This window comes from Myotis daubentonii, chromosome 3 (genome assembly GCF_963259705.1).
Source record: "Myotis daubentonii chromosome 3, mMyoDau2.1, whole genome shotgun sequence".
NCBI lineage: Eukaryota > Metazoa > Chordata > Mammalia > Chiroptera > Vespertilionidae > Myotis > Myotis daubentonii.
Genome location: NC_081842.1, coordinates 127,003,687 through 127,075,775, shown reverse-complemented (window position 1 = coordinate 127,075,775; position 72,089 = coordinate 127,003,687).

Genomic DNA, 72,089 nt, shown 5'->3' with positions numbered 1-72,089 from the left:
GAGAGCATTGGACAGGTCAAACCTTAATCATATCCATGCAGCCTTGCTACAGGACTATCTTGGGAATAAAAGTTGAGCAGATCAGCTCACAGTAATGTCAAATTGCTTTCTAATGTGGTTGAGCCAATCTACACTCCTGCCAGCAGAGTGTGAGAATGTTTGTGGTTCTACATCCTTGCCAATGCTGGGCTTTTTTGAATTTTTGTTTTGAGAAGCTATTTTATTATCATCTTAATTTGCAGTTCCATGATTAATAATTAGGTTGAGTGTGTCTATATATAGGGCATCCCCAAAAGGGTATACATACAATGTCTGTAGATTCTATTACATTTTGAAAATGAACTGTATTTTAATAAATACTGCCTTTATAATTATTCAAAGTGTCTATACATTTTTTCCTATACATTGGCCATTCATGTTTCCTTTTCACACACATGCTTGTTTATGTCTTCTCTATATTTCCTGTATTTTTTTGTTCTTATTTATTGGGATCCTTCACATATCTACATAATACTTCTTAATTGGTTATATTTTACACATATCTTCTCTTTGAAACATGTCTTTTCACTTTCCAACGGTGACTTTACTGAACAGAAGTTGTTATTATTAGTCAATTTATAATTTTTTTCTTTATGGTTTGTGCTTTTCTTGCCTGTTTAAAAATCATTTCCTATCAACAGATCATTAGGCTATTTTTTGGTTGTTTTTAAAAAAGTTATAAAGTCTCACTTTTCCTGTTTAGTTCTTGATCCACACAGAATTGGTTCCTATACATAGTGTGAGGCAGGAATCCATCTTCATTTTATTCTACATGGATAACTCCTCTGATCTACAGTGCCACATCTATTGCATACCCTGTTTGATCTAAACATGGATGAGTTTCTGGGTTCTTTTTTTGTTCCATTTGTCTGTGTTTTTTAAAACTCTTCACTTGAGAATATGTTTATTGATTTTAGAGAGAGAGGGAAAGAGAGTGAGGGAGAGGGAAACATCACTAGGTTGCCTGTACATGCCCAGACTGGGAATCCAACCCACAATCTAGGTATTTGCCTTGATCGGAATCGATCCACCACCTTTTTGGTGCAAGAGACGACTCTCCAACCAACTGAGCCACCTGGCTGGGGTGACGTGTGTGTTCAATATCCTTGTGTTAATGATACACACTCCTAATTAGTGAAGCTGTATACTTTGCCTTGATTCTGGTGGAGCCCATTCATTTGTCTGAGCTATTCTTTGCCCTAGGCTCTTTTTTAAACTTTTCAGAATTAGATTGCGAAGTTCCACAAAACATCTTATTGAGATTGTTATTGAATCTATAGAACAGTTTGGAGAGAAATGTGATCTTTAAGATATTCAATCTTCCTACCAATGGAAAAATTATGTCATTCTATTTATTGAGGTCTTATATAATATCTTTCACCAAAGATATTAAACTTTTTCCAAAAGGTCTTGCACATCTTTTGTTAGACTTTTCCTTGGTACCTTATTTTTTTTTGTTGCTATTGTAAATGATATTTTTAAAACTGCATTTTCTAATTTTACTGTTGCTGATATATAGAAATGCAGTTGACTCATATATTGATTTTATGCCTTGAAAATTTACTACTTTATTAATTCTAATAACTTATAGATAATTGGAAGTTTTCTATGGAGAACATAATATCTGCAAACAATGACAGTTTGGTTTTGCAGTGTTAAAAAACACCTTATCCCTTTCCTTGCTTCTTGCCTTAGGAAAAGGTAGGATTCCAGTATAGTGCTGAGCAGAAGTGAGAATAGTATATAACCTTTTATTATTCTTGATTTTAAAGAGCCTGCGTTAACATTTTACAATTGAGAACAAGGTTTGCTCTTGTTAACTTGAAGATACCTTTTATCACATTAAAGACATTTCTTTCTCTTTCTAGTTTATAACAAATTAAATTTTTTTTTCTTTCTGTCTCAAATGCTCTTTTGATTTCTATCAAATACTTATCTACATCAATTCAGATCACAACATAATTTTCTCCTAGTAATAGTAATTACATTACTATGTGTTCTAATATTGGTCTAACCTTCATTTCCTGGAACAAACCCAATTTGGTCATGAATTTTGTTTTTCATTTTTTAAAATTTATGATTTCAGTTTGCTAATATTTTGTTCAGGATTTCCACACTCACGTTCATGAATGAGCTTGATCTTCAGTTTTGCTTTCCAATACTGTCCTTATTGAGTTTTTAAAATAACATTTAAAAATGTATTTTTATTTATTTCAGAGAGGAAGGGAGAGCGGGAGATAGAGACATCAATGATGAGAACCATTGATCAGCTGCCTCCTGTATGCCCCTAACTGGGGATTGATCAAGCCTGCAACCTGGGCATATGCCCTGATCAGGAATCTAAAGGTGACTTTCTGGTTCATAGGTCGAAGCTCAACCACTGAGCCACACCAGCCAGGCTGTCCTTATTGAGTTTTTATACCTTGCTTACAATAGCTAATAAAATGAGTCTGGGCAGTGTTCCTCCTTTTTCTGTTCTCTAAAAAATTTGAAGAAGATTGGGTCTCTGAATTTTTACAGATGCTAGAAGCAGCCAGTTTAGTGGAGAGACCAGTACTTGGGGTCAGAGATATGTCTGAGCTGTTATCTTTATGATTTAGCAGCTGAGAGCTCCTGGGCTGTGACTTACATCTCTGGGACTGTTTTCTCATCATTATACACATTCTCCCTGTCTCAAAGGATTGTTGCAAAGTAACTTTGATATCTTGTGAACATTAAGTGAGATACTTAATGTAAAAGTACAGTATAAATCCTATAAGAAAGATAATCTCTGTCACAGCAGGCCTTGGGGAAAACATTGTCCTCTGGATTGTTTCCCAAAACACATTCTGTCTCTGATGTTGTAAACCAGTGAAGGGAACAGAAATGCTCTGGGAGGCCTCCTCTACTTATAAGACTGGGGGTCAAAGGCACTGGCTATGTACTTCTAGAGGAGATGGTGTTGACATTTCTGAAGTCAAATTTGTAGTCTTTCCTTTGGAGCCTTGGAGGGGGCCCAGGTTATTGAATCATTGAATGTTAGACTGGGGAGTTCTCACAGACCATCCAATCAATGGGGGACTCAGCCAACAAAGTCTTAGCTCATATTTAAGGATTTATGACCTTAATTTTGAATAGCATGTTAATTTTTGTATGTGTGTTATCCTATATAATAAAAGGCTAGTATGCAAATTGTCCCCTCGACCAGGAGTTCAACCGGGAGTTTGATCGGGGTGGGCCAGCCGGACTCTACCCATACATGAATTCATGCACCGGGCCTCTAGTAATTTATAAAAATAACACTTTCCCATGATAATGGTATGAGAACTATTTTAAATGATATGAAAGAATGAATGAAATTTTATAAATGAAAAGTCAAAGTTTTCCTTCTTCTCCACCCATCTCAGCCTATTCTCTTTCTTAGGAATAACTTTTTAAACTTTATCCTTTTAGTCTTTCTGATAGTTACTGCCATAATTCTAAATGATAGGAATTTACCTTTATTTCTTGATTCATAAATTTTTAGGCAGTATCTATAGTCTCCTCACCATAATAATGATGAATTTTTTACTCCTCTTATTTTCTGCTAGTCACATTTTATTTTCAGTTCTTCCTTTGGTTACAGCTATAACTTTAAACAATATTTTTGAACTTTTATATCTTGACTTCTCAATTTTAGAGTTTCCCTTGAATTCTATACATTCCCCTTCACTGTTCCCCTTTTTTGTTGGTTTGTTTTGTTAATCCTCACCTGAGGGTATTTTTCCATTGAGTTTTAGAGAGAGTGGAAGAGAGGGGGAGAGACAGAGTGAAACATTGATGTGCGAGAGACACATCAATTGGTTGCCTCCTGCATATGCTAGGGGATGAGTCAGCAACCGAGGTACCTGTGCCTTTGACCTGAATTGAACCCAGGGCCCTTCAGTCTGTGGGCCGATGCTCTACCCACTGAACCAGACTGGCTAGAGCCACACTGTTCCACCTTGATCTATCTCCTAACCCCTGCCATCTATATTGTTACATTTCAGTGTCTTGGTTTATAACATATGTTCTGATCTATAACCATATATGCCCTTTATGCTTTATCTATAGCCTGATTATAAAAACTACAAGCCAATATCCAGAGTTTATAATATTAAGATTATATAAATATATGTTCAGTGAAAACTAGAAAAGGAAATGAGATCTTAAGTTCACTCATTCAGGTTCTTGAAGGAGAAGAAAAACCTCAAAAAAACAGCAGAAACAGAGCTTTCAGGAGAAGGGAAGGACAACATATTGTAACTACTTACTTTATTATTACTTTATATACTCATCATTTTACATATTCATGCATAAAATTATCCACTTAAAATTGTACTATTTCTTTCAGGGGATCCATTTTCTTTATGAATACACTGTTTTGTTTCTTTTCTTTTCTTCCTTTCTTTCTTTTTTTTTGTTTCAGTGCTTGCTGAATTCTCTAGGTTCTAATTTGGACTTAATTGCTTACTGCACAACTACATTCTGGGATTTCTTTTCATTCTCTCCTGGGTTAAGATGACTGTTTCTTTACTTTTCTTTTTCTTTTTTCAATGACAGTTGACATTCAATATTTATGTTAGTTTCAGGTGTACAGCATACTGGTTAGACATTTATACAACTTACGAAGTGATCACCTGATAAGCCTAGTACCCATCTGACACCATGCATAGTTATTACAATAGTAGAGGCGGTGCACAGGATTCATGCACTGGTGGGGGGCGTGGCCTGCAGGGATCTGCCCGCTGTGGGAGCGCTGCTCATCCCAGTCACCCTTAGTGGCTGTGGACCCGCCCTCTGAGTGGCTGCTCTATGGTCCGGCATCTTCCGTGGAGCCGGAGCACTTGCCTCTCCAGGGGATCCAGTTGGGGCCAGGCCCAAGGACAATAGCACTGAGAGGCTGTGGAGTAGTACTCAGTCACACAGTGGCCACAAATCCTCCTCCCAGCCTCCAGGTTCAGTTCTGCCAGCCGAGTGGCGATGCTGCGCAGCCTGCAAGAGTCCGGAGCAGGGAAGCTGGGGGTGAGGAGGAGGAGCCTGGATTGAGGAGGCAATGATGACAGCCTGGGTTCCTGCCTGTCAGCCCAGCGTTCACAGCAAGAGCAGCCACTCATCCTGGTCAGCCAAGCAGCACTCCCACTGTGGTAGCACACTGACCACCAGGGGGCAGCTCCTGTGTTGAGCGTCTGCCTCTGGTGGTCAGTGTACATCATAGCAACTGGTTGACCAGTCATTCTGGTCATTCCACCATTAGGTCGCTGGGCTTTTATTAGATAGGATTACTGACTATATTCCCTGTGCTTTACTTTACATCCCTATGACTATCTTTATAACCTCCCATTTATACTTCTTAATCCCATCACCTTTTTCACCCATCCTACCCCTTCCGCGCCCCCCACAAGACCCCTCTGATCTGGCAACTATCAGTTTGTTCTCAAGAGAAGAATGTTTTAGTCTTCTTCCCAGAAGATGTAATCTGGGCTGTTAACCTTCTTAGAGTCAAGAGGGGAAGGAAGGCTAGGGACCCAGATAGTCAACATATATACTTTTCCTTAGTCCTTCTCTTCGTAGAGTCCTCCTGTCCTCACTTCTGCCTAATGTCACCTAACTCGGAGATGTTCCATTATACCTCTTCAGCGAGTGGAAAAAACCCCCTCCAGGTTTCTTCCCTTTGTGGAAGTTGGAAAGAAGAGCTGGTAGGGTCTGCTTTCCAAGCAAGCTTTCAACCAAACCTCTGTGTCCAGCCCTATGTTTTTCTTCACTGCCAAAGGAACCTGGTGCTGCCAAGTCCGAGCCCTTTGAAGGTCTATGATGTGAATCTGGTTGCATCTTGGCTTTCCTACTGTTTGTTCAGTTTTGCTAAATCAGTTATTTCTCTTCCTTTACTTTCAGCTTCCAAAATTTTCTTTTCCCACTCTCACTGTCTTTTTGGGTTTATGCCATAAAAATCAGATGTTCCTTATTTTGCTTTGGGGAGGAAATGGAGGTAAATATTAATGTTCAATCTACCATCTTTAACTGAAAGTGCTCATTTATTATTTATCTTTAATTAAAATATCTAAGTTCAATTCAGAACACTTGGAAAATAATAAAAAGTACAAAAGAAAAAACATAAACCCAAAGCTCACCACAGTTAATATCTTTGCACATAAAGTTAAAAACTTCTTTTTGATAAATTCTTAATTTTGCTAATGATAAGTAAACTGGCATGCACATTTGAAAGACCTTTGATATATATATATTGCTAAGTTGACCCCTAAAATAGTTATTCCCATATACAATTCAACCAGTAGTGTAGAACGTCTATTTTTTTATATTGTCATCAACAATGGTTAGTATCCTTTTTAATCTTTTGCCAACTTTGTAGGCAAAAGAAAAATTGTCTTCTTTTATTTGAATTTTTAAAAAAGATGTAATTGATTTTTAGAGAGAGAAGAAAGGAGAGGGAGAGAGAGAGAAACATTGCCTCCTATACTCACCCAGACTGGGCATATTGAATCTGCAACCTGGGTATGTGCCCTGACTGAGAATCAAACCTGCGACCTTTTGGTGCACAGGATAATGCTCAACCAACTGAGCCACACTAGCCAAGACAAAAAGTTGTCTTCTTTTAATTTTCCTTTCTTAAATGCTAGCATCTTTATGCCCTCTAATACATGTAGTCCTATAAAATCCAATATGAACGGTCAATTTGTATTTCTTCTTTTATGAGTTACCTTTTTCATTTCCTTGGCCAATTAATGCTTTTATCTTATTGATTCATAAGAGCTCCATATGTTGAGACTATCAATCTAATACTTCAAAATAGTTTTCCACTTGCCTTTCAATTTTTAAAGGTCTTTTTCAATTTGTGTTGTCAAGCAATTGATCCTTCTTTTTATATCCATGTCTTTGTTATCCTGTTCTTATCCTAAAGCTATGCTTACCTACATGGTCTTCTCATTCTTACATGGTTTCATAGGCATGAAATAAGGCTGTAACTTTAGTTTTTCTTATATTATTTAGTAATTATCTCAGCCATATTTATTTAAAATATATTTTCACATTCATTTGAAATGTCACTTCTATTTGGATCTGTTTTAAAGCAAAGACCACGAACCTTCCAGTCCTCCATGTTTCCCCTTCAGGACAGCTGAATTTACCTTTCTTTCTGCGTTTCAATTTCTTCATCTGTTGGGGATGTGAGGGAACTGTATTGTTCTTGCTGTTGCTGTTTTTCAGTCAGATATACCCTTGTTCATTAATTTCACGAATGTAAGTGGGTCCTCTACAGTGCCAGTGTTTGTGCTAAGCACAAAAATACAAAAAATAAAAAATAAAAATAAAAATAAAAAATAAGGCAAGCCCCCTGTGATACTCATTGTAGCAAACCAAAACCAGAGCTGTCTGGGAGTATTTCTGCTGTTCCAGGGCAGGTCTCTTTGGTGCAGGAAAATTCAGGATTACAGTGAGTTTGGAGGACATTGAGCAAAAGGGTAATGGTGGTTGATTCTGGGGATGTGATCTTAGTTGAATTTTGAGTTCTTCTGCTTCTTTACTGTATTGCTTGTGTTTTCTCTGAGCATAGACATTATTTAAAAAAAAACATTGTTTTTGTTAAATGAACTTCAGTTTCACAGAGTTGGCTTAACTGTAATCTTTGTTTGTAACACTTTCTTGGGTCCCAGTTACCTTTATAGAAAGAAAACATGGAGAAGACATATACAGAGGTTAGTGCAGACGCAAGGGAGGGAGGCTGCCTAGAGAATATGGCAGGAGGCTGTTACTGAGGGAGGCATGTTGGGGGTGGTGTGAAGGTACAAGGTACAGTGGCCTGAACAATGTGGCCTTAGGGGAATTGTAATTCAGCATGTCAGGATCTGAGTCATAAACTTGAGTGAATAGGTAGCTGATATACATGGAAAATATTGGGGATGAATAATTTTAAGGCTGTGAGAATTTGCACGTCTAAGGATCTCATATCCTATATATAAAAGGGTAATATGCATATCAACTGAACTATGGAACAACTGGCCGCTATGATGCACACTGACCACCAGGAGACAGATGCTCAACGCAGGAGCTGCCCCCTGGTTTCCAGTGCGCTCCCACAGGGGGCCAGAAGCCCAGAAGCCGGGATCACAGCTGGTGAGCGCAGTGGCGGTGGCAGGAGCCTCTCCCGCCTCTGCAGCAGTGCTAAGGATGTCTGACTGACAGGGAGCGGGCATAAGCTGTCAGTCGGACATCCACTGAGGGCACCTGGACTGTGAGAGGGCACAGGCTGGGCTGAGGGACCCTCTGAGTGCATGAATCTCATGCACTGGGCCTCTAGTATACAAATAAACTAGTTCTTTGGGGGCATTTTCTCACAAATGGAGGATTAGATATTCTTTCTATTAAATGTGTAACTTTTAATATATCTCTGGTCCTATGTTAATATCAGAGAAGTAGAGATTCTAAGCCAGTGGTTCTCAACCTTCCTAATGCCATGACCCTTTAATACAGTTCCTCATGTTGTGGTGACCCCCAACCATAAAATTATTTTCGTTGCTACTTCATAACTGTAATTTTGCTACTGTTATGAACCGTAATGTAAATATCTGATATGCAAGATGTATTTTCATTGTTCGTGACCCGCAGGTTGAGAACCGCTGCGAGTCTAAGCTAAAGAATCCCTAGGTGAAATAAACAGTAGAAATAAATGCATATATACACAAATTATTAACAAAAAAAGTACTTTTACAAAGATTACCTTTCTGTCCAGCATCATCAGTTTCTCCCTCTCTACTACATTCTTCCCAAGGGCACATTGAAATGTCCTTGACTCTTCTTTGACCTTCATGCCTATCTAGTTATCAATTCACTAGAGGCCTGGTGCACAAAATTCATGTAGTGGAGGTTGGGGGTCCCCTCAGCCTGGCCTGCGCCCTCTTGCAGTCTGGGACCCCTCAGGGGATGTCTGACTGGCGGCTTATCCCCACGGGGGAGCGGGCCTAAGCTGGCAGTCGGACATCCCTCTTGCAGTCTGGGACCCCTTACTCCTTACTGCTTGCCTGTTTGCTGCTCCTTACTATTTGGGTCATTGTTCCTTAGCACTGCTGTGGAGGCAGGAGAGGCTCCTGCCACTGCTCCTGAGCATGCCAGCCATGAGCCTGGCTTCTGGCTGAGTGGTGCTCCTGCAGTAGGAGTGCACTGACCATCATGGGGCAGCTCCTGCATTGAGTGTCTGCCCCTTGGTGGTCAATGTGCATCATAGAGACCTGTTGTTCTGGTTGTTCTGCCATAATGGTTGCTTTGGCTTTTATTATATAGACTAGTGGCCCGGTGCACAAAATTTGTGCACGGGGGTGGGGTGGGGTGGGTGTGTGTGTGTCTGTCAGCCCAGCCTGCACCCTTTCTAATCCGGGACTGCTGGCTCCTAACCACTCACCTGGCTGCCTGCCTGATCTCCCCTAACCACTCTGCCTGCCGGCCTTCTCTCCCCCAACTGCCCCCCCTTGCTGGCCTGATCACCCCCAACTGCCCCACCCCCCGCTGGCCTGATTGCCCCCAACTGCCCTCCCTGTTGGCCTGCTTGCCCCCAACTGCCCTCCCCTCCTGGCCTGATCGCCCCTAACCACCTCTGCCTTGGCCCTGCCACCATGGCTTTGTCTGGAAGGACATCCGGAAGGTCTCCCGAAAGGTCTCCTGGTCTAATTAGCATATTAACATTTTATTAGTATAGACTAGGGGCCCAGTGCATGAATTTGTGCACCTTGAAAGGAACTGTGGGCCGCAAGGCTGCAGTAGGCACAGGGGCCAGTCTTGGCCCATCCTCTGCGCCCCTTCCACCGCGGCACTCAGTCCTCTGTCTGCTGGCAGCCTGGCTCCCGCTGCCACCGCTCCCACATGCTTATGGCGTGGAGTGGCTGGGGCCCACACAGGGGGAGGTGGAGAAGCCCTCAGGGGCGATCAGGGCCAGTAGCCGCTGCTTGCAACCTCTGATGGTGCCGAGTGCTCGGGACTGGAGCCAGGCTCCAGCAACAGGTGTGAATGGCAGCTCCAGTGCTGGCTGCGGGTGCGAGCAGGGCCGGCTGTGTGAGTGGCGGCTCCAGCATGGGACTGCGGCACACAGGAGCAAAGAATTTTCAGTAAGCACTAGTGGCTTACCCTGATGACAGTGACTGGTGCCCCCCTTGGCCTGTCGCCTCTGCTCACCTGTTCCACTATCCCATCGTGGTTGATGCCCACTATGTTTCGCGCATGCTCCCTGGTGGCCAGCACATGTCATAGCAACCGGTTGTTCAGTTGTTCCAGTTGTAATGCCTTTCAGTCTATTTGCATATTAGCTTTTTATTATATAGGATTTTTCACCTTCTTCCTAGAAAAACGACATGATCATGTCTGCTCTCCTTTTCTACCTTCCTTTCTCTCCTGAATCCTCTCAGTCAGGCTTTCAGCCCCACTGTTCCACTGAAACTGCTGTTATTAAGGTCAACAAAGACTGCAGGCCTGTTAAGCGCCATGGCTCATTGCTACCCTCTTTTTGTTGTATCTTTTAGCAACATTTGGCAAAGTTGACTGTCAACTCCTTCCTTTGAGAAACATTTTTCTGAACTTCATTCCATTTTCATTCTTCTGGTTTTCCTGTCATCTCACCAGCTGCACCTTCTCAGTGTCTTCTAGCTATCTTTTAGATCAGTGGTTGTCAATCTTTCTAATGCCATGACCCTTTAATATAGTTCCTCATGTTGTGGTGACTCCAACCATAAAATTATTTTCGTTGCTACTTCATAACTGTAACTTTGCTACTGTTATGAATTGTAATGTAAATATCTGATATGCAGGATGTATTTAGGTGACCCCTGTGAAAGGGTCGTTCAACTCTCAAAGGGGTCGAGACCCACAGATTGAGAACCACTGCTCTAGATGCTGGAATATTCTAAGGCTCAGCTCTGGATCCCTCCCCTTCCCTTTATTTTCTCCCCAAGGATTGGCACCCTTAACTTTCAATACCATCTCTATACTGAAGACTCACAATAAGCTTTATTTCCCCCCAGGTCTCTAGATTCCTAAACTTACCTGCCCAGTTGACATCTCCACTTAGATGTTTATTAATCATCTTAATTTTAGGTGGCCAAAAGAGAACTCTTGCTTTTGTACCTCCTCACAGCTGTTTCTCCCAAGTCTTTTCTCTCTATAAATGGCGCCACTATCTTATCTACTCTGGGACCTCAGACACAGGAATCATTCTTCATGCATTTATTTTCCCTTGTTCCTTACACTTATCCACCTAGTCTTGGCAGATTTATTTTTAAAATGTATTCCAAATCTGACTGCCTCTCCTCATTGGCGCCACTCCAATCCTAGTCTACGCCACTGTCTTCTCTCTGCTGGGCCCTTTAGGTCTCCTAATTGGTCCCACCACTCCTCTTCTTACTCTTTCCAATCATTTCACTGAGAAGTGGACAGAGTGATCATATGAAATGTTACTCTAAATCACAGCAGCATACACTGTGCTTAAAACCTTCTATAATTAGAATGAATCCAAACTCCTTCTCAAGTCCTATAAGACTCATACGCAGGCCTTGCCTACTTCACTATTCATGTCTTGTACACTCTCTCCCTTCATTTTCTTGCTCTCAGACTCCAGACTTAGACCTACTCTTGAAATGTGGCATTTGCTGTTCCCTCTGCCTAAAATGCTTTCCTTCCAAATCTTTGCATGCCTGAATCCTCATCATTCAGGTCTCATTTAATTACCTCCTCCTCAAAGAGTGCCTAGCACTTAATAAATGTATTTTTCTTAAACTGGGACATGTTATCTTGTTACACATTTATAATAGCCCCATAATGGACATACTCTTGTCCTCAGTTTGTAGGTGGGAAAATGACATCAAAGAGGCTAATTAGTTTGTCCTGAGGTCAAAGAGCTATTAAGAATTTAAAGTGTGGGATGTGATTCCAAAGCTTTTAATTTTAATCCCCAATGATACTGCCTTCATAGTTATTCTCCTGAAATTGAGAACTCATTTTACAAAAATGGGGAAGGATTCATAAAATATCTGTAAGCAGATGAATTAACATAACTTTTTATACCTGGGGGAGCAAATAGGTGCTACAGGTGTTATAAGATATTTTGATCAGCAGGGCTGATGGTGTTTAAACAAAATTCTTTTTTAATTTAAACCTATAATTATAAAATAGCTCTATTTCTATTAGAACCTGTAGCTTGAACACAGGTTCTATTATTGAGTGCGTAGAACTCTAGGCAGGAAATCTGATGGGCTCTGTCGCATTTCACCTAGGCTTGCTTAAGGAAAGTCGCAAGGTTTCTGGGGGTTTCTCCTTGTCTTCTGCTTGACGACATGCGCATGAACGATTTTACACACGCAGCTCTTTAAGCGTTTCAGAGTAAGGTAGTTATGTATTTGCACACTGAAATAACCAAGCATGCCTCTTCCCCTCACCCTTCAGAACCCAACTTCTCCAGGGAGCCCATCATAAGTGTGTCCTAAGCTATTTGAACTTCATGGCCCATGTAGCAGGGAGTGTTGCTGACTCTTCAGTAAAGGTGTGCTCTCTGACCTCTTGGCCCTATGTAGAATGCAGACATTGAAAGGGCTGCTTTTCTGATGATGAAGGGATCTCCTGGATGAGAAATTGATGTCAAGTCCTAGGTCACTGCCTCGCCAGCACTCCAAATGTATCCCCTTGACTCCTGGTCCTGCTCAGAGAATGATGGGTGAAGTGGAGGTAGGGAGGAAGGAACATTCTAGCAGAGATGTCAAAAGGCAAAAACCCTTTTGTTTCTGTACTTTAATTCTCCAGAAGGTCAATACTCCTCTGAGTATCAGCCAGCAACTGGAAAGAGTTGTTTTTGAGACAATTGGGAAATATCTAATATGGACTGTATATTACATGGTTAGTTTTGTTGGGTGGGACAATAGTATTATGGTTACATTGTAAAAGTATTATCTGTTAGCAATCCATACTGAAATATTTACAGGTGAAATGGCTGAAATTTGCATTTAGCTCCAGAAGAAAGTGTGGGTATATGTTTGTGGGGAGGATGTAGGTAAAACAGTTAGTATGTTCATGGTTGTTGAAATTGGATACAGGGGGATTCTTTATACTAGCTTCTCTAGTTCTGTATGAGCTTGAAATGTCCTCAATAAAATGGTTTTCAAAAACCATCCTTATTCCATGAATTCTGTCAGGTTTATAAACTTCTTTTAGTTGCCCTAAAGAATTTGATGCTGCAGAAGGTCATGAAGGGGATTATATAGAAGGAATGTCAACCCAGATTCTAAAGGATGTGTATTCTCTCAGTGCTCAGCATTAACAGCTTGAAAAGAATCTATTTTAGTGATACAGAGTTTTCCATGTAAGTAGGCTGTGATGGTTAATTTTATCCATCAACTTGGCTAGATTATAGTATCTGGTTGATCAGACACCAGTCTAGATGTTGCCCTGAAGGTATTTTTTTTTTTTTTAGATGAGATTAGCTCTTAAATCAGTAGACTTTGAGTAAAACAGCATATTCTTCATAATGTGGGTAGGCCTCATCCAATCAATTGAAGGTCTTGAAAGAAAAGACTGTCTCCTGAGGAAGAGAGAATTCTGCCTTCAGATGCTTTTAGACTTGAGCTGCAACATCAATTTTTCCTTGAGTCCCCAGCCTGCTGGCCAGCCCTGCAGATTCTAGACTTGCCAGTCCCCACAATCATGTCAGCCAATTCCTTAAAGGAAATCTTTCTCTATATACACACAGCCAATTGGTTCTGTTTCTCTGGAGAACCCTGACTGATACATAGACTGTATGGGTAATGCTGGTTGAGTTGTCTAGTCAAGTAAAGTTTTGATTCTTTGATGCAAACTTTTCTAAAGGATAGCCCCATTTTTTGGTCATAATAAATAGACCCCATTGACCCTACATGACTATTCTTGGATAATTAATGGTACTACAGAGCCTCAGAGCCATGCTGGGGTCTTTATTGTGGATGGATGGAAGCCGTAGGGGAGTGGGGAGGCTTCAGCTTGGGAGCTGCTAAAGCTAAGGGCTTAGCATGTAGATGGCACTCAATGAATGTGTCATGGCAGCCTTACTTGAAGGGTGCCTCACCAGGGATTGCATGTTGGGATTGTTTTTTCTTCTTCAATGAAGAAGTTGGCAACTGCTTCAAGGTGTAAGCAGGATGGAAAATCAGATTGCATGTATTTTGGGAAGAATTGCTTATGGGTTCTTCCCTGCAAATACAGGGGAGGCAGGCCACATTATGTTAGGGCCTTTGAGTGGCTTAAAAAGCTGCTTCACCTCTTGAGCGCAGTCTAAAGAAAGGAAAAGGAAAAGGGGTTTCCAGTTCTGTGAGCGGGACCTGGCTTCTTCGCAGCCTTGGGAGCTGTAGGATACCTGGGAGGGAGTTTAAAGTAACATAGGGTTTCTCAACCTCAGACTGTTGACATTTTGGGAAGGGTATTGTCCTGTGCATTGTAGGGTGTTTAGCAGCATCCTGGCCTCTACCCACTAGATGCCCCTTCCTGGTTGTGACAATCAAAATGTCTTCAGATACTGTCAAATGTCCTTTAGGGAGCAAAATTAGTCCTGATTGAGGACCACTGTGTTCATTGGAGAGGCCCACTTACAGGACCTGCTGACTTCAGAGCTCAGGGCTATTAAGGCCTGAAACCCAGCATGAAACAGGCATCCCTTTTCCCCAAAGAACCCAAGAACCCTTACTAAGGGTTCAGCCTCAGTCTCCAAGGTAAGGAAGCAGTGACCTCGGACTTCACGTTAGCATTCTGGATAGATTTGCAGAAATAACTGCTGCCTGGATGGGTCATGTGTTACCCCAGTCAGAGATGCTAGTGCCTCTGGGATTCTGAGATTTCCCGTGCTCCTGGCAAGAAGCTCCGATCAGCATAGCACCACCGGCCAAAAGTCTGGGTTCACTCCCTACTGTTTGGAGTGGCCAGGAGGAGCTCTGCTCAGGGCCACACCAGGAAGCCTTATGGATTCCCAATGCTGTGAATACCTCACTTGGTGTCCATTACCCCATGGTGGTTATCCAGCCTCTCAGCTTTAGAACCTACCTACAAAGATGAATTGCAGACTCAGTGTCTGAGGTAAGTGAGCTGGGCTGGACCTTCACGGCCCAAATCACGGCCTATTTTTGCACCAGAGAGCTGCTGGTTGCATAGTGCAGAGGGTGTTTGAGGAAAGAACTGAGCTTGTGAAAATGGGTTAATAACCTGTTACCTTGTGACAGGTAATGTCACAAGCTTTTTTCTTCAAAGTATGGCCCTGCCCTACCTGTGCAGTCTTACTGCAGGAGCACCTCTGGAGCTGGGACTCAGGAACTGGCATCTTTAACAAACTCACCATGTGGTTCTATGCAAAAGAAATCTTGAGATCCATGGCTTTAGACATATATGCAAAACCCAAGAAAGCATACATACAATGGAATATGATTCAGCCTGGAAAAGGAAGGGAATGCTGACACAGGCTACCACATGGATGAACCTTGAGGATAGTGTGCTGAGTGAAATAAGCCAGTCACAAAAGGACAAATACTGATGACTCCACTCAAATAAGATATTTAGAGTAGTCAAATTCATAGAGACAGAAAGTAGGACGATGGTTCCAGGGGGAGGAGGGAATGGAGAATTGATGTTTAATGGGGAAGGAGTTTCAGTTTGGGAAAATGGAAAGTCTCAGGAGATGGAAGGTGGTGATGGAAGCACAACATTGTTAATGTACTTAATGCCATTGAAATGTACACTTTAAAATGGTAAATTTTATGTTATGTGTGTTTTACCACAATTATAAAAACACCCAAGGGAATCTGGAGAGGAGCCTGCATGCCTCCGTCTCCATTCCCCTATGGTCACCCTTTGAGAAGTGACCATGGAGGCCCAGTAACTTGCAGCCAATGACACATTAATGAATGACTGTCTGCTTCCCTTCTTGTAATGAGGAGAATCGACAGAATTTGCTTGAGTCTCATCTTTTGATGGGCTGGTGGATATGCAAAGTCATCTCTGTGGAATTTCATGGGAAAAGTGCTTCTAAAGTACTGGGTATTTTTCCTCCTTGATTCCAACATCTTTATCAACTCATACCTGACCTTACACAGTCTTTAAGACCAGGGAGAGTTCAATTAACACTGCATTGCCCCTTGGAATTTATGCAGAAAAATCACTGCAGGTGTGAATCAAAATGACAGCTCTTCAGAAATACATAATTTTTAATGAAAAGCCTTTGATGGCCACAGAGTCTTCTTAAAGATGAGGCCTGATTTCCCAGAGGGTACTCATGGGACAAGATTGGTAGGTGCGATCCCTTCGGTCCAGATAGCATGGGAGGACCCTGCGTGCTTCACCTCTCTCTTCATTGTGCTTTGTCATGGTGAGTCCAGAGCACCCTTCTTGTATTTCAACACTTAAGTACAGTGGGATTTGGCCTCTGTGGCCTTGGGAATCATGTTGGCACCATGAGAAACCAGCACACAGATCCTCCTCAATCTCCTCAACTGCCAGGGCTTCAGAGGGTGTGAAATGAGCACGAAGATAGGAAGACAGGCCAGGTGGTTTGTAAGGTGTTTGCAGTCTGGCAGGGGATAGATAAGGGGATAGATAAGGACAATGCAAAGGTACTGTGGGGAAAAAGTAACTCATTTTCTGTAACCAGATGGCCAATGGGACCTTGGAGGAGGGAGTTGGTGAGTTCTCAGGGAAGGCCCTGTGGAGGAGGAGCCAAGTTTTGGCCAACCCTTGGGTGGGGGGGGCGGGGGAAGGGGCTCCAGTCCAGTGGGAAGAACCAAAGCGAGCTGCTCCATGGCTTGCAAGAGTGCCCAGTAGACCAGAGAAGCCCTTGGGGCACAGTATTTGAGGTGGCCCTCACTCAAGGGCTGTTCTGCTCTCACACCACCCTGAGTGACACCTCTCTGAGTTTTTCACCTTTGCTGCCAAGTCTGGGTCCTGTTGAAGCCATAGGTTCCTGTGGAGAAAGGAGTTAGAGACACAGGCATTTGCGTCTTCCTTCCTGGGAGAGCAAAGCACACACATGGTTGTGGGGTGGTGAGGGTCAAAGTTGGCTTCCACGCACCCCACAGGAGGAGGCTGGCTCAGGGCTCAGCTGAAGGATTGGTTAGTGACAACATCTCGAAGTCTCCTATCAAGGGTCAATGATTCCCAAGCTACAACAGCAGGTGACTCAAATAAAGTCAGCTTTTGATTTTGGAGATGGAGGACCTTGCTCGGTATTACTATTCTTTGGGAACCTTTTGTCTTCTGCCTTGGACACCTTGCATTGAGGCCAGGTGTGGAATAGATAAGCCCTCTTCTTGAGAATGCCATTGCAGCTGAGGTACATTCCAGGGGTGTGTGGAGGTGGATCCCGAGCTTCAGAGGACCAGTGAGCATTTATTTATCCAGCTTGCACTCTTTACCTACACGGTGACTGAGCCTTCTGTGCTGGCCTTCCCCCAAACCTGGTCGTTAGCTCCCTTTCAGAACTGATGGAAGAGGTGCAAGAGGACGTCTTCCACACTGGAAACTGTCACCTGCCACATGGTGGCTGCTAGAGTGAGCCCAGAAAGACCTCCTGCTAAAGGCAGTGGGATCGTTAGTGACCAGGGTCCCAGCTGCAGCACCAGGTCCTGTGCTGGGTTTGCACTGAGGCCACGCCTCCCATGGGCTGCTCCTTTTAGTGACTGAGTGCAGTGGAGGCATGAAGGTAGACTCCCCTACCTTCTCTGCACCCCTTCCTGTTTCCCTTGACACAGGCATTTCCCTTCACAAAATCTTGCTGTATTTAATTCCACCTCAGCCACTGCTTTTTGGAGGATCTGGACTAACACAACTTGCTCTTCCATTTTGCAAAACGTAAAGAACTTTAAAGGGTCCCACCATGGAGCCTTAGTGATGGAAGACCTCCAGCAACTCTTTGAAGGTGACTGAAGAATATACCGGGTTGCCACTGGTCTCCTGCTGCCCTAAGCAAGGTGGCCCATATGTGGGATGTGGGGACACTTCTGGCTTTTACGATGCTTGGGGAAGAGTTGAGCAGGGTTCTAAAGCTATGAAGTAGCTGAAGGTCATCTGTCCCATCCCAGGGCAGATGCCAAAGCCAGACTTCCAGTCCTTCTTCTTTCATCATCTCCCTCTCTCTGCAATGCATCATAAGGCATGGGGACTGAACCAGGATTCAAACACCATGGGTACCAACCCAGCTGAGTGACATAGCTGAGTGACTTCACCTTTCTGGGTTATTGGTGACATAGGGGTCTGTCTACTTGGCCTTCCCTTCTGACCTTGTAAGGCTGCGGTGAAAAGGCACAGAAATGCCAGGGGAAGTGGAGAAATGCTATGGAAAAGTAGGCATGGCTAAGTCATGTAGTGCTCTTCCTCCCTTCTCCTTTCTTTCCTTCCTTCTTGTTTTTCTCTTCTTTCTGATTTCTCTTCCTCTGCTATGCTTTCTCTTTTTTTTTTTCTTGCAAGTTTTCCATTTTGCAAATCTCAAAGGAAGACAAGATAGAAAACCCGCCCTGTGTTTTCCTTATCAAAATCACATGAAAGGGCTAGTGGTCAAAGGCTGAGCAGCATCTGGCCTGGACCTGCTGACTCTGGAGTGCTTTCCCTGGGGCACTCCTGTGCCGCAGAGATGAGAACTGGCTTCCTTCTGGCACTTGTGGGACTGGGAACTCCCACTGAGAGGGCTACATTGAATTGGCATCTAGATTACAGGGCTGAGTGAAAAGACATGTGCATTACAAGATACAATGGTTTGTGTTGCCTTGAGTGAACACAAATGGCTTCTGAATTTTAAAAAATGTGCCTGGGAGGATTGGGTCAATTATTTATTACAGACAGGGGGGAAAAAGTCTGGTTTGCTAACTTGAGACTATTACAATACAATCTAAGCCCTGGATTTTGAAGTCACTGCCAAAGAAATATAGGTCCTATACTCTGGATACTTCTTTCTCATCACCTAACTTTGCTTTAGTAATCGAAAAGCACTAGGGCTTAAGCTACAGCACTCCTGGGGTTTATTACATGCTCGCGTTGTGCATTTACTGTGGCAGCTCCCAGTGGCGCACAGGTGCAGAGCAAGAAGGCGAGGCGCAGACAGAGTTCTAAATCCTTTGGTACAAGTTGAAGTTACTTTGCAGGAAGTGATTGGGGGGTGAGGAACTACTCCATAAAAAAAGAAAACCACCTTTTGGAGTAAGAAAAGGTAAGAGGATAAAAATTTAAGGTAGAATTCTACTCATGGAACACTCTTGATTTCCCTCACCTTTTCATCTGTCAGATATTTTTTGCATTCCTCAAAACATTTCTTCCCTTCTCCCACTCTCTTCATTTTCCCACCCTCAGAAAGTTTTGCCTTTTTCCCCAGCAGCATTTTAGTAAATCTACTGCCCTTTAAACATGTCCTTGTTCTTTTTAAAATATATTTTATTGATTTCAGAGAGAAGGGAGAGGGAGAGAGAGATAGAAACATTAATGATGAGAGAGAATCATTGATTGGTTATCTCCTGCATACCCCACACTGGGGATTAAGCCCATAACCTGGGCATGTGCCTTGACCGAGACCAAATTGTGACCTCCTAGTTCATAGGTTGATGCTCAACCGCTGAGCCATGCCAGCTGGGTGGGTCCTTGTTCTTAACCTTTGCCATTAGTCATTTACTTAGTAACACATTTTGGGAGAAGATGGCAGATTGCTTGGCTGAGCACTTATCTGTGCTGCTCTTCTTCCCCTGAGCCCCAAGTCAGTGTTCCCCAGCTGATTCAACATGCGGTGATGTCATCTCAAAGTATTTATTCACTGCAAGGGAAACAACCTCAGAGGCAGGACACTGTAGGAGCAGCACTCGCGGTGACCTTGGTGTGGGTATCTGCATGGGCCCTTCAGAGGGGGGAGTCTAACTTGCATGTCAAAGTTCTCCCCGGTATCTTGTGAAAGAAATGAACTTGCCGCACCTTCATTGACCCGCTTCAGGCCCAAGTCCAGAAGCTCCTCAGGGACACTGTTTGGCACCTTCTCTAGAGTGTGGGTTCTCAGGCAAGCTTGCCACATCCTAGCTGTGTGACATCAGCCAAGCTACCTAGCTTTTCTGGGCCTCAGTTTCTTTCTTTCTTTCTTTTTTTAAAAAATATATTTTATTGATTTTTCACAGAGAGGAAGGGAGAGAGATAGAAAGAGTTAGAAACATCGATGAGAGAGAAACATCGATCAGCTGCCTCTTGCACATCCCCCACCGGGGATGTGCCCACAACCCAGGTACATGCCCTTGACCGGAATCGAACCCGGGACCTCTCAGTCCGCAGGCTGACGTTCTATCCACTGAGCCAAACCGGTTTCAGCTCTTTCTTTAAAAAATATGTATTTTCATTGACTTCAGAGAGGACGGGAGAGGGAGAGAGAGATAGAAACATCAATGACGAGAGAGAATCATTGATCGGCTGCCTCCCGCATGCCCCCTACTGGAGATCAAGCCTGCAACCCTGGGATGTGCCCCTGACCGGAATCGAACCCCAGGACCCTTCAGTCCACAGGTCAATGCTCTATCCACTGAGCCAAACTAGCCAGGGCTGGGCCTCAGTTTCTACATCTGTAAAATAGGAATAATAATAGATACCATAGAACTGTAGCAGGGATTTAATGGATGAATACATGTAAAATTGCTCACACATACTAGTGTTGCATATTACTATCATTAGTTCTAAAGGAAGACAGGTGGCCTTTATGTTGGGGAGCCACAATGGAGGTGGACAGGGGAGTGGGCCAAACCAGAGAGCCAGAATGACCTGCACAAGCTCTTCAGTAGAACATAACTTACAAATTTCATCTTAATGATTCCCTTTTTGAGTGCCATCTCTGTGCCAACCATGGTAGAAGACCATTCATAAACATGCTCTTTTATTCTGATGACCACTCTGTATGGAGACATAATTATCCCCATTTCATAAATAAAGAAGCTGAGTCTTGCCCAAGGTCACCCTCCAGGAGGAGCAGGAACTGGACTGAAAGGAACTGGACCCATTTTTTCCCCTTCCATCACATGATCTCCTCCTCCAATTCCTGTCAGCACTAGCCATCCCCAGTCACTCAGAGGTCTTAGAGTGCCTAACTCTGGGGGTATACGTTTTTGCAAGCAAAAATAATTTAAGGTTGTGCAATGCCTTTGCTTGGAAAGAGCCTTACATTTGTTATCGCAGTACTTGTATGAATTAATTCACCAACAAATGAAATGTGCTCTCTTGGAAACCAGGATAGTACTTGCTTAATAGCCCATAACCATAACATGCATTATTCTGGGGTGGTTAAGTGGTGGGCAGGTTAGGGTAGGAAGGATGCAATTTTTGAGAAATTGAAATGAATGTCCCAGTTGTGCTGGAAATAAACAGATTTGCCAAGGGTTCTGGAGGGACCCAAAGTCCCTGGGAGTTCAGCATCTCTTCCTTCTGGTGTCTACAGTGGACACTGTCTGCAGCCAGACTTCAGAGGAGAGCTCTCTCCTGGTCTATTCCCTCCGCCCTCCCCAGGCCACTCCTCCCATTTTGAGGACCTCTGTATGTGAGTGTGTCCCCACATGCAAATGTGTGTGTGACCAGAGGGCCTCCAATAGCCCTCCTGAGAGGGCTGGACACACACAGCATGCAGGTTAAAAGCCTGCAAATGCCAGATGGCACATATCCTTTGCATTTGATCACAACAACACATGTCATGTCCACTTACTTGCCCATTTCATATTCTGGCTCTGAATTGAGCCATTTGAATATGAACTTAGGCAGGAACAAACCTATGCTTGATGAATTTAGCTTATATAGAGATGGACACAAAGCTGGACCTCTGCTGAATAGGTCCCCTGCCTTCCTCTGCAGCTCACTTCTGCTTCTCCCATTCTGGGCAAGATTTTTATGTAGCCAAAGGCCATAGCTGCCTCTGAACATTGCAATGAGTCTCAAAATGTCCTTGTATTATGAACACTTGCAGCTAAGTTTCTCTGATGTGCAGCCTGTCCAGTATTACGTAGAAACACTGAGAGCAACTGATATTTAAAATTAAATAAATAACATCTGCATAATACATTACAGTTCATAAATAACAACATCAAACATTTCTAAGGTGTTTCTTATATACCAGATAATGTTATAAGTATACTAGTGGCCCGGTGCACGAAATTTGTGCACATTAAAAGGGGATTAATTAGAGGAAATATTTTAATATTGCTATTTGCCCTTTCTCTGTAATAGAAATGTCAGAGATGAAAGAAAATTAGTAAAATGTATATGAAAATCTTCCTCCTGTCAGAGTCTGGGGTGCACCGTGGGACCTAGAGTCAAGTCCCTGCCCACCTGTGGTGCCTCAAAATTGCGTGAGACCCAGACCCAGTCAGCCCCACCCCCAATTGGGCAAGATCCAGACCCAGCTAGCCCCACCCTTGTCAAGCCCTGCTGGGCAGGGGGCACAGCCTGAGGTCCCCCGGCCTGGTGCTGGAGTGAAGGGGTGCAGCCTGAGATCCCCTGGCCTAGTGCTGGGCTGGGGGACATGGCTTTAGGTCCCCTGGCCTGGGCTGGGTCAGGGGGCGCACCTTGAGGTCCCCCATCAAGCCCCACCAGGAGGGGGGGCGCAGCCTCAAGTCCCCTGTCAAGCCCCACTTGGTTGGGGGCACAGCCTCAGGTCCCCCATCAAGTCCTGCTGGGCAGGGGGCACAACCTCAGGTCCCCTGGACCAGCACCAGGTTTGGGGTGCAGCCTCAGGTCCCCTGGTGCCAGGATGGGGGGCATGGCCTGAGGTCCCCTGGCCTGGAGCAGGGGAAGCAGCCTGAGGTCCCCTGACCCAGCACCAGAGTGAGGGGCACACCTTGCGGCCCCCCATCAAGCCCCGATGGGGGGGGGAATGGCCTCAGTGCCAGGGCGAAGGGCACAGCCTGAGGTCCCCCAGCCTGGCGCCAGGGCGGGGGGCGCAGCCTCAGGTCTCCTGCCCTGCCCAGTGCCATGCAGCCTCAGGTCTCTGCTGATTGCTCATTAAGACTTGTTATGGGAACTTGTCCTCCGCTGTGGGTGCAGCCATCTTGTGTTATGGAAACCCCACCTCCTCTGTGGGCGCCACTATCTTCATGATGGTGTGATGGTCAATTTGCATATTTCCTCTTTATTAGGTAGGATTATGCAGAAGTACAATCACATACGGTCTATTGTTATCATCTTCACTTTACAGAAGAAACTGAGGGCCAAAGTGCTTAAGGAAACAGACTAAGCTAATAAGAGACAGAGTCTGGGTCCAAGGCCATGCCCTCAAGAACTCAGTTTTACTGCCTCATATGTTAACAGTAAGGATTATCATGTCCTCTAGGTGATATTGGTGGTTTCACAATGCAAATATGTTTACCCAAGACCACACAGCCAGAGAGTGATGGAACCAGTACCTGGATCAGATCTTCTGATACCAAAGTGCTGCCTCTTTATATTGAGCTCCATTGCCTCACTTGTAAAGGGTACAATGCCAACTGTAGTTGTTGGGGTAGCTCACCGTAGAGGTGCCCACCAGGCAGGAGGAAGCTTGGGTCTGGACCTCAGGCACTGGGAGATGCAGTAGAGAGAGGGTCCTGGGAGGCATCTGTGAGTGAGGGAGAGCCAGTTTGCCTGAGAACACAAGAAGCTAGGAAGCTGTGACAGTGTCTGCAGACAGAGCTTGGCAGAGGGAGCATGCTGAGAGAAAGTGACTCTGCGCAGGTGAGATGTGGAAGGAAGGAAGATTATGGTCAGGAGGGGAGCCGTGGGAAGGCAGGGCCCTAAGGAGGCTAGACTGCAGGCACGGGCAGTGAGAGGGCGGCCTCGGATATCTCAGCCAAAGAGTGAAAAGGGGAATCTGAAGGCAAGAGTAGCAGATAATCGAAATGGAAGGGAGCAAAAAAGTTCAAGTCTGGGTTTGAGTAAGTCTTTCTCTTAATAGCTGAGTGGACTAAACCAGGTCCCAGGATCTCAGTTTCTCCCTTGCGACATGGAGAGGCTGTGTAAACACTCCCTCACTCAACTTCCAACCTTTAGACCTGACTTCTCAGGTTTGACCTCAGTCTGCTCAGGTGAAGATCCTGAGTATTTGGAGGGATTTTGTTTTGAGCATGAAACCTTGTGCCTTCTCCACTGTTTATTAGAATTTACTTTAAAAACAGAAAAGAAGCAGCCATTGAATTGTGTCTCTGCCACGGAGGAGTCCGCTCCGTACTGTTCTCATGGGGCTGGGGCTGGCCGTCAGTGCTCTCCCCTGGCCAACTCAGGCTTCCTTGTTCATCAACGGACAAGTTTAAAGATCCCATATCCATGCCTTTGACATCCAGGAAACATTTGCACTGAGGGCTCCCAGGGGCTGTCTGGGAAAATATCACCAAAATGATTATAGGTTTTACAAACTTTTCATTGGAAACGTCTATTTCCCTGTGGACAGAGATGAGTGGCTTTGGTCTGGTGGCTAAATGCAGCCTACTTGATATTCTGTTCATATCACATCGTGGCTTGTGCTTCTCCATGTGTTTTATTCAGATGTCCCCCAGGACTTGCATGCTCTACTTCTGGCACAGTAGTTCTACCCCTGGTATCCACAGAACACCTACACTTTACTGTATAAACCAAGTTCTTGAGTCCTGGTTGCATCTGTGTATTAAAAAAAAAAACTTCATTCATCTTTTTGGGATAGGTTAACCTGAGTTGTACATGACAATGATTCTGCTTGGACATTAAGCATTTCTCGTATGTATATCCTGATGTTCAGTGTATGCTTGAAAGTATAAGTGGGGTCCCGTGTCTGTTTTTGGAATTATTTGCTGAAAAGGGAAATTGCAGCCTTTCTGATGAGCAGGACAGATTCCTGTTTCTCTAGGCCTGTGGGAAGACAGAGAAAGGATAGAGCTAAGTCCTTGAAAGTGCTGAGATGACTCCTCAGCTTAGTTTGCTTCCTTCCCTTTCTGTATTAGTTTGCTAGGGTTGCCGTAACAAAGTACCCCAGATGGTGGCTTAAACAAGACATTTATTTCCTTCAGTTCTAGAGGCTGGAAGTCTGACTTCAAAGTGCTGGCAGGGTTGATTTCCTCTTAGGCCTCTCTCCTTGGCTTGTAGATGAGACCTTCTCGCTGTTTCTTTACATGGTCTTCTGACTGTGTATGCTGTGTCCTAATCTTTTATTTTTTTAAGGACATCAGCCATATTGAGTTACACTGATGACCTTATTTTAAACTAATTACATCTGTAAAGAACTTATCTCCAAATACTGTCACATTTTAGGGTGCTGTGGGTTAGGACTTCAACATATACACTTTTGGTAGGATGCAATTCAGCCCATAACAACCTTCTACTCGTTAAAAATTCAGTAGGGTTAACACCTGTGATTCATGCTTGGATGTAAATTATGCATCATTTGCCCTCTTTCAAGCATTAACCACATAAGGTTCTAGTGTTTTTAGAGGAAGGATGTTCCTAGGTAAGGTGCCTGGGAATTTGGGAGACCAGGGAAGGAGGACTCTGGGCTTCATGGTCATTGCTGAGACATTGGTCTGTAGAGCAAAAGTAAGTGGTTGAGCAGTGCAGAAAGGGAGGTGAAATGGCCCAAAGGTCAGCATCATCTGGAATTAAGATCACAGAAATGTAGCCAGAAGTGATCATTGGAGAGCATTCTCCTCTGCAGAGTTCTGGGACTGGAAGTCTGTAATAGCGTCCTCTTCACAGCACATGGAGAAGACTCATTTCTTTGGTCTCATTCACAACAGACTACCTGGTAACTGGCAATAGTTTACCACAGGGGATATAGAGAGGGAAGACTGGGAAAGGCACATGTATCAAGGGAATGTACTGTCAGGGAGTCTAGAACAGTAGACACCTATTAATTTTATCTGCTAAGCACCCTGCCTTCCCTTTTTCTCATTTTTTGACACCAGAAATGGGTATGTGATGCAAGATGGGTAAATTACTTCACTGTTCTAATAAAAATGACTGTTCTAAAATGTGTAATTGGTTGAGCCAAGCTGAGATAACTGGAGTTTTTCCTGGGCTTTTCATACAGGAGCCTGGAGAATGGCTCTTACTCTCTGGTTGAAGGGGTGTTAAGGATGTGAGTCAGAGTCACTGTGGTCAGGAATCCACCCCTCGGGGAAGCTGGTTTGGCTGGAAGAATTAAGCCAGAGAGAAACTGAGATCAGAGCAGAGGCAGTGAGTCGATGGGTTCCAAGTCCCCGACTTGAGGCCCTGACTTGGCAAGGCCACCTCCATACCTGCCTGCCCTTCATGTGATTTGGTCTCATGAGCCAATAAATCCCTCCTTGGATTTCTGCCACTTGTGACCAAAAGAGGCCTGCCTAATTCAGGTAGAGTGTGAATTAAATTAAAACTTGTGAAAGTACACCTGTCAGACTGGCTATCATCAACAAATCAACAAACGACAAGTGCTGGAGAGGATGTGGAGAAAAAGGAACACTTGTGCACTGCTGGTGGGAATGCAGACTGGTGCAGCCACTATGGAAGACAGTATGGAGTTTCCTCAAAAAACTACAAATGGAACTCCCATTTGATCCTGTGATCCCACTTCTAGGAATATATCCCAGGAAACCAGAAACACCAATCAGAAAGGATATATGCACTCCTATGTTCATAGCAGCACAATTCACCATAGCTAAGATCTGGAAACAGCCTCAGTGCCCATCAGTAGATGAATGGATTAGAAAACTGTGGTACATCTACACGATGGAATACTATGCTGCTGTAAAAAGGAAGGAACTCTTACCATTTGCAACGTCATGGATGGAACTGGAGAGCATTATGCTAAGTGAAATAAGCCAGTCAATAAAGGAAAAATACCACATGATCTCACTCATTCATGGACAATAGAGACCATTATAAACTTTTGAACAATAATAGATACAGAGGCAGAGCTGCCTCAAACAGATTGTCAAATTGCAGCGGGAAGGCAGGGGAGGGTTGGGGGGCAGGAGGTAGGGGGTAAGAGATCAACTAAAGGACTTGTATGCATGCATATAAGCATAACCAATGGACATAAGACACTGGGTGATAGGAGAGGCTAGGGGACTGTCTAGGGCGGGGGGATAAAATGGATACATATGTAATACCCTTTGTAATACTTTAAGCAATAAAAAATAAATAAATAAATAAAATAAAATAAAATAAAATAAACCCCCCCCCAAAAAAAAAAAAAAACTTGTGAAAGTATAGTAAGAATGAAAAGGCTTTTTGTAAGCTCTGTTCTGAACAGGAAGAATGAGGAAGGGGTAGGCCTATAACTTGGAAGGAATGGCATGATGCCATTTGGTGATTGAGAACTAGCAAAATGTCAAATTATCCTCCACTTTCACTTTCTGGAAAGGAGTCTTCTTCAGGTTAGAAAGATGAAAAGAAACTTCACTAAAAGGGAATTGAAACCCAAGCTAGGCGAGGAAGCAGTAAGACAGTCACCACCCTGACACGAGCTCATCTCCAGCCCTGCCGGGCCATGTTAATGGAGTGGACACTTTGCTATATGATTTAGAAAGATGTGCTTTTGTAGGAATCATGATATGGGATGACACACTGTGAAACTGAAATACATGTAGATCATATTTCAAAAGCCATTGGGATTCAGGGTGGAGTTCTTACACTCTCTGGAGGGAAAGTCACACCTTGATTTTAGCAAGATATTCAAGTCCTTCATGACCGAACCCCTGGTCTCAGACAACCAGAAATGGAGAAGGAGCAGCTTTGCTTGGAGGTGGTGAGTAATGAGAGGCAGTGACAAGGTGGTGGGTTCTGTTTTGGACAAGCTGCACTTGAGGTGCCTGTAGGACCTCTGGGCAGGGCTCTTCCGATGGCAAATTGAACATTTTGATCTGGAGCTCAGAAGACAAGTCAGGGCTGGTGAGATTTCTCGGGTGGCAGGGAGGAATGAGCAGGAAGGCTGTAGCCAGATGGTGAATGAGACCCCCCAGGGATCCCATGCATCTAGAAGAGAGAAGAGTGGGCTCCAAGCCAGAAGCTTCAGGGTGACTTATTTTGAGGTCTCAATGGAGGGACAAGAGCCAATGGAGAGAAAGAGGCTTCAGAGATCAGCAGGATATTAGGAGAAAAAGAGAGAAAAGAGAGCCTGAAAAAGAGGGCAGTGGTTAACAGTGTCAAATGCTACAGGATGATAATGCTAAGGAAGAAAGATGACACTGGATTATGGATGAGGTTGCTGGTGACCTTTGAGAAATCTGTCTCAATAAACAAGGGCATAAAAGTGGAATAGGAAGAAGTGAGTGGATGATGTGAAATATTGCCTCTTTTCCTTCCTCCCACCATCACTCCCACCATTTAATCTCTCTGCTTTTCAATGGTCTCAGAACTAGGCGTACTGGCATTGTCTCCTCCCCACGTCCACACCAGCTTCCATGCTGCCACCAGGCTCTGAAAATCCCAAACCTGGTATATTAATTATTTAGAGAAATACTGACTTCAAAGCTCATGCAATGGGCCCTGAAATCTCAGAGACCTAGTTTACTTCTCACTCAGGAAAAGCCCTCATCAAAGCAGCGTGGGGTTGGGCTCTGCGACACACGATCAGTCAAGGATGAGGTTGATTGAGGTTCTGTCATCTCCACGGTGTGGCTCCAAGCTTGCCGTGGTGCTGACGTCCAAACCAGCAGAGAGTAGAACCCCTGGATGGAGGCCCAGCTGTGGCCTGAACAGGCAGGATTCGGGCCAGGCCTGGAAGTGGTGTATATTATGTCACTTCTGCAATATTCTGTTGGCAAGAATTGAGTCACATGGTGGAACTTAACTTAGAGAGAGGCTGGGGAATGCAGTCTAGCTGAGTCACGGGAAGAAAGGAAAAACTTAGTAAATCTGGTGGTCATGGTATTCAAGACCTTGCAAAATTGGATCCAGCCCACTTTTCCAGTCCTTTGACTTACCCCAAGGCACAGGATAGCATTCCTTACTGTTCCTCACACACAACATGCACATTCACATTCCCCCCTTAAGCAAGAATGCTCCTCCTATTTCTTCCTACTTCTTTTAATTCCAGTCATGCTGCAAGCCGCAGGGGTATGCCACCTCTTCCACAGAGCCTTTCTCTGAGTTGCAGTGATTCCTTCCTGTTGTAATTTGTTTGCCTCAGACTCCATCACTCTTTATCTCCTGCTTGTATTATAGTTTTAACAGTTATATAAATTCCCCTGTCCTTCAACAATTGTAGACTGTAGACACATTCAGGGGAGAGTGAAATCACAGTTATCTCTGCTCACCCTGTATTTACAGTAACTATAGGTTCTACAATTGCAATCAGGTTGTGTGGTCTGAGAAGTCTTTAATATACATACCAGGATCAATTGGGTAAGACATTAGGTTGTGACAGCCTTCAGGACTGCCCTGGAGAAGAATTCTGAAGACATAATAGAAACTCAATGAATACTGTTGGTTGGAATGAAATGGAATCACTGCTATTGCTTAGTAACATACAAAGTAAGAAAGAATAACTTAGAGCAGCAGTTCTCAACTGGTGCGTTGCGACCCCCTTGGGGGTCGAACGACCCTTTCACAGGGGTTGCCTAAGACCATCAGAAAACACATATATAATTACATATTGTTTTTGTGATTAATCACTATGCTTTAATTATGTTCAATTTGTAACAATGAAAATACATCCTGCATTACGATTCATAACAGTAGCAAAATTACAGTTATGAAGCAGCAATGAAAATAATTTTATGGTTGGGGGTCACCACAACATGAGGAACTGTAGGAAGGTTGAGAACCACTGACTTAGAGGGACTTTTCAAATAGTGGCCGAGCTGATTTGAGAAGTATCTTGGGGTGCTGGCTTGCTCAGAACAATTACTAGCATTCTGGACTCTCTCAGCCAAACAGAAATACCTAGACACTTCATTGAAAAAGTACAAAAATTAAGCAAGGCAGAAATGTGGTGTTTTGTGATTGGCCTTTTGTGCTAGTGCGTGACCATTTGTGCTAGTGAGTGTTTTCGAAGGCACTCCTAGCTTCTGAGATGCTTTTAAGATGAATGGTTTTATTTATTTATTTACTTATTTACTTACTAAAAGCCCGTTGCACGAAGATTCGCGCAATAGGCCTTCCTTCCCCTGGCTGCTGGCACCGGTTTTCCTCTGGCACCCGGGACCCAGGCCTTTGGTCCGGCCGCAGCGAGGCTTGGCTTCTCTGCTGCTCTATACACTGAGCCAAACCAGGTAGGGCATGAGTGGTTTTATTTGATGTCTATGATGGTTATTCAGAAACTGGAAGCTTATTTACAGGTTTGTGACTGAGGGCCTGAGAACTGTCTGTGAATTATTTTGTCAACAAATCAAGCAGGGATGGCTGGCTTCAAGTCAGCTTATTACTTATATCCGACCGTCAATTATGGATGCAAACACAAGGAAGACATTATTTTACTAGTAACAATGTTTGTGTGTACCTGTTCTATTCATGGCTGAGATTTTATTGTCATTAATCTGAGTTGAAGCAAGAAGGAGCAAATGAAAGGGTGAGCTGGTGTCAGAGTCAAGCTTCTCAGACTGTGGCTGGGCTGACTTCAATCTTGGTTTTCAAGAGGAGTGGGCTGGGGTAGTGTGTCCTGGGTGTCTGCCTTCAGTATTTCCCTGTCTATCTGTGGGACAGGAGACACCTTTTTAGGCTGCTAGCACCACAGCCACTCCCATAAGCCATGTGGCAGGGGAGTGGGGAGGAAAGATGGATGAGTCAATGTGGAAATAGCTCTGTTGCCTGATTGCTGGTCTTCCTTCCAGATCCCCCAAGAGCCCTCAAATCCGTGACCCCGGCCTGTGATGGAGCCCAGCCCAGCAAGACTTTCCTGGTGTTTTGTTAAAGGACACTCCATCCCGCCCAATCTCCCAGTTTTTTCTTTTCCTACATTTTTGTCCAAATGACAGATGTTCCCAAGATACACCCCATGTGTCTTTGCTCTGTTTCTTCTTTGTAGAATGCCTCTCCTCCCTCAACCTGTCTGATCCAGTTAGAATCCAAAGCATCCTTTAATTCACCTCAAATTGAAGTCTCTTCATTCTTCTTCTTTAAAAAGTTTTTTTAAATATTGATTTTAGAGAGAGAGAGGAACAGGGGTGGGGGGAGAGAGAGAGAAACAATTGGTTTCATCCTGTTTGCACCCCAACCAGGGATTGAACATGCAACCTGGGCACGTGCCTTGACTGGAAATCAACAGGTCACCTTTTGGTGCACGGGACAGCACCCAACCTACTGAGCCACACCAGCCAGGGCTTCATTCTTCTTTTTGATGACCTCAACCAATTATGAATTCAGGGTTGGGCTCATTTTTGTATCTGTTGCTGCTGCTGCTTCTGGCACTCTCACTAGCGCCCCCCTCTCCCCCCCAGCAGCTGTGTATCCCCAGCACTTTCCAGGGCACTGCTTTCTACCTCTCCAAGTGTGGTCTGGCTCTGCAGTCAGTCTTCCTGCTTGAATTCAGAGCTTCTGTGACCTTGGCTGTCGGTGGGGCTGTTGGGAGGACTATGTAGGAAAGCCGTATGCCACGCTCAGAGCCAGACACATACAGATACCCATTGGGTGGAAGCTAGTATTTTAACTAGTCAGAGGGGAACTCAATTTGTGTAGAAATGGGCAATGAGAGAGGTGAGAGCAAATGGTGCAAAGTTCAGAACCCGGACATGAGGATTGGTTGACAGAAATCTGGTGGCTTGGCCCGGTAGGGACCCAGGGTAACTCCTGGTCCTCCTTTGAGATCTGAAGGTAACCAGACAGGGGTGGGCAGCCTCTGAGTCTCAGTGACAAGCCCAGGCAGTCGCCCCTGGTGGAGCCTAGCCGAGGTCTGAGGAGTTGGGTGGGATTCAGCTTTGTATAAAGAAGAGCTTTCTGGCTGGGAGTGCTGTCTGCAGATGGAGGGGGCTGCTTGAGGGGTGGTGGGTTGTCCATCACAAGATATGCTTGATAGAAGCCTGGCCAGAGCTTGGGAGGAAGACTGCCCTTCAAAGGCCCCTGTGAGCTTGGCATCGCCACCTGTAAGTGGTACAGTGGTATTCAAATGGGAATACTATAAAACGGCGATTATTTATATTTGTAGAAATCATGTCCCCTCTCCTTTTTAAGAGCAGGTGTTGGGTGTGGGTTGGGGAGGGCATCAATTCCGACTTCTGTTCTCAGCACCACCTGGGCTGTCCCGGAGAAGTCTCAGTGCCTTTCAACCAGCTCTCACCCGAGTGACAGGCCTGATGCAGGGGTGGGAGCGGGAGGGCTGCAGGCTGCCAATCCCACACAGGGATTCTGTTTGGTGGGGTGGAGTCGGTACAAGGTGTCTGTTACATGTTAAAAATTAAAATAAGGCCATTGGACGGGAGTTGGCAGGAGTTTAATCTGAGCGTCCGTTCTCCTGAAGGGCTATTTATAAAGTTGGCACGATGTGTTCAGCTTAGTAGGGGCTCCCTTTTCCCAGGACATGGTGCCCCCAGAGCTCCAGGGAGGGACACTTGGGCTCACCAGGCCCCTGTCACTGCAGTGAGAGACATCCGTCTCACAAGCTGACTCCCACATACCACGGATATTGGTGGCTGCAGTTTGTCTTGTGTTGGGGGAGGGGGAAAGTGGACTTAGCTTTTTTCCATTTGCTGAGGACATTATGTTGAAGAAAAATGTTCAGAGAATTGAAAGAGATGCTTGGAGTAAAGCTGTTTCATTGTCAATGAAATCATAGCTATTGAGGTTAACTCGGGCTGCTCATAAAGCAGCACTAAAACAAGTGGTTTAGGAAGACAGACTGCAAAGAGAAAAAATGAGAGAGAATAATAATTTTAGGAAAAAATAAGGCCAGGCCCGAGGGCTGTGTCCCGCACTCTAAGTCAGGAAGCCCGGCAGAGTGGGTGCAGCCCTGGACCGTGGGTCAGAAGGTCTGGGCTTCTTCCCCCCTCTGTCACTTAGCAGCTGTGTGGTCTCTGAGCCTCAGTTTCCTCCATCTGTAACGTAGCACAATCATCCCTGCACTGCCAGCCTCATCCAGGTGCTGTAAGTTTATCTTATAAGCAATATTAAAATACAGAGACTACCGAAATCTACTCCTTTTCTTTCTGGCTATGGGCACAATCCCACTGTACTTCCTACGAATTGGCTTCTTGCTTCTCCTGCATCATGTCTCTCTGAAAAATACTGTTTCTGTGTCTCTTCAAAGTGCCACCTGGGGCTTGCCCTGGGGCTGGCTTGCGGGTGGAGGGGAGGCCTGCTTCCATAAGAGGGGCATACCAGATTGCGTTCTCTGCCTCTGCCATTCTCTCTCCCACAACACTGGGTCAGAGTTTAGGTCTGACCCCTCGTTTCCCATTGTCCTTCCCCTCGACCATCCAGCCCCAGCCACTCAATCCCAGTCCTCCATTTATGCCTTGAACAGAGATTTGGAAGAGATGCATGGAGTGAAGTTGCGTTCCCTCCACAGGGCCATTGCATTTCCTGCTCCCGTTAATGGCCCTGTTTATTTCTTCCTGTCAGCCATGGATGGCTCTCTCATCTCCTCAGTTTTCCTCATGTGAGAGGCCTTCTTGACAACCCATTTCCCATTTGTCTTTTATGTTTTATTTTTCTTCACAGCAGTTACCACCATAGAACATACTATATATTTTATTTATTTACTGTGTGTCCATCTCACACCCACCCTAGAATGTAAGTTCCATGAGGGCATGACTTTTTCTTCCTTTTGTTTACTGCCTATTTTCCTCCAACACCTTCCCTTATAAAATGAGTTGTGGAGTAATCTCCCTTTCTCTGTTATCTGGAAGAATTTGTTCAACTTGAGATGATCTGTTCCTTGAAAGTTTGACCTCTCCTGTAAGTCCATCTGGGCCAGTACATTTGTGTGTGTGGTAGTGGTGGTGGTGGTAGTGGTGGAGGCATAATTTTAACCAGTGTACCAGTACCTTTAGTAACTATAGCACTATTCAAAAATTTTTTGGAGTTTTAGTAAATTATATTTTTGTAGAAATTTGTTAAATTTTCAATATCGTTGGCATATCATTTATTTTTTTGTATATATATATATTTAAAAATATATTTTTATTGATTTTTAGAGAGAGGAAGGGAGAGGGATAGAGATTGGAACATCAATCGGCAGCCTCCTACAGGCTGCAACCCCTCTTCTTCCGCATCCCCCCACATGTCCCTTACATGTGCCCTGACCTCTTGGTTCCTGGGTCGACACTCAATCGCTGATCCACGCCGGCTGGGCCATTTTTTTTTTGTATATTTTGTAGCTATACCCCCTATTATTCATAATATTGCTTATTATTATTGTAACTTTTATCTTATTTTGGTAAGTCTTGAAAAATTTATCTATATTAGTTTTAACAAAGAACCAGCTTTCAGCCTTTTGGTTCTTCTCTATTGCATTTTTGTTTTCCGTTTTGTTGCTCTCTGCTTCTGTTTTTATTTTCTAATTTATTCTATTTGAATTTGAAAATATTTGAAATATTTTCTCCCTGAATTACTGAAGAATAATACTTATATTCTAATGTAAGTACTTAGCTATAAATTTCCTTCGAAATATATTTGGCTGCATCCTAGAAGTTTTGATATATGGTGTTTTTATTATAATTCAATTTTAGATATTTAAAAATTTTTATTTTGATATTCCTTTTTAACCCATGAGTAATTTATCAATATTGCTAAATATGTGTACATTTTAATTTATATTTCAAACTTCTAATTTAATTTCCTTGTGGCCAGAGTTCCAAGTCTGCTTTGTATCTAACTTTAAAATTTATTGAGACTTTTTAAAGTACATGATCAAATTTTACATACATTCCATGTGTGCTTGAGAAAGATGTATATTCTCTATTATTTGGAAAATGCTACATGTATTAATTATTCATTATTTGTTATTTGAGTGGGTCATAGCTTGCAATTGAGTGCTTCATATTTTCTATATCCTTGCTGATTTTTTGTCTTCTTGATCTATCATCTAAAAAAGCAATGCTAAATTCACCCCAGTTTTACAAAATTTCATCAAGCGCACTTATGTTTAAAATTGTTCTCTTCTTGGTGAATTAAAACTTTTATTATTTAGTATTAATTCTCTCACTCCCTAATACTCTTGTTGTTTTGGAGTCTAGTTTAAATGATACTAATATGCTACATGACTTTCTTCTGGTTCATATTTGCCTAATGTACCATTTTTTTTATCGTTTTGCTTTCAACCCTTGCCTGTCCTTATCTCTTATAAATAACACATACCTGGACTTAAAATATTTAGTCTATTAATAACTGAGTGGTGAGTTTCAATCAAATACATTTATTTTAATTATTGATATATTTGGATTTACTTTTACTTTTATTGTTGTTTTCAGTTTCTATTTTTAAAAATATTTTCTTGCTTTTGAAAAATGTTAGCCCTGACCAGTTTGGCTCAGTGGATAAAGCGTTGGCCTGCAGACTCAAGGGTCCCAGGTTCGATTCTGGTCAGGGGCATGTACCTTGGTTGCAGGCACATCCCCCGTGGGGAGTGTGCAGGAGGCAGCTGATTGATGTGTCTCTCTCATCGATGTTTCTGGCTCTCTATAAAAAAAAGAAAAAAAGAAAAAAAATGTTATATCAATATTCCTCCCTATAGGACAAGAACTTTTGTCCTTTGTCTCTCTCTTCAACTTCTACCAACCCCTATCTATACTGTTAATATGGATTATTATTGATAGTTTTCTCCTTTTCTTTAATCTTAGCTATTGTTTAACATATAACACAAACTCCCCCACGTTATTTGGTCACCACTGTTTTATGTATCTCTTGCATCATCTCCTGCATTTGTCTTTCTTCTTTTTCAAGTGCTTTATATAACTCTATTTTTTATGAGTGTGGTGAAATATTTGAGGGCTTGTCTACTTGAGAAATTTTTAAAATCATGCTTATATATTTGGACAGCAGTTACAAAATTTTAGGTTTAAAGTTCTTTTTTCTTTTCAATATTCAAAAATATAATTCTATATTTATTGTATACATTGTTGCTGTGGGAAAATATGATTTTAATCTGCATCTGCTTTCCCTTCCCTGAAAACATTTAAAATATTCTTTTTGGAATTCTTAATTATTATAATAATGAATCTAGGTATGAGTTTTACCTTATACACATGGTTTTGTCAGTTCTGGGCCCTTTAAATTGGAAGTTTCTAGTCTTTTATTATTCTGGGAAATTTAGTCTACTATTTTTAAAATTATTTCTTCTTTCCATTTTAATTATTTTCTATTTCTAAGAGAAAATAATTAAATATTACTTATATGTTAGCTCATTCTTCTACTTCTAATCTTCATATTGCCAGCTTTTCTCTTATATTTTCTGATTCTTTGATTTCTCTCCTTTCTGGGAGAATTTGTCAATCTGGTCTTTCAAATTGTTAATTTATCCCCTGGCTGTTTTTGTTTGCTCTTTATGCCACCCTTTATTGCAAATATTATATTTTTATACTTATTATTTATAGTTTGATGCAATTATATGATTTCTTTTCTGTTTTGTGTTGCTAATATTCCTATTTTTATTATTTAAAAATATATTTTTATTGATTTCAGAGAGAAAGGGAGAGGGAGAGAGAGATAGAAACATCAACAATGAGAGCGAATCATTGATTGGTTGCCTCTTGCACACCCCACACTGGGGACTGGGCCCACAACCCAGGCATGTGCCCTTGATCGGAATCAAACACAGGACCTTCAGTCTGCAGGCCGATGCTCTATCCACTGAGCCAAACCAGCTAGGGCAACATTTCTATTTTTAAAAGTATGCCTGTCAGCTTAATTTTAACTTGCCTCAGTGTCCTGATATTCTGGTGGAATCTTTATTCTTGTGTGTTTTATTTCTCTTGAAGGGATGGTGTTCCCAGTTATCTTGTTGATTTGGCTTTTGAGTTTGTTTTCCCAGAGGGTATCAGCTTTTCCTCAGGCAGTGCACCAGAGCCCAGCCCTGTCCCTTCCAATGAGCTCAGGAAGGAAGGGGAAATGAGCCCTGGGGTACAGAGCTCCTCACTCTGAAAAACAACTCGTAAAGTCAGGACTTTACCTTTGCCTTCCAGAAGAAAGCAGAAGTAGGAGAAGATGCTTTTTAAAATTTAATTCCTCAGCCTTGGGGAATTGGAAGAGGAGTGCAGAAGCAACTGTCTGAGGGTTTTTAGTCTCAAAGGTTTTCAGTTCTTCATCCACATTGAACCTTTGCAAGTCTGATTTTTCTCCTGAGGTTAATGAGTGTGAGTTTGCGGGGCAGGAGCAAAACTCTCAACAGTTCCTTTTCCATTTCCAACTTTTACAGCTGTTCTTGATCTAAGCGAAGCCACCTTCTACTATAGACACACAGGTCCTTAAAAGGACCTGCTCTCTTCTCAGGGTTTCTTAAAGTGTCATAGAGCACACCTTCTCCAGTTCACAGGTTACTTTAGTAGACAGAGCCCATAGTTGAGATGAACAAACTCTTGACACAGATCTCATAAGTCACGTTCCCTCTGTCAAATGCTCCCATTTTCTGCCCCTTGCACTTCATTTCAGCCAAGGTGGTCTTTCTCGGGACCTCTGCTCTACACCTTTGGTGCAATAGCTTTCGGCTTCTCTTACTTGGCTCCACTTGTTTCCCTTTTCTCCTCCTTAGCTTTTCCTTTGTCCTGAAAATGCAAATGTCACTCAACTGATTACTTATCTTAGAGGTTTTTTCCTGAATCACAGCAATTTTTGATCCATTTTATCCCACATTGACTCAAATTTCTGCTTAATAAAAGATAGAGGTGAAGAGGAATAGAAAGATTTACCTGTAAATGGAGTTTATAGCCCCCTCCCCCTTCCCTGCTTCCCTAAGATACCTATCTCCACCCTGCTCACTAGGTGACAATCTTATTCCCGTTATTTTTTTTCTTCAAAATCTGGATTTGACAGTTTTCAGACTCAGGGATACAGGATGCACTGAAAGCCAAGGATGAGATCTGGGCTTAAAATGGAAGCATGGAAATTTGAAAAGTTGATAATGAGACCCCCGCACCCCTGCGCCAACCAGCCTGCTTGCCTTGCCTTCTGCCTAGAGTGCTGAAGTCAGAGATGTCCCTCCACCTAAGGATGGAAAATTTATCTTTGGAGAAACTTTAAGTCCCCAGAGAAAACACCTTTATACATTGTTACTTCCCTAAAAGAAAAGTCAGCTTTCTATTGCTTGGTCATTTCCTAAAGCCTCCCAGTCAACAAGTTCCACCCATGTATACAGAGCAGACACTCAATTGTAAGACTTCCCTATTAGTTGGATATGGACCAACAGCGAAGGATCAACACTCATTTGAGGACAGCTTTCAGCATGAGAGACCAAAACTAGCATTGTCTCTAGAGGAGACACACCTGCAGGAATCAGAAAAAAACAAGTTGAATAATGTTTTTAGTAAAAAGGAACAGTCTGAGAACAAAAGAGAGCTCTTTGAAATAAGAAACATAAAAGCTGAAACAAAATTTTCAGTGAGACTTAGAAGATAAAGAGAATCTCTTAGAAAGTAATAAAAAAGACAAGAAGATCATCAACTGAGGGAAAAGATGAGAAAATCAAGGGTGTGTTTTAGAAGTCTAACATCTTTCTGGAGTTCTAGATAAAGAAAATAGACTGGAGAAATTAAAAAAAATATTATAAGAAAATATTAGAACTGAAGGACATAAATTTCCAATTTAAATATACCTAAGAGAACCTAGCATAGGATTGAAAATACTGGGTAAAAACTTTCAGAAAGATAAAAGAGGTCACAAAGCATCAGAAATTAAACTTGCATTTGATTTTTCAGTAGTGATGCTAAATATTAGATAACTAGAGGCCCAGTGCACGAATTCATGCATGGGTGGGGTCCGTCTGGCTGGCCCTGCCCTCGATCAGGGTCGGGGGGCAATCGGAGGTGGGGTCAGTAGGGGAGAGGGGCTGCAGGCAGTTGGCTGGCTGGCCCTGCCCCCTGGTCAAAATCCCGGTCAAACTCCAGGTCGAGGAAACAATTTGCATATTAACCTTATATTATATGGGGTATTAGAATATTTCTAAAAATCTACAGAAAAATTATTTTAGTAAATACAAAGATTCTCAAATGATTATACTGAAGGATATGTAAAACAGATAAAAATGAAATCATATCTCTTGGGGTATAAGGACTATAGTTCCAAACTGCCTTCTACATTTCTAAATCAGCTTTATTGAGGTATAATGTATGTACAATAGGATTTGCTAATTCTAAATATACTATTTAATGAGTTTTGACTAGTTGTTCTCAACCAGAGGCAATTTTACTCCCTAGGAGACATTTGGTAATGTCTGGAGGGCATTTTTGGTTGTTGCAACTTTGGGGGTGGAGGGAATGCTACTGACATCTAGTCAGATAGAGGCCAGGGATGCTGTTAAACATGCAGCAATCCACCAAATGTCCTCACAACAGAAAACCATCCTGCTCAGGATGTCAGGAGTGCTGTGGTTGGAAGCTTTGGTTTGAAAATAGTCATGTAACCACTACCACAAAATATATAGGTCATTGTCATCACAAAATATACAGAGCATCCCCATTACCCAGACAGTTTCCTGTACCCTTTTACAGTCAACTAGAAGCCCGGTGCATGAAAATTCATGCACTGGAGGGGGGGGGTCCCTCAGCCTGGCCTGCCCCCTCTCACAGTCAGGGAGCCCTCAGGGGTGGGAGGTGACTCGGCTATCAGGGGAAGGCAATGCCCACATCACACCTCTGTTGCTGCCACTGCTGGCAGCCCAAGCCTCAGCCAGCCCTGGTTACCCGAGCCTTAGGTGGTCCTGGGCGGCTGGGCAGCCAACATCTGAGGCTTGCCTGCACCTCGGGCTGACCCTGGGTGGCTGGGGGGCTGAGGAGACTGGGGGACTCCGAAGGCAGGTGTGCAGCAAGGCTGGGCCTGCCTGGGATGGGCCCAGCCTTGCTGCGTGCCTGCTGCCTTGGCAGGGCTAAGGGGACTGGGCACCTCCATCTTGTGGCTGTGGGCACCGGCATCTTTGAGGGTGGGGAAGTCAATTAGCATATTCCCTCCTTATTGGCTATTGGTGCCGCCATCTTTGAGGGTGGGACAGTCAATTAGCATATTTTCTCCTTATTAGATAGGATTCTCTTCCTCCACATCCTGGACCCTGACAACCACTGATCTTTTTCCTAACACTGTAGTTTTACTTTTTCTAGAGTTTCATATAAATGAAATCATACAGTATATAGTTTTTTGAATCTTTTATTTAGCATAACATTTGTGAGAGTCATCTATATTGGTGTATATGTCAGTAATCATTCCTTCTTATTGCTTTGCAGAGCTCTATTGTATTAATATACCATAGCTTGTTCTTACATTTACCTATTAAAGGAAAATTTGAGTTGTTTCCAGCTTGGGGAAATTATGGATAAAGCTGCTATGAACATTGGTGAATATAACTATATGTGGACATATGTTTTCATTTTCTTTTGGTACACTTGTAGTGGAATTGATGGTCATATGGTAAGTCTAATTTTATAAGAAACTTCCAAACTGTTCTCCAAAACGGTAGTACCATCTTATGTGTCATCAAAAATGTAAGTGTTTTAGTTGCTCCATATGCTTGCCAACACTTGGTGTTGTCAGTCTTTTTAATTTTAACCAATTTAATTGATGTGTTTTGATTTATCATTGTAGCTTTAATTTCTGTTTCTGGATGAATAATTTGTTGAGCATGCTTTTATAGACATTTGTATATCTTCTTTTTAAGATTTTGTTCAAATATTTCTCCCATTAAAAAGGTAGGTTGTTTCTATTTGTTATTGAATTGTAAAAATTCTTTATATATTCTGGATACATTTTTTTTTTTATCAGATGTACATTTTGTAAATATTTTCTCCCAGTCTGTGGCTTGCCTTATTTTCATAACAATGTCTTCAGAAAAACAATGGTTTTAATTTTGATAAAATTTCATTTATTAATTTTTAATTTTATGGTTAGTGCTGCTGTGTGCTGTGTATAAGATCTTTGCTACCTCAGGATTGCATATATTTTTTCCTGGAAATTTTATAATTTTGTCTTTTAGATTTAGGTCTATGAATTAACATTTGTCTATGGTTTGAGTTAAGGTCCACGTGGATATCTGGTTGTACAGCACCATTTGTTTGAAAAGACTGTCCTGTTGATTATCTTGTCCTTTTTGTTAAAAATTAATTGAGCATTTTTATATGTGAGTTTATTTTTAGACTCCTTAATCTGTTCCATTGATGTATATGTTTATCAAGATAGACACTATCACAATAGTTCACTATCTTGATTACTATTGCTGTTTAGTAAGATTTAAAATTAAGTGGTGTTAGATCCTCAAATGATTTTTTCTTTTCTGATATTTTTTGCACTTGAAGGAGGTCCTTTTGATAAGGGTTAAGTAGGAAGGGAGGAGATCCAGAGAAGGTAGAGGCATCTTGGCTTGAACAATTAAAACAGCCAAACCAAGGACAGAGGTATCTCTGGCTTGAGCAGCTGGGAGAGCCATAGGGGTATTAAAACATCTCTAGCCAGGAAAAAAAAAAAAAAAAAAAAAAGCCACTTTACTTTTTGAGCTGAGAAGCCAGCGGTTTCAGTCTCAAGGCTTGGCAGGATAAGGTTGCTAGGTACCATAAGATAGATTAAAAGTAACACCAATTTGAACAGATATGATGGATATGTGAAGGACAAAGAGAAAACACAGAATATTGAGAAGAAGGAAACATATTTTCACAGAGGATAGAGGAATGTTGTAAAATAAGGGGAAAGAAAGAGGGGGCGCCATGTAGACTTTGCACTTTGCAGAATGACCAAGAAGGAAAGCAAGGGAGTCCTAAGTTTGGGAAGAGTCCAATTAGAAAGGGTCATGAAGAGACAAAGAACTACAGCCTTTATAATGCCTCAAGACAAAGATAGCAGTGGCCACCCTCTTTAGGGGACTCCTCCGTCTTTCATTAGCCAGGTGAGACAGAGTCTTAGGAATAGAAACTTAGAAATTAGGAACTTTAGAGATAACATCTGCTTGCAATAAAGTTTCTGTACTTCTCACATACCACCTTTAGACCTCGGCTTCATTCTTCGAATCCATCTGGACAAGAACCTGGGAAAGAAACCACCCTTGCATCCTGCTCAATAAAAAAACCCAAATCACTTTGAATATCCATATAAATTTTAGAAATTTAGAATCGGTTTGTTTATTTCTACAAAAAAGTGCCCGTGTTAAGTTTATAGATCATTTTGGGGACAATTGACATTTTATCACTATTGAGTCTTCTTATCTATGAATAAGTATATTTCTTCATTTATTTAGAGTCATGTATAAATACATAAGCCAGTAACATGGTCATTTATTATCATCACCATGTATTATAAACTACACATAATTGTATGTGCTATACTTTCATACAATTGGCAGCACAGTAGGCTTGTTTATATCAGCATCACTACAAAACTGTAGACCTAGGGTAATGTGTGTGTGCCTTAGTTTTTAACAAAAAAAGTTTAAAAATAAAAAATTTCCTTGTTATTTATGCATTTTCTTTTTCTTTTTAGATATGTGCTCTATGCATTTTTAAATTAAATCTTTATTGTTCAGATTATAATAGTTGTTCCTCTTTTTTCCCCCCCATAGCTCCCCTCCACCTGGTTCCCACCCCACCCTCTGCCCTTACCCGCCACCCACTGTCCTCATCCATAGGTGCACGATTTTTGTCCAGTCTCTTCCCGCATCCCCAACACCCCTTTCCCCCCCAAGAATAGTCAGTCCACTCCCTTTCTATGCCTCTGATTCTATTATAATCACCAGTTTATTCTGTTCATCAGATTATTTATTCACTTGATTATTAGATTCACTTGTTGATAGATGTGTATTTGTTATTCATAATTTGTATCTTTACCTTTCTCTTCTTCTTCCTCTTCTTAAAGGATACCTTTCAGCATTTCATATTATACTGGTTTGGTGGTGATGAACTCCTTTAGCTTTTTCTTATCTGTGAAGCTCTTTATCTGACCTTCAATTCTGAATGATTGCTTTGCTGGGTAAAGTAATCTTGGTTGTAGGTTCTTGCTATACATCACTTTGAATATTTCTTGCCACTCCCTTCTGGCCTGCATAGTTTCTGTTGAGAAATCAGCTGACAGTTGTATGGGTACTCCCTTGTAGGCATCTGACTTTTTTTCTCTTGCTGCTTTTAAGATTCTCTCTTTGTCTTTTGCTCTTGTCATTTTAATTATGATGTGTCTTGGTGTGGTCCTCTTTGGATTCCTTTTGTTTGGGGTTCTCTGCGCTTCCTGGACTTGTAAGTCCATTTCTTTCACCAGGTAGGGGAAGTTTTCTGTCATGATTTCTTCAAATAGGTTTTCAATATCTTGCTCTCTGTCTTCTTCTGGCACCCCTATAATTCGGATGTTGGTACACTTGAAGCTGTCCCAGAGGCTTCTTACACTATCTTCATATTTTTGGATTCTTTTTTCATTTTGCTTTTCCGGTTGGGTGTTTTTTGCTTCTTCATGTTTCAAATCTTTGACTTGATTCTTGCGATCCTCTAGCCAGCTGTTGGAACTCTGCATAATATCCTTTATTTCAGTCAGTGTATGCTTAATTTCTAGTTGGTCCTTTTTCATAACCTCGAGGGTCTCACTAGATTTTTTGAGGCTCTCTCTACATTTATCGGCAGTCTCACCAGACTTTTTGAAGGTCTTACTAAATTTATTGGCGGTTTCTAGAAAGTTCTTGAAAAACCTTAAAAGTGTGCTTTTGAACTCTACATCCAGTACTTTGCTTTCCTCCACTTCTGTCATTTGTGACCTGTTTCTTTGTCTCCTCATTTTTTATGCTTCCCTGTGTTGATAGAGTGTCTTTCTGTGCTAGGTGTCCTATAGGGCCCAGTGGCTCAGCCTTCCCAATTACCTGAGGTGGACACTCTTGGTGCACCCGTTTCTGGGCTTTGTGCACAGTCTTCTTGTAGTTAAACCTTGATTGTGGTAGGTATCACTGGGAGGAATTGACCTCCAGGCCAATTGGCTGTGAGAATCAGCTGTGTCTAGAGTGGGAGAACTTCTGTGCTGAAGACACCCTTATGGGGCAAGACTTGCTTCAGTGGGGCTTTGGTGCTCACTGAGTCTGCCCCCTGAGTGTGTCCCTTATGGATCTAAGGAGTTGTAATCTGGATGGTTCCACTCTGACCACTGGGTACACTGTCTCTTGGATCTCTAAGGAGGTGCTAATTTAGCCTCTGCCTGAGGCTACCCAGCAGGAGCTACGAAGAGATCTGAAGATTCCCCTTCCTTGTTTGGGGTTTGGAGGTGCCCAGATGAGGCCCAGATGTGAAGCAATGCAAGCTGCTGTGGGGCCTTGGCCTTCTCTTGGAAGTTCTGGGTCTGTCTGACCCAGTTGCAGTTTGTTAGGTAATTTTCAGATTTCAAAGGGCCAGGGCATTAATATGAAAAAGCCTCTGCTGCAGCTTGGGTGTGGCGGGGTCTCAGGGGATCATCAGGGCAGAGCAAACAGCTATGGCTGATCCTCAGCCCTGCTCTAAGAGCCCCTGCATCTTAGTGTCCACGTTATCACTGCAAGCACCTCTGAGAGGAAGTCGCCCTCGAGTTGCCTGCTGCCACACAGTCCAGTTTCTCCCTGTATGAGTCTGGGTCCCCAGAGAGTTCCTGGAACTGGAGTTCAGAGCAGTCGGGGGCTTGCGACTCCCTCCCGATTCAAAAAGACAGCTGTGTCCTCAGTTGCCAGCCCTTTCCGCGTGCGCCTCCGTACCTCTGCACTTTACTTCCTCAGCTCCTCTGAGTCTCAGTGTGCTTTTCTCTTTCCTTCTAGTTGTAGAATTTCCACTCAGCTAGCCTTCCTCTTGTTCTGGATGATGTTTGTTTTGTCTTTTAGTTGTATTTTTGAAGTTGTTGTGGGAGGCAGCAATTTCCGGTGTTTACCTATGCCGCCATCTTCGTTTTCTCTTATGCATTTTCTTTTTAATTGAATTTATTGGGGTGACATTGGTTAACAACATTGTTGACCATAACAATATTTTGGTCAACAATGGACTGCATATACAACAATGACTCCATCCTATATAATAAAAGGCTAATATGCAAATTGACTGAACGGTGGAACAGCTAGTCACTATGACATGCACTGACGACCAGGGGGCAGATGCTCAATGCAGCAGCTGCCCCCTGGTGGTCAGTGTGCTCCCACAGGGAAAGTGCCACTCAGCCAGAAGCCAGGATCATGTCTGGCGAGCGTAGTGGCAGTGGCAGGAGCCTCTCCCACCTCCGCAGCAGTGCTAAGGATGTCCGACTGACGACTTAGGCCCACTCCCTGTGGAGCGGGCCTAAGCCATCAGTCGGAAACCCCCTGAGGGCTCCTGGGCTGCAAGAGGGCATTGGCCAGGCTGAGGGACTCCCCCAAGTGCACGAATTTTGTGCACCGGGCCTCTAGTTAGAGTATAATGAAGCTGAAAAATTCCTATCACCTAGTTATGTCTTAGCTCTTGTAATGTTGTAACACAGCACATTACTCACATGTTTGTAGTGATGCTGGTATTAACAAGCCTACCATGCTTCCAGTTGTATGAAAGTATAGCACATACCATTATGCGTAGTACATAACACATGGTGATGATAATAAGTGACTATGTTACTGGTATGTATTTACTATACTACACTTTTTACCATTATTTTGGAATGTACTCTTTCTACTAAAAAAAAAAAATTGAACCCTGGCTGGTTTTGCTCAGTAGGTAGAGTGTTTGAGGATTGAAAGGTCCTGAGTTTGATTCTGTTCAAGGGCATATGCCGAGGTTGTGGGCTCGATCCCCAGTAGGGGGTGTGCAGGAGGCAGCCAATCAGTGATTCCCTCTCATCATTGATGTTTCTATTTCTCCCTCTCTCTCTGAACTCAATAAAAATATATATTAAAAATATTTTTAAAGCAAAAACAATAAATACAAGATATATGAGACTGCTACTGGCATAATACAACATACTGTTTTATGGCAAAATATTTTTAAAATATATTTTTATTGATTTCAGAAAGGAAGGGAAAGAGACAGAAACATCAATGATGAGAGGAAATCATTGATTGGCTGCCTCCTGCATGTCCCCTACTGGGAATTAAGCCTGAAACTTGGGAATGTGCCCTGACTGGGAATCAAACTGTGACATCTTGGTTCATAGGTCAATGCTCAATCACTGAGCCACACTATCTGGGCTACTGTTTTTTCTTGTGCTTGATTTAATTTTGTGTTGTTTTGGGCAGTAACATGGTGTATAGGCTTGTAGCTTATTATAAGCCTTGTATATAGTAGGCTGTACCATCTAGGTTTGTGTAAGTGTATTCTATGATGTTCACACAATGATAAAATTGCCTAAGGATATACTTCTCAGAATATATTCTTGTTACTAAGTGGGACATGGCTGTACAACATCTATGACTGCAATCAAGAACCTTGCTTGGACCTGGGGTGATGTCACATAGGAATGTGTATGAATGACATCAGGAAGAAGATGCTCCAAAGATTCATCCATGACTTCAATAAAGGATTTGCCAAGGATAATGAGGTTGCAAAAATTAATAAGGCTGTGGTTGAAATGGCAAACAACTGTAACCTGGGTGGATGAGAATGATGTTGAAGAGATTCTAGAGGTGGATGCTGACGAGTTGACTAATGAGGAATTGTTGGAATAGCAACAGGAACACATAGCTAAAGAAGAAGCAAGAGAAAAAGAAACTGCAGAGAAGAAAAAGAAGAAGTCCCAAGAAAATTCAGAGCAAATGGTTTAGCAGAAGCTTTTCCAGACCTCAACAAGTTCCTTAAAAAGTTTGAAAACAGCCCTGGCCAGTTTGGCTCTGTGGATGGAGCATTGGCCTGTGGACTGGGGGGCCCTGGGTTTGATTCCCAGTCAGGGCATATGCCTGAGTTGCGGGCTCAGTCTCCAGTGTGGGGCATGCAGGAAGCAGCCGATGAATGATTCTCTCTCATCACTGAGGTTTCTAACTCTCTCTCCCTCTCCCTTCCTCTCTGAAATCAATAAAAATATATATAAAAGAAAAAGTTTGAAAACATGGACCCCAACACCAATAGGTCTTCATTGATAGAAATGTTCATGGTGCAGTATCTGTTTAGAAGCAAATATTTGATGAAAAAAGAAATAAACCAAGGAAACCACCATGGACACATTTCTGAAAAGAGTGACATCTCCTCAAGAAGAGCCTCAGGCAGATCCTTCAGGAGGAGTTCCAGAGGACGGCACTGTTATGATAAGATATGAAATCTCTATGTGTGCTATTGACCCTGAAGACTGTCCAGTGAGACAAGATGTGGAGGTGGAAGAAAGTAATATTAATGACCCTGACTCTTGTAGACCTAGGGTAATGTGTGTGTTTGTGTCTTAGTTTTTAACAAAAAAGTTTTAAAATAAAATTTTTTTAAAATGTAAATTTCATTTAGAAATAATTAGCTTGCTGTTTATGCATTTTCTTTGTGTTTGAATTATTTTTGGTGACACTGGTTAACAAAATTATACGGGATGCAAGTGCATAATTATACAGCACATAATCTGTACACTACATGTGTGGTCATCATCCTAAGTCAACCTTCATCCAGGTTTGTGTATGTGCTCTCTATCATGTCCGTATGATGAAATAGCCTAATGATACATTTCTCAGAATGTACCCCAGCATTAAGTGACACATAACTGTATTTGTCTTATTTTTATTTTTTCCCTGCTATATTTTGTAGTTTTCAGCATGTACATCTTTATCCTTAGTTATTCCATGCTTTTTATATTGTAAACTAGTGACCCGGTGCACAAAATTCATGCACATTAAAAGGGAATTAATTAAAGGAAATATTTTAATATTGCTATTTGCCCTTTCTCTATAATAGAAGTGTCAGAGATGAAAGCAAATTAGTAAAATGTATATGAAAATCTTCCTCCTGTCAGAATCTGGGGCACTCCACAGGAACCAGAGTCAAGTCCTCACCCACCCACGTGTGCCTCGAAATCGTGCGAGACCCAGACCTGGCCAGCCTCACCCCCAATTGGGTGAGATCCAGACCTGGCAGGCCCCACCCCCATCAGGCCTCACGAGGTTGGGGATGTGGCCTTAGGTCACCTGGCCCGGGGCCTGAGGTCCCCCAGCCTGGGCCAGGGGGCATACCTTGAGGTCCCCTGGCCTGGGCCAGGGGATATGGCCTGAGGTCCCCCATCAAGTCCCACCAGGTGGGGGCTGCAGCCTCAGGTCCCCTGGCCTGGTGCCGGGGTGTGCAGCCTGAGGTTCCCCGGCCTGGGTCAGGGCAGGGGGCATGCCTTGAGACCCCTGTCAAGCCCTGCTGGGTGGTAGGTGCAGCCTAAGGTCCCCCGTAAAGCCCCCCCAGGTGGGGGGGCACAGCCTCAGGTCCCCTTGCCCAGGCCGGGGCAGGGAGCATGCCATGAGGTCCCCGTCAAGCCCTGCTGTGTGGGGGGCGTGGCCTGAGGTCCCCCAGCCTGGTAGCGGGGTGGGGGACATGGCATGAGGTCCCCTGCCAAGCCCTGCCAGGTGGGGGGCATGGCCTGAGGTCCCCTGTCAAGCCCCACCAGGCAGGGGGTGCAGCCTCAGGTCCCCTGCCCTGGCCCAGTGCCACTCAGCCTCAGGTCCCTGCTGATTGCTTGTTAAGGCTCATTGTGGGACCTCAGCCTCCGCTGTGGGCGCAGCCATCTTGTGTTACAAGATCCCCACCTCTGCTGTGGGTGCAGCCATCATGTTATGGCATGACAGTCAATTTGCATATTCCATCTTTATTAGATAAGATGGTAGAGTTTTTTGGAAAAATTTTATTCTCCTATTGTTTATTGCTGTCTGTATAAATGCTATTGGTTTTCCCCCTAGTGTTCTTGAGATATAATTGACATACAACATTGTGTGAGTTTAAGGTATACAATATGATAATTTGATGCATATATTTACTGTGATATGTTTAACTCAGTCAGTTTTGTTAACAAATCCTCGATCTCACGTAATTACCATGTTGTTGTTATGGTGAGAACGTTAAAGCTCTACTCTCATAGCAACTTTCAAGTAGTCAATCCAGTGATGCTTAACTACAGTCATTAGATCCCTGGAATCTATTTAAGTTGTAACTGAAAGTTTGAGGTCTTTTGTGGTTCTGTATGCATTTTAGGATTTTTTTTTCTTTCTGTGAAAAATGCCAAAAGAATTTTTATAGGGATTTCATTAAATCTATAGATGGCTTTGGGCATAGACATTTAACAATATTAACTCTTCTAATCCATGAACATGAGATATCTTTTCATTTATTTGTGTCTTCTTTAAATTCTTTCCTCAAAGTCTTATAGTGTGTTTTTTTTTAATAATAGATTTTTCATTTCCTTGGTCAAATTTATTCCTAAGTATTTTATTGTTTTTAATGCTATTGTAAATGACATTTTTTTTCTTATTTCTTTCTCAGATAGTTTATTGTTAATAATACTATTGATTTTTAAATTTTGACTTCATATCTTGCAACTTTGCTAAGTGTACTTATTAGTTTTAGTAATTCTACTAGCTTTTTTAAAAAAATATATATTTTATTGATTTTTTTACAGAGAGGAAGGGAGAGGGATAGAAAGTTAGAAACATCGATGAGAGAGAAACATTGATCAGCTGCCTCCTGCACACTCCCTACTGATATGTGCCCGCAACCAAGCTACATGCCCTTGACTGGAATCGAACCCGGGACCCTCGAGTCTGCAGTCTGATGCTCTATCCACTGAGCCAAACTGGTTAGGGCTCTACTAGCTTTTTAATATATTCCTTAGGATTTTCTATGTAGATACTGATGTTTACAAATTAATAGCTTTTCTTTTTCTTTTCCAATATGTACGACTTACATTGCTTTTTTCTTGCCATATTGCACTGGCTATGACTCTCAGTTTAATGGTAAATAGAAGTGGTGAGAGTGAATACCCGTTCCCTTTTACAGATCTTAGGGGAAAAGCAGTCTTTCACCAGTAAGGACAATGTTACATGTAAATGTTTATAGATGCTCTTTTCAGACTAAAGAATTTTTGTTTTGTTGAGAGTTTTTATCATAAATGAGTGTTAAACTTTGTCAATGCTTTTTCTGTGTTTATTGAGATTGTCATAAGGTTTATCTCTTTATCCTGTTAATATGACAAGCTATATTGATTGCTTTTCAAATGTTAAATTAACCTGAAGTCCTGGATGAATTCCACTTGAACATGTATTATTTTTTAAAAATATTATTTTTGGTTTGTTTTGCCAATATTTTCTTAAGAATTTTTGCCTTATGTTTATAAAGAATACTAGCCACCATTTTATTTTCTTAGAATGTCTTTGTTTTTTAGTACCAGGGCAATGGTGGGATCATAACATGAGATGGAAATATTTTTTCTCCTCTGTTTTCTGTAAGTGTTTGTGTAAGATTGATATCATTTCTTTTTTGTATATTTGATAGAATTTGTTGGAGAAGCTGTCTGGACCTGGATTTTTATTTGTGTGAAGGCTTTAAATTATAATTCCATTTCTTTAATAGATATAGGCCTACACATAGTTTTTATTTCTCCTTCTTTTATTTATTCTAATCTGAATCTTTTAAGGTATATAACCATTAATCTAACCTGTGAAATTGATTGGCATATGGTTGTACATATCCTTACCATAAGGTATTCTTTTAATATTTGTAGGATCTGTGGTGATGTTTTCCCTTTTACTTCTGATATTGGTAATTTGTGTCTCCTTGGTCAGTCTAGTTAGAAGCTTATCAATTTCATTGATCTTCTAAAAAATCAGCTTTGGGTTTTATTGATTTTCTCTATTGTTTGCTATTTTATGTTTTTATAACTGAAAATAGTAGTCATAGTTTATCTTTTGTTTCAGCAGTGAACAATATTAAATAGTCATAATAATTTTAATATTAACTCAAAAACACGCAATAAAAATTATTATGCAAACCTATTTGGAGGATGAGCAAAGTAGTAGAGGGGAGATAGTTTATAAAAACTATATTATAATTTTCATAAGATGTCAATAATAGAATAAAATGAATTAATCAACAAATTGCAGAATAAGCACTGTTTGAAATGTGACAGTAAATACTGGGAGAAAGAGCTAAAGGAATTGAAAATAGTAGTATTTAGAAAGTGAGACTGGAGAGTTAGGTAGGAGAGTGTCATTTTTTCATAATGAGGATTTTTTTGTATTGAGTTTGAATTTTAAAATATATGCATGTATTATATTGTTAAAATAAAAATTAATTTAATATTTTAATATCAGGTTAAGAAAAAGCATGGCTGAGAAACAGCAAGATTGGAAAGGCCACTGGTCTTGATGCTGGGGTTCTGGATAAAGGCAAAACAAAAATCAGTAAGCCTAGGGAAACAATTTAGAGTCCTGGGACAGAGTGCACACCTGGTCTCAAGGGATATGCCCCTGACGTTGAATATTGCTAAAAGAGGTCTTTTATTTTCATTAGCTAAAAAGTTCTGCATTTGTTTTTATTCTGATAGAATTATTATAAAGGTGAAGTTATAAAACCTGTTGTGATCAAGCTTATGATGGGCATATACATATATCCATAACATAATAGTTCTTTACAGTTTACAAAGAGAATTGTCATAGGATTTGCTCTGTTTAATCCTCATTTTAGCCCTGCAAGTCCAGTATTCAAGTACATAGTATCTTCACTTTGTAGCTGAGCTTAGGCTAAAAGGTTTGCCAGGGGGTGGATTCCAAACTCATTACTTCCGCTAATCCTAATATATAAAAACCCAGGGTCTGTAACAACTGACTGAAGGCTCCACCAAACACTGGAAGCCACTCCTGCAGGCAGTGCTGTGTTGCGTGGCAATCCAGCACTGACTGCTGCAGGTTTGGGCTCAGTGACCCAGCACTGACTGTGAGGGGGCTGTGGATCAGGCCTGGAGAGAGACCCGGAGAGAAAGGCAGGGTCTGATCCGCAGCCTCCGTGGCAGCTGTTGATCAGTCATTGCCTCTCTCTTTCTCTACAGGCTTTGCCAGTAGCCGGCCTCTGTTTCTCTCTGAGCCTCTGTTGATCAGCCCCGCCTCTCTGATCAGGCCTGAAGATAGGCCTGGAGATGCTGACTGGCATAGAAACTGACCAATCAGAACCAAATCTGGGTGAACTGTGAAGAGCCAATGGCTGCCTAGGAGCCAGAGCTTTTGACACTGACTGGCATAGAAACCAACCAATCAGAACCTAATTGGCTAGCAGGGAAGGGCAGTTGGGGGCGAGATCAGGCCTGCAGAGGAGGGCAGTTGGGGGCCAGATCAGGCCATCAGGGGAGGGCAGTTAGGGGCAATCAGGCAGGCAGCCAGGCAGAGGCAATTAGGGGCAATTAGGCAGGCAGGCAGGTGAGCAGTTAGGAGCCAGTGATCCTAGATTGAGAGAGGGATGTCCGACTGCTGGTTTAGGCCTGACCCCACAGGACATCCAGCAGTTGGACATCCCCCAAGGGGTCCCTGATTGGCGAGGGTGCAGGCTAGGCTGAGGGAACCCCCCCTCCATCCACAAATTGTGTGCACTGGGCCACTAGACTATGTATATAAAACCCTAATATGCAAATAGACCGAACAGCAGAACAACCGAACAACTGGTCACTATGATGTGCTCTGACTACCAGGGGATGCATGTGGAACATGGGATGGTGGTCAGCCGCAGCAGGATGGTGGAGCAGGTGAGTGGAGGTGCCAGACCAAGGTGGGGTGCTGGTTGCTCTCATCAGAGCGAGCCTCTGGTGGTTACTAAAATTCTTTGCTCTTGCGTGCTGTGGTCTGCCTGGTGCTCACATCTGCTGCTGGTGCTGGAGTTGCTGCTTGCACCCGCTGCTGGTGCCCAGCACAGGCCCCAATCACTTGGCACTGTCAGTGGGTGTGAGCGGTGGCTGCTGGTCCCGATTGCTCCTGAGGTCTTCTCCATCTTCCCCTGCTCCTGAAGGGTGATTGGGGCAGCAGCTGCCACTTGCACCCACTGACAGAGCCAGTCCCGCTTGCACCCACTGCTGGCGCCGGCCCCAATTGCTTCACGCTGTCAGTGGGGCCGGCGCTGTCAGCGTGTGGGAGTGGCAGCAACGGAAGTGGTGCTGCTGGCAGACAGGGGACCAGGGACCACAGTGGGAGGGGCTGGGCAGGGGTCCAGACCCACCTCTGAGCCCACTGCAGCCTCATGTTCCTTTTAAAGTGCACGAATTTATGCACTGGGCCCCTAGTAATTCCATAATATACATTGTCACATCACAAAACAATTTTAAGTACATTGATTTTAATTATCTGAATATTTTTATAACTATACTAGTAACCTGTTGTTTGAAATGCAGGCAGTAGGATGGGATATATACCAACTTTGGTTTGAATATAGACTGTACTGCAATTACTTGCTGGGTGATCTTGGGAACATTACTTATTTATCTGAGCCTCATTTTCTCCACCTGAAACAGGGTGTTACTACTTTCTTCATAGGATTGTTCTTAAGATTCAACTTACAAAAAATGCTTATTACAGTACCTGGAAATTAGTATGGACACAATAATTGCTTAATAGTATGATCATTTTTGTTAACTATACAAACTGTGAGATTATTTAATGATTCATGTTTTCTATTATTGTCCGTGAGAACAGTAATACTGACTCACTATCAAAATGATGATATTAAGTTCTCGTGTAACACTCAGATTTTAAAAATTAGGTATGCAGATGTGAAATGAAAGTTAAACTGAAATTACTTTTTAAATTAATATACTTTTAAAGATCATCTTTCCAGTAGCACGAATCACTAAGAATCAGACTACCACTACATAAATCCTGTTTTTGTAAAATAGTATAAACTCAAAGAAAAATGTGGGTAAATGTATAGAATATCAAACAGTTAATGGTGGTCCTTTCTAAGGGCTGGGATCATGGTGGGCATTGAGTCCTATTGTATTTATATTTCTAGTGCTTTTAAAAAATAATGAGTGGATACCACTTCTATAATCCGAAAAAAGAGTATGAATAAAAATAATTACATGAAAAATAAACCTTTATCAAAAAAGTTTGACTTAACTTGCTCCATGGTGGTTCTTAGTGATCATTTCTTCCTAAATACTCTGAAATCTTCCTCTTGGCTAACATCAGCTGAAGGTCTGTAGTTCTAGAATTTCTGTGAGCACCAGGGGACTACTTGTATCATAGAATTTCCATCTGGTTTCCATATAGGAGGTGTATTCTCTAGACCTTACAGTATACAGTAGTCAAAACAATTTAGTCTTAGGGAAAATTGGTTCATTCTAAAGGAGAGATTTTACTGCTGGTCTTCCCAGCCATGAATATGACCTGCTGAGGCCTTCCCTGCTGTCAAAATCATTCTAATTAAACATATTTATAAATAGAAATTAAAGTGATGTTGACTATATCACACTCCAAGATAACATTCAAGTTTTGCTTTTCAATTATTCCTAAAGTTATTTCTACAACCAAGGCTGCATGTAACCTTTTCTCCCTTTCTGGCCCACAGGGGTCTATCCAAGGCTCCCTTCCTTTATTCCATCTGTCCACGTTTTTCCTTTGCCCTTTCTTTCTGGAGCGCCTGGTTCTTCAAAGATCTGGGAGGGGGTGGAGAGAAGGCTGGCTTGGCTTCAGCAGCTGCTCCAGCAACTTGGCTTCCTGCGTCCTCAGGCAGCCTCCCTTTCTCCAAGGGTTCTCTGGGTTTGGTGTCCAGCAGCTGCCAGAATTTCAAATGCTTTCAGATGTCAGCTTATTAAGGTCTTAAAAGTGTCATCCTTTTCCAAACTGACAACCTGTCTCCCAAGAAAGATGTCTAGAGAAGGTTAGTTCACCTACCAGTGATGCTCCCTCGGTTACTGACTGCTACTTGTGAGTGTAAAGAAAAGCAGTCCAGGCACCAACTCCTCCCAAGGAAGTGTGCATTCATGTAAACAAAACCTGCCCCGGGCTGCTGCTTGGCTTTTATTTCAGGAATGAACAGGAGCTGACTGCTGGTCTGTCACAGCTTGCAACAACACAGGAGATCCTTGTCACTTCCTTGGTGAGCTTTGAATAGGTAAAGCACTTGAGCACTTACTGTCTGGCCTCAAGTTTACCACATTGACATAATATTTCATTTTGAACCTTTACACTCACTGGAATATAAAACTTAAAAAAAATGACTCCCCTTTTGAAAGAGTTAAGAAAGTTCAAAAAAGGATGTCACAGGTCATATTTTGAACACAGGGGAAGGCTGATGGATTATCTGATGACTCAGATTCTGGGAACTAGCTGAGCTTTTTTGATGGGTCATCTATCCATCATAGATGTGGATGGGCAACAAATCCTGTTCCTCAAAGTCTTCTAGGCCAAGTTCAGAGTAAAACTCACGTGTGCTTGGCATTTTGACCCTATTCAAAGTTGCTTTTTGAGAAGAGTTTTTGACCCTATACACAGGAAATCTTGTGGGCAAGCCTCTGTGATGAGATAGGATGTAGTTCAGGCTTTAATTTTTATAAGAAAACTATAACTTGGTCACTTCCTGCTGAATACCTAGAGCACATGGCTCTTCTTTTAACCCGCAAACTGAATCCTCACCCTCTGGCAGAGGTATAAAACCTGGTGGTTAAGAGCATATAATTTGGAGTCAGACAGCCTGGAGTTGGAAATTCAGTTCTGCTACATACCACTGACAATGTTTAACATGTCTGTTTCTTTGTCTTTCCACTTGTAAAATGGGTATAATAGTATTTATCCACAGGGTGGTTGTGAGGATTAATGAAATAAGGTATGTTGAGCACTGGAGTGCTTGCTTTGTGCAGATGAGTCGGACTAAGGAAGGAAGGTTTAGAGGAAGCAGGTGTTTTGGTTGTTGTTTTTTTTTTTAGGTTTCTTAAGTGTTCAGCTCCTGCCAAATTCCAGTAAGAACACTGATGTTTGAGAATAATGATAATAACAGTTGCTAACATTTACTGGGCACTTATTATGTGCAAGGCCTTCTTTATTTTTTATTTTTATTTTTTATTTTTATTTTTTTTATTGATTTTTTACAGAGAGGAAGGGAGAGAGATAGAGAGTCAGAAACATCGATGAGAGAGAAACATCGATCAGCTGCCTCCTGCACATCTCCTACTGGGGATGTGCCCGCAACCCAGGTACATGCCCTTGACCGGAATCGAACCTGGGACCCTTCAGTCCGCAAGCCGATGCTCTATCCACTGAGCCAAACCGGTTTCGGCAAGGCCTTCTTTATTTACTCCTCACCACAAGCATCTGAAGAGAAGCCCAAAGCACATGCTATCCACTCATTCCTCTATGGTTGTCCCTGTGCCAGGTCATGAGATGAGCAAAAGGCTCCTTCCAGAGTAGGAAGTTTTTCACAGGCTTTGATATAGCCTTATGTCTTCAACCTTATTGAAGGTCAATGTGAAGAATAGCCATGAGATAAGCATTGCTATTGAATACGGTACATTACATTGTCCAGTGGCCTTTATAGAAACCACTAGAGGCCTGGTGCATGAAATTCGTGCACTCGGGGGGTCCCTTAGCCCAGCCTGCACTCTCTCGCAGTTTGGGAGGCCTGGGGAGATGTCCAACTTGCAGGCTTAGGCCCGCTTCCCCCGGGGAGCGGGCCTAAGCCTGCAGTCGGACATCCTTAGCGTTGCCACTGCGTTCATCAGCTGTGAGCCTGGCTTCTGGATGAGCAGCACTCCCCCTGTGGGAAGATACTGACTCCTGTGTTGAGTGTCTGCCCCCTGGTGGTCAGTGTGCATCATAGCGACCGGTTGTTCTGCCATTGGGCTGAAACCAGCTCTCTGACATCCCCCAAGGGATTCTGGATTGTGAGAGGGCACAGCCCAGGCTGAGGGACCCCACTGGTGCATGATTGGGGCCAGGGAGATTGGCCAGCCAGGGAGGGACTGTGGGAGGGCTCCAGGGCATGTCTGGCCCATCTCACATAGTCCTGATCAGCTGGACCCCAGCAGCAAGCTTACCTACCAGTTGGAGCATTTGTCCCCTGGTGGTCAGTGCACATCATAGTGAGCGGTTGAGCAGCCTTAGCATATTATTAGCATATTATGTTTTGATTGGTTGAATGACTGACTGGATGACTGGACACTTAGCATATTAGACTTTTATTATATAGGATATGTTATGAATTCCTCTGAGGACTAAGGAAAAAGTTGTCTCTCTTGATGTTTCTGTTTATCAGACAGATATCTGGGCTTAATGCCCAGAGATTCTGATTCAGTAAGTTTGGGTAGAGTGGGATAACTGTATTTTTAAAATGCTTTCTCTCTCTCTCTGTGAACCTTAGGCACAGCTAGGGTTAGAAGCTTTAGTGGGGGTCCTGAACTTTCTCTGTGAGTCCTGTTGTTTGGCATCGTGGAGCTAAGATGTGCTCAGTTTTAGCTTCCTGCTGTAGACGAAATGCTTGTGCCCTCCCAAAATTCATATGTTGAATTCTAAGCCGATGTGATGGTGTGAGGAGGTGGGGCCTTTGGGAGGTGATCAGGTCATGTTAGGGCCCTACCAAAAGAGGCCAAAGGTTTCTTGATCCTTCACCATGTAAGGACGTGGTGAGAAGATGGCCATTTCTGAGCCAGGAAGCAGGCTCTCAGCAGACACTGGATCTGCCAGTGACTTGATCTTGGACTTATTACTCCCAGAACTGCAAGAAATACATTTCTGTTGTTTATAAGCCACCCAGTCAATGGCATTCTGTCATAGCAGCCTGAATGGCAGAAAACACTTCCTTTTACCTAGTTTCTATGATAAATTTTTGTTCCCTTTTATGCCTTGTTTCTTGTTCTTTTATTTACCTTCTTTTAATATTTTTATTGTTCACATATCATTTATTGTTAAGAGGCAGGCATAATCACATGGCTTGGTGAAATCCAGAAGGCATCCCCAAAGAATGTGGTTTGGCCTGTGGGAAAACTGCATCTTTGCATAGTCATGTAGGGAAACTTCCTTCTCCAGCTACAATGGTTTGTGCCTCCATGAAACCTTCCTTCCCTCTTTTCATGACCACATCTTTGCCAATGCTGTTTCTCCCACCTAGAATGTCCAACCTCTTTTTTCACTTACCAAAATTCTCCCAAGTCTCACACCCAGATTGTGGGACATCCTTGAATATGTGGCTTAGGTATGGGAACTTTGTTGCTGGTAGTCACTCCTTACTTTTGAGGAAAGTTGTAGAATGGTAAGTGTGAACCAAGGCTGAGAAGAGAATCATTTATGAGAAGAGAATCATTCCCAAATACTTAACATAACAGACTTGTGCCTTCTATTTGTTATTTTCTCTAGGACATATGAGAAGGGGTTATAAATAATTTATTCATTTATTAGGCCCCTATGTGAAGAGGGGGGTAAAGGACAAGGCAACCGTAGCCAGTGGGAGGAAATCAAGAGATCTCTCTAGACTAGGTCTCAGAGACAATGTTTGGAGATGTTTTTGGATGTCACAGCTTGGGGGGTGGTACTAGCATCTAGGCTTCTAGGGTGTAGAGGCCATAGACTCTGTCTAACATCCTACAATGCATAGACTCCTGCAACAAAGAACTGTCTGGACTGAATGTTAATAATGACAAGGTTGAGAAACCTTGCACTAGATAAACTTAGAAGTTACTGATTGAGACCCAGTTAAGAGAAGATTGCTAGTAAAGATTTATCTCAGGGGAAAAGAAAACGAAGTAGTAAATCTGATCCTCTTACCAGAAAATGAGTCAAAGGAAGCATTCAGCTCATTCGTTGCCAACCCTTTCCTGCCTCTACAGCTGCTCATTCAGTACGAAGTGGACATTTTTAACTTTGACTCTGCACATAGCAATGCCAAACAAATGACTTCAGGGAAAGCATACCACTGAATCATTGCCAAGTAGTATCGTCATCCCTTTAATTTGTTTAGTTTTTCCTTGGGTGCGGCAAGAGCTCCCACCTTCCCACGTGTGACAAGGTTAGAAAATTCTCCCTAGTATCCGTTTCTCTCTACAGGAAATGCAGTGTGCGTGGTCAAAGTTGGGGCAGGACAAAGGTGCGTAATGAAACCTCGAGGGGATCCTGTAAACTTCTGTCAAAATTTTCCTTTCATAGGGTTGTGGTCTTGGCTGAACACAGGCTGTTGATGAACCTTAACTATGGTTTTGCATGTTTATAATATATTTATTTTAGGGGACCAGAGTTAGAGTTTGTTTTAACTTTATTTTGATGATTAATGTATAAAATTTTTGTACATGTTATAATAATACAAGTGATTTGTATACTATATATTAGTTGTACTGGTGAGCACGATTTTTAATCTATGAAAATTAATTAATTCAGCCAGTATTTATTCCCTGTCAACTATATACAGACATGAGACTAGGTACAATGTCATGGGAATTCATAGTCTGATTTGGGAGACAGCCAAGTAAAAAGCTAACTGCAGTAAATGTGCTAAGTGCAATGTTAGGACAATTATACAATGATATGGGAGCACGGTGAGAGGTCCTGTAAGCTGAGACTTAAAGGTTAGTAGGAGTTACTGATAAAAAGTGTATGGGGAAATAGAGGTGGGGAGTGGGAGATGATATTTCATTACGTGTGACAAGCATGTGCAAAAGTTCACAAATTAAAAAAAGAGAGAGTATGAAGAGTTTAGTGAATTTTAAGATGTTCAGCAGAGTCATTTTGAAGATATAGATTTAGTATTCTGGAGCATATGTAAGTAAAAAGTTTATTCATTGGACTGATTAACTAAAGACAGTATGGAAAACATGGAGAGAACAGGGCTTGAGGGAAACACAAAAAGGAGATGGGCAAAAGAATAGGAGCCAAGACTTGTACAACTTGGCAAGAGAAAGTAAAAAGACAAGCCACAGGGGCTGGAAAATATTTGCAATACTAATATATAAAGAAATCTGACAAATCAATAAGGAAAAAAAGAGCAACCCAATAAATAAAGGGACAAATAAATAAATAAAATTTCATAAACAAATGACAAGATCCTCAACTTTGTTGGTAATCTGTGAAATGCTAGTCAGAACTACAAAAGATATTATTTCTCACCCCTCAGATGATAAAATTTAGAAAATCTGACAATGCCAAATACTGGCCAGAATGTGGACCAGCGAGAACTCTGATGTGCTGCTGGTGGGGCTGTAAATCAGTGCAACCACTTTAGAAAAAGTTGGCATTAACTTAGTAAATATGAAGATGCATATATCTTACATGTTCAAGGGTGCCAGGAGGCATGTGGCAGTATAATTTATAGTAACAAAATACTGCAAATAACCAAAATATCTGTTAATAGTAGAATATTAAAATATACTTTTGTTTATTTGGACAATGAGATACCATAAAACAGTGAAAATTATAAACCACTACTCTATGTGTGTTATGAATGGAATTTGTTTCTGTAAAATTTGTGTTGAAGTCCTAACCCTCAGCATCTCAGAATGTGACTATATTTGGATATAATATATTTAAAGAGGTAATTAAGTTAAAATGAGGTCATTAGGGTGGGTCCTAATCCAATGACCTGTGTCCTTATAGAAAGAGGAAATTAGGATACAGACACATAAAGAAGGAAGACTATGTGAAGACATAGGAAGAAGATGGCCATCTATAAGCTAAGGAGAGAGGCCTTAGAAGAAACCAACCCTGTTGACACATTGATCTTGGACTTCTAGCCTCCAGAATCATGAAAAAATAAACTTCTATTGTTTAAGCTGCCATCTGTGATATTTTATTATGGCAGCCCTAGCAGACTAATACAGTGTATCAATATGAATGGATCTTAAAAAATATAAGGTTGGATGAAATTGCAAGCCACAGAACATATACAGTGTGATTCCACTTAGGTAGAGATAAACATAAACACACACACACACACACACACACACACACACACACACACACACATCTTATATTCTGACACTCCCTTTATTTTATTTTTTATTTTTTAAATATATTTCTTTATTGATTTCAGAGAGAAAGGGAGAAGGAGAGAGAGATAGAAACATCAATGATGAGAGAGAATCATTGATCAGCTGCCTCCTGCACAGCTCCCACTGGGGATCAAGCCCACAACCCAGGCATGTGCCCTTGGCTGGAATCGAACCTGGGACCCTTCAGTCCGCAGGCTGACACTCTATCCACTGAGCCAAGCCGGCCAGGGCCTGACACTCCCTTTAAAAGATGGATTTTAATTCCTGTTCTCTTGAATGTGGGTTGGACTTAATGACTCACTTGTAATGAATAGAATAAAGAATAATTATGTGATAGAGTGACTTTAAAAAAAAAATGCTCACCCAAGGACATGCTCATTGATTTTTTGAGAGAGGGGAAAAGGAGAGAGAGAGAGAGAGAGAGAGAGAGAGAGAGAGAGAGAGAGAGAGATGAGGAGAGAGGAACATCGATCAGTTGCCTCCCAAATGTGCCCCACAGACTGGGTATCTAACCTGCAACCTAGGTATGTGACCTGACTAGAAATCAAGCCCATAGCCTTTTGATTTACAGTATAACACCTCAACCAACTGAGCCATACCAGCCAGGGCTAGTGTGTGACTTTTGGTACTAGATCATAAAAGACAATGTGACTTTTTCCTTGCCTCCTCTTGGATCCCTTGCTCTGAAGGAAGCCAAGTGACATGTTCTAAGGACATTCAAGTAGTTCAATGAAGAGGTCCATGTGGCAAGGACTTGATGCCTCTTGCCAAAAGTCATGTGAATGTGTCATCTTGGAAATGTCTCCCCAGCCCCAGTCCAGCCTTCAGAATACTGCAGCCCTGGCTGATGTCTTTACTGAAACCTCAGAAGAGATCTGGATACAGGACCATTCAATGAAGCTGCTCTCAAATTTCTAACCCCAAAACATGAGAAATGACGAAAATTTATCGTTTTAAGTTGTTAAGTTTTGGAATAATTTGTTACAAGCAATAGATAACTAATACAATATATTATAGAGAAAAAGCTAGGGAATGATAAACATAAATTTCAGTGTAATGATGACCTCTTTGGTGGAAGTCAGTAGATACAATTAGAGAGGGGAGCATAGAGATTTTAAAGATGCTGGTACAGGGGTGCTTAAAGGGGTCACTCTTTTTGGGACCTTCCCCATTCCAGAGCTGACTGTCAGGTGTCTCTGAGTTTCCATCAGCATGGCCCACACTGTTCTCACTGCCCTGGTGATTCCCTGAGACCCAACCCCAACCCACCCAATCTGAAGCCCCATCCAAGCTGTTTGCAGAAGCTTTCCCATATGAATGACCTGTCCTGGCTCAGGCTTCAGACTTTCCTAAAAGCTCTCAAGTAAGCAAGCAGCAGCTGGCATCAGCAAGCCCCATACCTATCGCTAAGAGGCACCAGGCCTGGCACTAGCACCAGCCTGCCTTGCTTCACAGCTGGGCCTTGCCTGGGCACTTCCAAGCCCAATACAAGTAGCAGCCATTTGCAGATCTATTTGTAGCTTCTGCCAGGTAGTCCTAGGCAGTGGCTGACTTTGCACCTTCCAGGAAGCCCCAGAGCCAGTGCACCCAGTGGACAGCTTCAGACCATACAGGACTACAACTCCACACATCCACAAGTGACACACTTAAGGGGCAGACTCAGTGAGCACCAAAGCCCCACTGAAGAAAGCCCTGCTCCATGGGGATTCCTCCTGGTTACACCAACAGCAATCAATGGTCAACTACAACTAGACTGTGCACACAGCCCATGCAGGACGCACCTAGAGTGCCTGGCTCAGGTGACTGGAGAGGCTGAGCCACTGGGCCCCACAGGATACCTACTTCATGAGGTCACTCTACCAATTCCGAAAGACAGCACTTCTGCCTAATTCACAGAAACAAGCACAGGGAAGCAGCCAACATGCAGAGACAAAGAAACATTTCACAAATGAAAGAAATGGAAGCAAGCAAACCACTGGATACAGAGTTCAAAACCATGGTTATAACGTTGCTCAAGGATCTTAATGAGAGCTTCAAGGGACTTAGTGAGACTTTCAAGGATCTTAGTTAGAATGTCAAAGACATGAAAAAGAACCAGTCAGAAGTTAAGCATACACTAACTGAAATAAAGAATAATTTACAGGGATTCAACAGTAGAGGATTCCAATAATCAAATCAATGATTTGGAATATGATGAGGCAAAAAACACCTAATCAGAAGAGGGAAAAAAAAATCCAAAAATTTGAAGATAGTGTAAGGAACCTCTGGAACAACTTCAAGCATATCAACATTTGCATTATGGGGGTGCCAGAGGAGAAGAGAGCATGCAAGATATGAAAAGCCATTTGAAGAAATAATGATAGCAAACTTCCCCTACCTAGTGAAAGAAATATTCTTACAAGTCCAGGAAATGCAGAGTCCCAAACAAGAGGAACCCAAAGAGGCCCATACCAAGACACATCATAATTAAAATGCCAAGGTTAAAGACAAAGAACGAGTCTTAAAAGCAACAAGAAAAAAGGAGTTAGTTACCTACAAGGGAACACCCATATGACTGTCAGCTGATTTTTTAACAGAAACTTTGCAGGCCAGAAGGGAGTGGCAAGAAATTTTCAAAGTGATGAATAACAATGACCTACAATAAAGATTACTCTATCCAGCAAAGCTATCATTTAGAATTGAAGGTCTGATAAAAAGCTTCACAGACAAGAAAAAGCTAAAAGAGTTCATCACCACCAAACCAGTATTATACAAAATATTGAAGGGTCTTCTTTAAAAAGAAGAGGAAAAAATTAAAGATAAAAAATATGAACAACAAAATGGCAATATATACATATCTATCAACAATTGAATCTAAAAATCTAAATAAATGGACAAGAAATCTAATGAACAAAATAAACTGATGAATAAGATAAAATCAGAGGCATGGAAACATGGAACAGACTGATGATTTTCAGTGGGAAGAGGGATGGGGTGGGAAGAGATTAACCAAATGTCTTATATGCATATATGCATTACCTATAGACACAGACAATAGGGTGGTGAAGGCCTAGGGGAGGGTGGAATCTGGGGGAAAAAGAGGACATCTGTCAACAATATAAATTTTTAAAAGTTAAATTAAAAAATAAAGATGCTGGTAATGTTTTATTTATTTTTATTTGGGTAGCAAGCATATCTATATTCACTTTATTATTAAAAAAACTGTATTATCTGTGTTTATATACACACTAGGGGCCCGGTGCACGAAATTCGTGCACCGGGTGTGTGTGGGGGGGAGGGGAGGGGGGGAGTGTCCCTCAGCCCAGCCTGCCCCCTCTCACATACTGGGAAGCCCTCAGGCATCAACCCCCATCACCCTCCAATCTCAGGATCGGCCCCTTGCCCAGGCCTGACGCCTCTGGCCTAGGCGTCCGGCCCGGGCAGCGGGGACCCACAGCTGCAGCGGCCCCATGATCGTGGGCTTCGCTTTAGGCCCAGGCAAGGGACCCCTAGCTCCCAGGACTGCCAGCTTCGACCGTGCCCAGCTCCCATCGCTGGCTCCACCCCTACTTCCTGCTATCACTGGCCAGGGCGGAAAAGGCACCTGATTCTCCGATCATGGCTGGGGGGCAGGGCAAAGGCGGCCCCAGGGCCGCCTTTGCCCTGCCCCCCAGCTCTTAGCTCCCCCCTGGGTTTCCGATCACTGTCAGTGTCAGGGGGCTTCTTCCTGCTTTCCCTTTTGCCTCTCTGCATTGTGCCTACATATGCAAATTAACCACCATCTTGTTGACAGTTAACTGCCAATCATAGTTGGCAGTTAATTTGCATATAGCCCTGATTAGCCAATGAAAAGGGTATCATCGTACGCCAATTACCATTTTTCTCTTTTATTAGTATAGATATACATTATATGAGTTTTGTATATGAGAGATATTATATTAAAATAACTGTGGACAGATAAAAAGAAAGAAATTCAAGAATTAAGTTTCATGACAGCTAAGAAATGAATGAATATGGACATAGAGAACAGGTTATGGTGCCTGTGAAGTAGGGCTGACTAGCAAACTAGTAGGACTGTCAGACTGCACTGAGCATCCAGCTGAGTTTACAGACAGTGGAGGTGGAGTAGCAGCCACCTGTATCAGGATGAATGGCTTCCCTCCAGCTATGCCCAGTGGTGCAGATTAAGTCTGAAGAATGCACATCATAAATAGCCTTGAGGAGCAAAGTCTTGTCTTGGCCATCACACCCCAGCTCAAGTGTCAGATCTTCCATGAAGTTCCCATGGTCTGTCCCTCCCTTCACCCCAGCTAAGTGGGTAATTTATTTTCTTGTGCCTTAACCAAAATAACAACAGCCCTGGCCAGTTTGGCTCAGTTGGTTAGAGCATCAACCCATAAACCGAAGGATTACGGGTTTGATTCCTAGTCAGGGCACACACCCAAGTTTCAGATTCAATCACCAGTTGGGGCATGTACGGGGGCAATAGATCAATATCCTTCTCTCACTATGATGTTCTCTCTCTCTCTCTCTCTCTCTCTCTCTCTCTCTCTCTCTCTCTCCCTCTCTTCCCCTTCCTATTTATAATCAATGAAAAAGCATGTCCTCGAGTGAGGATTATAAACAAATAAATAAAAACAACAATGGTTAACACTTATAACACTCATCATGTACCAGAAGCACTATGATAATGCTTCTCATGTCTAATTATTTTTTTTATCTTTACACCACTCTGCGGAGTTAGTACTCTTATTATCCCTGTTTTACAAAAGATGTTACACAGTAGTCATGGGGAGGCCAGGAGCTGTTCAACTCTAAAGCACCAGGCACAACCATCACTTCATACACAGCTTCTTAAATGGTGGGTACATACAGAGATCCCAGATCCATGTGCAGTTGACGGCAATGATAAATTTACATTTTTATGGCCCTGCCAGACTGTGAGCTATCAGTGCTGGAAAGAGAAGTCCCCATAACTTCAGTGGGAATTGTAGCTGAGTCAGAAGAAAGGCTGCTGGAGTCCCAGGCATTCTGCTTAAAGGCCCACAATGGACTTACTTAGACTCACTAGCTCTGAGCTTCAGCACGTGGCAGCAAGTCAAAAGGCACCAGGGATATACAAGGAGGAACTGAATTTTCTGGCATTAGGGAAAGAGCTGAGGGACCTATTTCTTCCAGACAGAAGTGCTGGAAGAGGCCACTGTTACTTATCTGACCTCCCCACCCCCTACAGACCCAGCAGGCAGGTGCTATATATGAGACTCCATCAACCGGGCTAACACCGTTTTCCCAGCCTTGGTGATTCCCTGAGATCCAGCCCCTCCCACCTTGTAGGCCCACCCAAGCTGTTTCTAGTGGCTTTTCTATATGAATGGTTTATCTTGGCTCATACTTCAAGCTTTTCTAAAATCTCTCAAACAAGCAGCATCTGGCCTTGGCCTCCCCTATACCTCACTAAGTGGCCCCAGGCCTGGCATTAGCATCAGCCAGCCTTGGTTAATAGCCTGGCCTCTTCTGGGTACCTTTAAGCCCAGCACAAGTAAAAGCCATGTGAAGACCTCTTTGTAGCCCTGGGCAGAAAACAGGTGGTGGCTGACCTTGGCCTACACCTCCTGGGAGGCCCCAGAGCCATTGTACCTGGTGGACATCTTCAGACCACATCAAAGCACCACCCAACCACCTCCATAGGTGACACACTCAAAGGGTGAACTCAGCAAACACCAGAGCCCTACTGAAGTAAGTCCTGCTCCATGGGGTGGGCCCCTGTACAGTTGATCCTCCATAGTGGTCATAGCTGGTCCTTGCAGCCAATTAGTCTGGTGGTAAATCCCTCCCATTGATATGCCAACAGCAATCAATGCTCAATTACAGCAAGAGGATGTACACAGCCCACATTGGTAGGGTGCATCTGGAGTGCCCAATTAGGATGAATGGGGAGGCTCAACCAGTGTACCCTATAGGACACCTACAAATAAGACCACTCTACCAAGCCTAGGAGATGTAGTAGCTCTACCTTATACATAGAAACAAACACAGGGAGACTGCCAAAAATGAGGAGACAATGAAACATGTCCCAAATGAAAAAAAACAGAACTACACTCCAGAAAAAAACACTAAACAAAATGGAGAAAACCAATCTACTAGATGCAGAGTTCAAAACACTGGTTATATGTTCAATGAACTTAGAGGAAGAATAGATAAACTTAGTGGGAACTTCAACAAAGAGATAGGAAACATAAAAAAAGGAAGTAGAAAACAAAAAAGAACCAGTCAGAAAAGAAGACTACAAGAACTGATATGGAGAATACATTACAGGGAATCAGCAGTGGAGTAGATGAAACAGAGAATCACAGCAGAGATTTGGAAGAAAAAGAAGCAGAAAACACCCAATCAGAACAGCAAAAAGAAAAAAGAATTTTAAAAAATGAGTATAGTATAAGGAGCCTTCAGGACAACTTCAAGCACACCAACATTCTCATCATGGGGGTGCCAGAAGGAGAAGAGAGAAAGCAAAAAATTGAAAACCTATGTAAAAAATAACAATAGAGAACTTCACTAACCTGGGAAGGAAATAGACATACACGTCCAGGAAGCACAGAGAGTCCCTAACAAGATGAACTCAGAGAGTCCCACACCAAGACACATCATAATTAAAATACCAAAGGTTGCCCTGATCAGTTTGGCTCAGTGGACGGAGCATCGCCTGAGGACTGAAGGGTCCCGGGTTCGATTCCAGTCAAGGGCATGTACCTTGGTTGCGGGCACATACCCAGTAGGGGGTGTGCAGGAGGCAGCTGATCGATGTTTCTCTCTCATCGATGTTTCTAACTCTCTATCCCTCTCTCTTCCTCTCTGTAAAAAATCAATAAAATATATATTTAAAAAATAAATAAATAAAATACCAAAGGTTAAAGACAAAGAGAGAATCTTAAAAGCAGCAAGAAAAAAGCAGTTAGTTACCTATAAGGGAATTCCTTTAAGACTGTCAGCTGATTTCTCAATGGAAACTTTGCAGATAAAAGGGATTGGCATGTAATATTCAAACTGATGACAGCCAAGGACCTACAACCAAGATTACTATCTATATATATAAAGAGCTTCATAGACAAGAAAAAGCTAAAGGATTCATTACCACCAAACCAGTACTACATAAAATGATAAAGGGTCTTCTTTAAGAAGAAGAAAAAAAAGATAAAATGTATGAACAATAAAATGGCAATAAATACATATCTATCAACATTTGAATTTAAAAAACAAAATAAACAAACAAGCAGAACAGAAACAGCCTTCCTGCTGTAGTTTGACAGTCTGTTTAATGCTGCTCTGCCTCTGTATCTATTTTTGTTCAGCAGTTTATAATGGTCTTTATTGTCCATAAGTGAGTGAGATCATGTGGTATTATTCTTTCACTAACTGGCTTATTTCACTTAGCATAATGCTCTCCAGTTCCATCCATGCTGTTGCAAATGGTAAGAATTCCCTCCTTTTTATAGCAGCATAGTATTCCATTGTGTATATGTACCACAGTTTTCTAATCCATTCATCTGTTGATGGGCACTTAGGTTGTTTCCAAATCTTAGCTATGGTAAATTGTGCTGCTATGAACATAGGGATGCATATATCCTTTCTGATTGGTGTTTCTGGTTTCTTGGGATATATTCCTAGCAGTGGGATCAATGGGTCAAATGGGAGTTCCATTTTTAACTTTTTGAGGAAACTCCATACTGTCTTCCACAATGGCTGCACCAGTCTGCATTCCCACCAGCAGTGCATGAGTGTTCCTTTTTCTCCACATCCTCTCCAGCACTTGTCGTTTGTTGATTTGTTGATGATAGCTATTCTGACAGATGTGAGATGGTACCTCATTGTTGTTTTGATTTGCATCTCTCAGATGATTAGTGACTTTGAGCATTTTTTCATGTTTCTTGGCTTTCTGAATGTCCTCTTTTGAAAAGTGTCTATTTAGGTCCTTTGCTCATTTTTTGATTGGATTGTTGATCTTCCTTTTTTTTAAAGTTGTATGAGTTCCCTCTAAATGTTGGAGATTAAACCCTTATCAGTGATAACATTGGCAAAAATGTTCTCCCATGCAGTGGGCTTTCTTGATGTTTTGTTGATGGTTTCTTTTGCTGTGCAGAAGCTTTTTATTTTGATGTAGTCCTATTTGTTTATTTTCTCTTTAGTTTCCAATGGCCTAGGAGCTGTATTGGTGAAGAAATTGCTTCGGCATATGTCTGAGATTTTGTTGCCTTTGGATTTCTCTAGTATTTTTATGGTTTCTCATCTTACATTTAAGTCCTTTATCCATTTTGAGTTTATTTTTGTGTATGGTATAAGTTGGTGGTCTAGTTTCATCTTTTTGCATGTATCTGTCCAATTTTCCCAGCACCATTTATTGAAGGGACTGTCTTGACTCCATTGTATGTTCTTGCCTTCTTTGTCAAATATTAATTGAGCAAATTGGTTCGGGTCAATTTCTGGGTTCTCTATTCTATTCCATTGATCTATATGTCTGTCCTTATGCCAGTACCAGGCAGTTTTGAGAACAGTGGCTTTGTAATACAGCTTGATATTTGGTATTGAGATCCCACCTACTTTGTTATTCTTTCTCAGGATCACTGCAGCTATTCGGGGTCTTCTTTTATTCCAGATGAATTTTTTGGAGAGTTCATTCTAGGTCTGTGAAATATTTCATTGGTATTTTAATGGGGAGTGCATTGAATTTGTAGATTGCTTTGGGTACTATGGACATTTTAATGATGTTGATTCTACCAATCCATGAACATGGTATGTTTTTCCATCTGTTTATGTCTTCCTCTATCTCTTTTTTCAACGTCTTGTAGTTTTCTGAGTAGAGGTCTTTTACCTCTTTAGTTAAGTTTATTCCTAGGTATCTTAATTTTTTTTGGTGCGATGGTAAATGGGATTGCTTTTTTAGTCTCTCTTTCTGTAAGTTCATTATTGGTATATAGAAATGCCATAGATTTCTTGGCATTAATTTTGTACCCTGCTACATTGCCAAATTCATTTATTAAGTCTAATAGTTTTTTGATGGAGTCTTTAGGGTTTTTTATGTACAATATCATGTCATCTGTGAATAAGGACAGTTTTACTTCTTCTTTTCCAATTTGGATGCCTTTTATTTCTTCTTCTTGTCTAATCGCAATGGCTAATATTTCCAGTCGAACAGGAGTGGTGAGAGTGGGCATCCCTGTCTTGTTCCTATTCTTAGGGAAAATGATTTTAGTTTTTGCCCATTGAGTATGATGTTGGCTGTGGCTTTCATGAATATGGCTTTTATTATGTTAAGGTATGATCCCTCTATTCTCACTTTGCTGAGAGTTTATATCAAAAATGGGTGTTGGATTTTGTCAAATGCTTTTTCTGCATCAATTGATATGACTATGTGGTTTTTATCTCTCAATGTGTTTATGTGATGTATTACATTAATTGATTTGCGGATATTGTACCATCCTTGCATCCCTGGAATAAATCCTACTTGGTCATGGTATATGATCTTTCTGATGTACTGCTGGATCCGATTTGCTAGGATTTTGTTGAGGATTTTGGAATCTATGTTCATAAGGGATATTGGCCTGTAATTCTCTTTCATTGTGTTGTCTTTATCTGGTTTTGGTATTAGGGTGATGCTGGCTTCATAGAATGAACTGGAAAGTGTTCCTTCCTCTTGAATTTTTTGGAATAGTCTGGGGAGGATAGGTTTTAGTTCTTCCTTGAATGTTTGCTAAAACTCCCCTGTGAAACCATCTGGCCCTGGGGTTTTGTTTGCTGGAAGCTTTTTGATGACTGCTTCAATTTCTTCCATAGTTATTGGCCTATTGAGATTTTTAGATTCTTCCTGATAGAGTTTTGGAATGTTGTGTTTTTCTAGGAATATGTCCATTTCCTCCAGGTTGTCCAGTTTGTTGGAATAGAGTTGTTCATAGTTTTTTTTAAACAATCCTTTGTATTTCTGTGGGGTCTATTGTTATTTCTCCTCTTTCATTTCTGACTTTGTTTATTTGGGTCTTCTCTTTTTGCTTCTTGGTGAGCCTGGCTAGAGGTTCATCAATCTTGTTTATCCTTTCAAAGAACTAGCTCTTGGTTTTGTTGATTTTTTGTACTGTTTTTTTTTGGTCTCTATGTCGTTTATCTCTGCTCTGATCTTTATTATTTCCTTCCTTCTGCTTACACTGGGATTTTCTTGTTGCTCTCTTTCTAACTCTTTGAGTTGTAGGTGTAGGTAACTTATTACCATTGTTTCTTGTTTTTTGCAGTAGGCTTGTAGAGCTATGAACTTTCCTCTCAAGACTGCTTTCGCTGTGTCCCGTAGGTTTTGGATTGTTGTGTTTTCATTGTCGTTTGTTGCCATGATGTTTTTTATTTCTTCTTTGATCTCTCTGGTAACCCAGTCATTGTTTAATAGCATGGTATTTAGTCTCCATGTGTTCGATTTTTTTGGATTGTTTTTTTATTGTAGTTGATTTCCAGTTTTATGCCATTGTGATCTGAGAAGATGCTTGATATGATTTCAATTTTCTTGAATTTGAAGAGACTTTGCCGGTGACCCAATATATGGTCTATCTTTGAAAATGACCTATGTGCACTTGAGAAGAATGTATATTCTGTGGCTTTGGCATGAAATGTTCTGAAGATGTCAATTAATTCCATCTGATCTAGTGAGTCATTTAGGATTGATGTTTCTTTGCTGATTTTTTGTTTAGAGTATTTGTCCAATGGTGGTAGTGGGGTATTAAAGTCCCCTACTATGATTGTATTGCTGTCAATCTCTCCCTTGATCTCCTCTAGAAGTTTGTGTTTTTGGGTGCTCCTATATTGGGGGCATATATGTTTATCAGAGTTATTTCTTCTTGTTGGATTGCTACCTTTAGTATTATGAAGTGGCCTTCCTTATCTCTTGTTATGTCCTTCACTTTGAGATCTAATTTGTCAGTGATAAGTATTGCTACCCAGCTTTTTGTTTCATTTCCATTCGCCTGAAAAACCTTTTTCCATCCCTTCACCATCAGTCTGTGTGCATCTTTTTTTCTGAGGTGGGTTTCCTGTAGACAGCAGACATATGGGTCATGTTTTCTTATCCACTCAGTTACCCTATGTCTTTTGATTGGGACATTTAATCCATTTACATTTAAAGTTATTATTATTATTATTATTTTAATATATTTTATTGATTT